General features: G+C 43.4%; 1 protein-coding gene and 1 long non-coding RNA gene across 23 annotated transcripts; one reads left to right on the top strand and one right to left on the bottom strand.

Annotated features, from left to right (window-relative positions):
- Nucleotides 1–32,181: 32,181 nt before the first annotated feature.
- On the bottom strand, nt 32,182–35,840 carry LOC117884430. 2 transcript variants are annotated; one of them, XR_004647559.1, is made up of 5 exons: nt 35,569–35,840; nt 34,565–34,770; nt 34,019–34,097; nt 33,609–33,651; nt 32,182–32,208 (listed from the first exon to the last, which is right to left on the bottom strand). It is a non-coding gene; the product is annotated as an uncharacterized LOC117884430 (long non-coding RNA). The 2 variants fall into 2 exon arrangements; XR_004647558.1 differs by having other exon boundaries at nt 34,565–35,840.
- A 126-nt stretch (nt 35,841–35,966) lies between these two features.
- TPM1 (tropomyosin 1) lies at nt 35,967–59,777 on the top strand. 21 transcript variants are annotated; one of them, XM_034784821.1, is made up of 10 exons: nt 35,967–36,220; nt 36,833–36,958; nt 37,149–37,274; nt 45,777–45,910; nt 47,301–47,418; nt 48,157–48,227; nt 49,076–49,151; nt 49,670–49,732; nt 50,023–50,092; nt 58,878–59,777. In XM_034784821.1, exons 1-10 carry the CDS (start codon nt 36,107–36,109, stop codon nt 58,958–58,960), a joined length of 981 nt encoding a protein of 326 aa, XP_034640712.1. In that variant the 5' UTR covers nt 35,967–36,106; the 3' UTR covers nt 58,961–59,777. The 21 variants fall into 21 exon arrangements, with proteins under 21 accessions (XP_034640712.1, XP_034640698.1, XP_034640700.1 ...); XM_034784807.1 differs by lacking the exons at nt 36,833–36,958; nt 58,878–59,777 and adding exons at nt 51,732–51,810; nt 53,458–53,588; XM_034784809.1 differs by lacking the exons at nt 36,833–36,958; nt 49,076–49,151; nt 58,878–59,777 and adding exons at nt 48,505–48,580; nt 51,732–51,810; nt 53,458–53,588.
- The last annotated feature ends 11,911 nt before the right edge of the window (nt 59,778–71,688 follow it).

Below are 71,688 nucleotides of genomic sequence, written 5' to 3'. Positions count from 1 at the left end.
GCGCTGCGGGGCAAGAAACAGATTACAGATACAGACCAAGGAGTTAGCTTGGGTCTGTCTGCTGGGGAAACAAGGCCAGCAGCTAGGACCGGGGGAGTTTGCAAGAGGGAGTTCTTACCAATCCCCAGGACAGCAGCAAGCACAGAGACAGGAACGGCAGTCTCCATCGAAGGATGGAGAGAGGACTCAATTCGCTTACAATAATCAGGAGATCTCCAGGCACAAATTTTGTTGTTCGTGGGAGGGGAGTTCAAAAACGGGGGTACGCTCAAAAACAAACGAGAGCGAGGAGAGGGCCCCCCAAAGACCCCTAGCTGATCAGACCAGGTGGCAAAGCAAGGACCTTCTCTGAGGTCTGATCAGAAAATGTCCGGCTTTAAAGGCAAACTCAGGCAGTTTCCCACCAGTACTTTTTGATTGGCTCCTCTTGATACAGGGGAGAAGAGAAGGCAGGGAAAGGCTGCAGGGAAGCATAGGCATGCCTGGGCATGTTCTGAGCCACAGGTATGACTCATATGCTTAATTAGTTGGCCACTTCAGGTCTTGCATTTCTGGGCAGCGCCCCCCATACCGAGCCCGGGTCTGAACAAAGGAACCAAACAAAGAAGCAAGAAGCCCCCTCCCTAGGCAGAGCAATGGCTCCAGTTAATCTGTACAAGCCATTCCTATGAATAGGGCTGTGACTTTAGTTAGCACAATGGCTGGGAGGGGTGGCCACACAGGACAAACAGAAAGGAGAGGGGAAAAGGAATGCAGCAGGGGACAGCTGTAACAGACACACTGTATTAAAACTATTAACATGGTAAGGTAAACCTACTATTCTGATTTTTTTCACATTTTTCTATATTATGGGCCTGTTCCTGCAGCTGTCACATGATTAAGGGAGTAGTGAAAGCAAAAAGAGGAATGACAGAACTGTGATGAAGAGGAAGGATAGTTCGGTGATTGAGGCATGTGCAGAGGACTTGAGAGACCTAGGTTTAAGTCCACCTTAGTCTTACTGCGGCCTGGTCCCCACTAAGTCCCCACTTCGGACTAAGGTACGCAAATTCAGCTACGTTAATAACGTAGCTGAATTCGAAGTACCTTAGTCCGAACTTACCGCAGGTCCAGATGCGGCACGGAGGCTCCCCCGTCGATGCCGCGTACTCCTCTCGCCGAGTTGGAGTACCGGCGTCGACGGCGAGCACTTCCGGGATCGATCCGGGATCAATTTATCACGTCTTAACCAGACGCAATAAATCGATCCCAGAACATCGATTGTCTGCCGCCGGACCCTCCGGTAAGTGAAGATGTACCCTTTGTGACCTTGAGCAAGTCACTTAGCCTGCCTCTGCCTCAGTTTCTTATCTGTAAAATGGGGCTGCTAGCACTGTCCTGCTGCACCCGGATGTTGTGAGACTAAATACATCAAGTCTGTGAGATGCTCTTAAACTATGGTAATGGGGGCCGTATTAGTACCTAAGATAAAAGTTCACTAGCAATGCCAAGCTTTTAAAGCCAGGCACCTGCCCATTTTCACTCCTCTTTTATTTTCAATTAAATTGGCTTGCAACATTGCTCCTTCACTCCCCTTTCAATCTTGCAGTGGGGGAGTGTGTTGGGATGGTGGCCACTTCCCTAGAACACTGGGCTCATACAGTGCTTGATCTAAACACAGAGGTAGCAACAGTTTAACCAAAGGTGTGATGTTAAACCGATTTAGCTATCTTGTGTGTGGACATTCATTCATTGGTTTAAACCTGATTTAAGTTTGCCCTGCTAGGTCACAGAAACCACAGATTATATCTGTCTGTAAAAGTCCCCAAAAAGTCAACCATTAAAGTTCCACAAGCCTGGATTTATTTACAACAGATTTTAAACTCACCCAGATCAGTGCTCCAAACCAGTGCTTTTCTTCTAGAAAAGCGTGTCACTGGCTTCTCTTTCTCACATTTCTTCTGTTTCCATGGAAGGAAGGAAGCCCCTGGGGACTGTAAGTTTTACCATTTTTATTGCTAAACACAAGGGGTATTTTTTTTAAGCCAATTCCATTGGTTTGTGACCACACTTCCGAAAAGATCCTAGGGTCCTTCATTACCACACTGCACTAAATAATGGCCAGCGTAAGGGACACTCCTGCCTCTGGGTCAAGTCCTGCTTACCTCACCCATGCAAGTGGTCCCAGCTCCCTGGCTCAGATTCTCAGAACAGGAGAGTGGGGTTGAGGTGTTCTGGGAGCGAGTTATGACTCTCTGATTCTCCTGGGACATTTGCACTGGACCAGCCCAGTGACATCAGTTAAAGCAGCCTAGAAGCTACTTTAAGTTATGCCAACAGGCTATGGTCTGCATGGGACCACTTGCTAGTTGAGAATTGATGTACTACAGGTGCATTCCCCTGATTCCTGTCCCCCATGACTGTGTGTACAGAGATATTTGGTGTAGGACCAGGCTATGCCACTTTACTCCTTCTCTAAGAAGTCTCCTACGCTAGGAAGGTGAATTCTCAGTTGGTCAGTTAGGGCAAGAACAGGAGGAGAGAATCTGGGACAGTAGGGTTACCTGGGATAATAAGGCAAGGTGATTCATCCCTAGTCCCTGTTGATCCAGGGGGGTGGTTCCCTTTCATAGGACTGCAGAAGGAGTTAGTTGAATTATTTTGGTGATGTTTTTTTAATGTGCTTCCCTCACAAAAAATGTTGAGCATTTTCATGTGTTCATGCAGCAGGGGAGGGATGCCAGCCTGAGATTCAAGCAGGAAGGGAACAGTTCACAAAGTTCAAGGGCTGACAGAACCAAGTATCTTGCTACTGGAAGCAGTTTCTTTCCTTTCTCCTTCTCTTAAAAAAAGAATTGCTATAAACCCCCCAAACATTTAAGTCAATACACTTTGGGGTGGAGTGGAGAAGGAAGAGGGGAACTCCAGTTCCTAAAGCCTGCTTTTAAGTATCAGATGAATTTTGAGACAATATATGAACATTCAGCACTTGTGGTCAGTTTCCCCCGCCCAGAAAGCCAGTGGTTTCTGCAGACATTCCATAAACACAGGAAGCTTTGACTGTGTCTGTAACAGATAGGAAACTTGCAAAGCAAAATACCCACATGTTAAGGCAAATGCTAAACACAGGAAATGCCATACCAGCTGAGAGCACTGATTTGTCTAGTCCAGGATTCTGGCTCTGATGGTGAGTTCCAGAAGTTTCGGTATATGAAAATCTGTAAAGTGCAATTCTGGAATAACTTGCCCATAGGTTAGGTTTCTTCCTGGTGCCTGACTTATACCTTGAGGCATGAGAGTTTATATCCTGCTTTTTAAAAAAAAGTATCCTAGCTAATGTTGCAATGGATGTTCTCATTATTTGCATAAATATTCAATCCTAATTAGAATCCTACTAATGCCTTGACCTGAATGATACCTGGTGGCAATCAGTTCTGCAGGTTAATTGTGTTGTGTAAAAGCATTTCTTTTGATCAGTTTTAAATTTGCTATCTTGTACTTTCATTGTGATGTCTCATTTTCCGTGTCATATGAGAGAGTAATTAGAAATGCCTGATTTACCTTCTCTATGCTGTTCATTATATACCTTAACTATATTCCCTCTTACTAGTCTCCTTTCTAATATGAACAGTTCCAATCTTCTCTCTTGCTCTCCACTCATATGGCTGTCTTTCCAGTCCTCTAATCGTTTCCATCCCCCATCTCTGAACCTCCTCTAATTCTGCACTTTGATATTGGCTGTCCAGAGCTAAACGCACTGGTCCAGGTGAGGACATACCTTTGGTTTTATAATGGCACTATAATATTTTCAGTATTTTCTCTCCCATCCAAAGATTTTCTCTTTTGCCTACTTCTTCACATTGAGCAGATGTTTTAATTGAGCTGCCCCCAGTGAACCCAGGTCGTTTTGCTGAATGGCTACAGTTAATTTTTTAGAACTTTTTAAACGTTTCATTAAACGTTGCATCATTTTGTTTTGTTTCAATAATGACAAAACATTTCATTTCAATGGCTATATTATACTAAACATACATAAGTGTATAAAAATTAATATTTCAATATAACAGCCAAAATGAAATGACACATAGCATTTTATTTTATCAAAATAAAAAATTTCAACTTGTTGAAATAAAATTTGACACGTTCTCACAAAACATTTAGATTTTGTATAAAGTGCATTTTCCTACAGAAAATTCTACAGTCAAAAAATGTTGGACCAGCTCTAAACGTTACCTGAATGTTACTTAGACAAGTCAGAAGTACGCTATATTATTGTGTGCTTTAAAATTAACTGCAATAAGATATTTAAGGTGTCAAGAAATTGAGTCTCTAAACCAGGGGTTCTCAAATTTCATTGCACTGCGACCCCATTCTAACAACAAAAATTACTTCACGACCCCACAACGGGGGACCAAAGCCTGAGCCCGCCCAGGTTGGGGGGAGAGAGGGCAAAGCCAAAGCCCCAGGGCTTCAGCCCCAGATGGGGGGCCTGTAACCTGAGCCCTGCCACCCAAGGCCGAAGCCTTCGGGCTTTGGTCCTGGGTGATGGGGCTCAAACTTTAGCCCTGGGCGGTGGGGCTCAGGCTTCAGCTTCGGCCCTGGTCCCCAGCAAGTCTAACGCCAGCCCTGGCGACCCCATAAAATAGAGTCATGACCCACGTTGGGGTCCTGACCCACAGTTTGAGAACGGCTACTCTAAACCTTGCTTCATTGTGACATTTGACTAGAATATGCAGATAGAATAAATCACCCATTATTATTGTTTTTATTAGACTAACTTGCATCTTTAATCTCATCTACATCATGCACTCAATGGTAGTGTAAAACAAATAAAGGAATATATTGTTTTACCATACAGTAGATTTACACTGGAACACAGTGATTAAATTACTTATCAGTGCTGCAGATTATGGATTTCCAAAATAGCCCCTAGCAATGTGTACGAAATCCTAATGGAAAACCACTTGGAAATGGCAACTCTTTTAAAAAACAAAAACAAAAAACAGTAAATCTGTAAAACTTTCCACAACTGCCCTAATGTCATCTGTTCCTACCAGCTAACATTTGGTTTTAACACTGTAAAATTTCAACATCCCCAAATCTTTTAATGTGTAACTGTTGTTGCTAGCAATATATTTCACCCATGTGCAATGTTTGCCTTGATGAGAATTGTAGCCAACATTTCCAAATACGAAAGCCTAAAGTTAAGTCCTAAATGGGAGATTTTCAAATGCATAAATAGCAGTAAGGTACCTACTACCTCTCACAGGTTATGTCATTTCCAGCTCAGGTAGCTATACCCGCACTAATTTGAGCTAGAGTGCTAAAAATAGAAATATAGCCGCAGCAGGCAGCACAAGTGGCTATGCTGCCCCGAGTATGATCCTGTTGAAACCCTAGATACATTGTCAATGGAAGTGAGGTGCTCAGCTGACTTTTGTGCCCTTGAACTCTCCCCCTAGATCAGTGATACTCAGACTGAGGCTTGCAAGCTGCAAGTGACTCTTTAATGTATCTCCTGCAGCTCTGTGCAGCACGTGGTATTAAAACACTGTGTGAGTTAATTATTAACCAGTCTAAGATATTAACCAATCAGGATGCTTTTACTATAGAGGGGGAGGGATAGCTCAGTGGTTTGGGCATTAGCCTGCTAAATCCAGGGTTGTGAGTTCAATCCTTAAGGGGACCACTTAGGGATCTGGGGCAAAATCAGTACTTGGTCCTGCTAGTGAAGGCAGGGCTGGACCCCATGACCTTTTGGGGTCCTTTCCAGTTCTAGGAGATAGGATATATTATTAACCAATTGTAGCTGATAAAATAATAATATTTGGTCAGTCATTTTGCTATAAATAGTCAAGGAAACAATTAATTCACACTACTGTGGCTCTTCTGGGTAGTGTTGATCGCTAATTTGGCTCTGAACCACTGAGGTCTGAGTATCACTGCCTTAGATCCATACTTAGGCACTAAAGTGGCCTAATTTTAGAGGTTCTGAGCATCTGCAAGTTAGTAAGAGCTATAGATGCTCAGTACCTCCAAGTAGCTCACTTATTTAGATACTTAAGTATGGATAGCGCCTAGGCACCCACAAGAGAAAGTTTTGGCCTGTGTTGTCCTATATTACAGTGACTGCCTTTGGTGCTACAGACCAGAAGTGACATTTGAAGCCTCATGCAAGACTAAATGAATGTGTTGGGTGGGTTGTTTGTTTTTTAATTTCAGCATGGTAGTTAGGTTAATGTGATTAAGTCACGGACTTCAGAAAACTTGTGTGTTAGTGTATGTGTGTGTAAGGATTACAGCTGTCCACATTACTATTCTGCTTTTAGGGGGGCAGTTAATAACTCAGCCACAAAAAAATTTGCTTCCGGCTGAAACTTGGCATAAAAAAGACACAGCTCAGTAATGAATTTTGTTTGCAAATTTGAATTTAATCTATTTGGCCATTTTAAGTGGGAGAAAACAATGTGTCTCTAAAGGGTCTGATGTGTGGGGAGCTATTCAGGATCAAAAGTACCCAACTGACTGAAAAGCACACGTCCCTTTGACTTTCAGTTGCATTTGCCTACGTCACTTGGGGTGCTTTTGAAAATCCCTCCTTTACTGAATATTCCGTTTCAGCAATGAGTCTTCTCTCTGCCTGGGTCCAATCCAAATGAAATCGTCCTGATAGGGGCCTGAAAGTTCCCTACCTCCCTTGGTCATCCTTGATCTCCTGTAGCTGGCATATTGTAGTGCTCTTTCCCTCACTTTCTGGGTGGGTGAGTGGCCTTCTATAAAGCCAGTGCCATCTTGAATCAACCAGGAGTAGATGATTCTTGTCACCCTCCTCTTGTTGTCTGGACCCTAACCCTAGCTATGTCAATGTGCCAATACCCTCCTAGCCTGGGGAGGAAAAACTTAGCTCCCAAGCATCTGATTCAAGACAGTCAGAGAACTTTAACAGAGAGAATGAGTTTTGCTCCTGTTTCTCAATAAAGAAAATACTGAATTGCAGGAAAAGGATACTCAGGAAATGCATCACCCTAAGTCTGAATTGAAGATTCATAGATTCCAAGGCCAGAAGGGATCATTGTGATCTTCTAGTCTAACAGACCTTAGAACTTCCCCAAAGTAATTCCTAGAGATGAACTTTTAGAAAAGTATCCAACCTTGATTTAAAAATTATCAGCGATGGAGAATCCATCATGAGCATTGGTAAATTGTTCCAGTGATTAACTACCCTCACTGTCAAAAATGTACACATTATTTCCAGTCTGAATTAGTCTAGCTTCAGCTTGTGTAATGCAGAGAGACGCTGGTTGTTGGCGGGTAGGATCAAACCTGGGACCGCTGGAGCTTAGTGCATGAGCCTCTACCACATGAGCTAAAAGCCAATGAGCTATTAGCAAAGGCTGTAGAGCAGACTCATTTTCTCTCTCTCCCTAAGTGGTCTCGGTGCCACTAGATGGGACAGAACACCACACCCAGGATGTGTGTGGGTTACACTTGCAGCCACTGAACCGTGTTATACAGTGCACTGGGGAGTTTACTGGCTGGGCCAGTCCTGTAGTGGGAAGAGGGTGGATTTGATGACCTGATAAGTTCTTTTTCCGTCTTTGGCTCCAGTGTTTAGCTTATGTTCAGAAATAGGCAGTAAAGGTTCCACATGGCATTTTAGGATTGAATAACTCCGTAAACACAGAGATTTGTGTTAGGTCAAATGAAAAATGTGCCTCAAGGTAACAAAGAAAGCAGCATTCTGAATCTTGTGCTTTGTTTTAAAAATTGCCTATGAACTTTGCCTTAAAGGGCTTTACAATCTATTGGACAAGAGAGACAAAGGGTGGGAGAGCAGAAGTATCATCCCTATTTCACATATGGGAACTGAGGCCGAGAGAGAGGTTATTTTGTCTTAAATCCCACAGGAAGTCCACGGCAGAGCTGAGAATTGAAACTAGACCTCCTGCATCCCAGTCTAGTGTCTTAACCATAGGACCATCTTTCCAGTCTAGTACCTTCATTAACTTTGTCCATGCAGCACTGCCTATGGCCAGAATCCACATGTGGGACTGGTCAAGAGCCTTGAGGTCATTCACAGACCTGGATCCCCTTGTTGGTGGCACAGAATACTGCTACTGAGGCCAGCCTCAAGCTGGTTTATATTCCTTTTCTAAAGCAAGGCTCTGCTGGTTATCAGTCCATGACCAGGCTGATTTGCTTTGTCCTCTGCCAGCTGCTGGATTTCGCCCTTTCTGAATATCAGAAGGATAAGTATGATGCTAACAACCAGTCACTCTGAAGCCATTTCATAATTTTTACCCTGTTGGTATTTTACCTTTGCCATCACAGATTCAGATATGTCTACATTGCAATCCCAGGGTGCGATTGCAGCTCCTGTAGCTTTAATTTGGCTAGTTCAGGTAACAGTAGCAGTGAAGCCACTTCAGCACAGGACCTAGAGTGACCAGATGTCCCGATTTTATAGGAACAGTCCTGATATTTGGGGCTTTTTCTTATATAGTTGCCAGCTACCCCCCACCCCCGTTCTGATTTTTCACACTTGCTATCTGGTCACCCTAATGGGAACACTTTTTATAGTGTGAGTGCTGCGCCCCTCCTTACACCTGTGTGTATCCCCCCTGCCCCCAAGAGCTGGGCCAGGAGCAGGGATGTGGCTCCAGGAGGGGGGATGCGGACAGGGGTAAGAGGGCTGAGGCTGGGGCCACAGCTGGGAGCGGGCACGAAGCCCCAGGCACAGGCCAGCAGCCAGGAGTGGAGCTCAGGCACATAGCTGGCAGCTGGGACTCCAGGCGCAGGGCCAGAAGCAGAGCCCTGGGTAAAATCTGGGGGCTGCAGTACCCCTATACCCCTTGTTCCCATACCCATGGTTATACAAGCGCACTTGGGACCCTGGGTAATTATGTGGGTGGCTAGCCTATGCTGCCGTGGCTTTACTGGTACCTGAGCTGGCTCCATTAAAGTTTGCACAGGTATTTCTATAAGAGCTGCAATCACAGCTTCTGATTGCAGTATAGACACACCCTCTACCTCTGCAGGTCAGATAGCTGGCCATTTTCTCCTCCTGAAGCTCTTCACGACATGGTTGGGGAAATGCCAATAGTAACAATGTGATGCAATCTTCAAATCAATATGATGGATCCTTGTTCTATAGAATATCAGAACCCAATAAAAGTATATTTTATTTCTATTTTTAAAAGCCCCAAAGAGCTTGATCAGGAAACAGAACTGTTTCTTTGATTGATTGATTGATTGATTGATTGATTGATTGATGGCACGATGCCCTTGTGTCCCAGGACACATGCAGTGTCAGCAAATTATATTTACAGATGGGTTACAAAGCCCCATGTGTTATAAATACAGATAGAAACACTAATAGAAAAAAACCTAGGTTAAAATGGCATTTGTTCAGCCTTGCCTGTGAGTAGACAAATAGGGCTAGGGTGACCAGATGTCCCGTTTTTAAAGGGATAGTCCCATTTTCTGGGACTTTTTCTTATATAGGTGCCTATTACCCCCCACCCCTGTCCCGTTTTTTCACAGTTGCTATCTGGTCACCCTAAATAGGGCTAACTTTTTAAAATGGGTAAATCCTAATGTGTAGTCATGGTTGTGTAACCTCAGACCAGTGATTCTGTATTGCTCAGGACTTGTAGAAGCATGGTGAGTGCCAGAGCTGCTTAGGGCACTGATGTCACAGCAGTGAAATTGACACACTGGATAGGTCAAAGGAGGAATGAGAAATGGGTCCTATCCAGGCAGGTTTCAAAGAAGATAATTCTTGATTGAGATACTAGAGTTTAATGTTGCTCTAAGAGTGATAGAACTTGAGCACTGCTCTTGTCTAAATTCCTTTCAAGGAGGGGAAGGGATATAATTTAAGAGGATATATTTGCTCTCAATTTTTTTGCCAAAAGGTATAGAGAACTGAGGGGGAAATGTAAGGCTTTTTCATTTCCTCTTGTGGGCAGGTATGTGCACAGTACAAAGCATGTGCGGAGCCCAATGATTTAAACACTTTTAAGTGCTCCTTGTATAGAATATGAGCTGTCCAAGTTGGATCTACGAGAATAACCACCGACTGATTTAAGTATATTTTTACTAACTGAATTATTAGCTTAATAAGAAATGAGCTGTCATTAAGGATTTTTTTGCATCCTTAAGGCGGTGCAACATTCTTTTTGTCTGTTTAAAAACAGCTTTAGGGAAGTGGGCATATTTAACTCACCCTCTGACCATGAGCAGTGCAATATTGGCTATACAGTTCCCCATGGGATTATAGAGACAATTACTTAGGTTACTTAATAACACTTTAGTTTCTAAAGACTTTTTAAAAACCTGACTTTCTTTCATCATGTCAATAGTTTGCTAACCTTTAATATTTTTCTCCTCTGGGATAATAATGCTACTGGCCTTTGGCCAGCTTTGCTCTGTGGGTGCATATGGATTTCTCCTTCTGGTTTTCATGGACCAGCACATTGTTGTTCTTGTTTGTTTTTAATAGTGTACACTACATGCTAGGAACTTTCCACACACTCAGGAAGGATAGTGCCTGCTCTGAGTTGTTTGCAACTGAGGGTCAGAGCAGTAAACAGAGGTCAGGGAAGGGAAACACCATCAGGCAAGTTATACATGCATCCAGATGGTTCACTGAAAGCAGCATGGCGGTCTTTAGAGGGACTTAAAAATTTTATTAAGATGATGTTTAAAAAAAAAAAAGTGAACAGAGTTTGAGCATAGAAGTTTCTGGTTATCAGGGAATAACGTACAGATTATTGAGGGTGCAAAGTTTGGTTTAAGATCAGGTGGCATAAGGAATACATAATCTGCAATATCCCCGATTGGGGGTAAAAGGTTGATGGGTCAAGTACAGGCATTGAGATATGAGGGTATAAAGTCCATAGAGTGGCTATGTTCGGGTGTGGAGTATAATGAGTGGATATGATGATGAGAATGGATTGACCCTCATTTGTTGAGATTTAATGTTCAGGGAGTTTATGGTTCCAGTTCATATGATCCAATGGAGAAGGTCACTTGGTCCCTTTCTCGTAGTGGGAGAACGACGTCACTCTGGCTCACGCCTCTTGGTACTGTTGGTGGCCGGTGATATGCTCGATGTAGATGTCCCTGGACCATCGGATGGCGTCTGAGACCATGAGGCGCCGCATGAGCCGAGCGTAGTGTCGACCGATCCCGCAGGTCCGCAGCACTCGCTCGTTGCAGGGGTCCCAGGCGCCCAGGGCTCTGAAAATCAGGGCGTCCATCTGCACCTCATAGCCCTTCGCTCTCAGGGTGTCAGCCACGGGGGTGTACTTTTCCAGCTTACGAGCTCGGGCTTCGTGAAATGCTGGGGTCCTGTTCTCAGAGGAGACCGTGACGTCGACGAGGATGATCTTTTTCTGGGCCTCGTTGGTGACGACCACGTCAGGTTGTAGCTGGCTGTCGGTACCGGGGATGGTGCAGTTCACGGAGATCTCCCCCAGGCGTGGTGCGATGGCTTTCACCAGGCGGTTCTGGATGGCGTTGTAGTGCAGCTGCCAGGCTCTGGACTGGGTTTGCAGCTGCACAGGACGTGAGGCAGGGTCTCGTTGGAGTAGCCACACTTCCTGCAACGCTTGTCTCGGTTCCCGTGGCGGACAGCTCCGTTGAGCGGGACGCAGTTGAGCCGGGCATGGTGGATGAACCGCCAGTCGGCGAAACGGGTGAAGCCGCCCCCGGCGAGGAAGTGGTTGCTGGCGTCCCTCTTGCTGGTCAACTCAAAAGCTTTACCCTGGTCTGGTTTACGCTTCAGGGTTTCCACGTACAGCGAGTGGATGGCGGCCTTCAGAGTCCTCTCCAGCAAGCCCCTGGCGCTCGGGGTGACGATGGTATTGTCGTCGGACCTGATCTGCGGCACCCAGACTCCCAGCTCCTGGCGCTCCTCACTCCACTCCCAGCGGCAGCCGATGCGCTTCCCCAGGCGACGCGTGGCATTGCGAGTGCGGGACCACAGTGAAGCAATGTCGCGCCCATCCCGTCCGAATTCCCATCCAGGGTGCCACTCAGGAAGGTGGCGATGTCTTGCTTGGAGGGGGCTCTGCTGATCCGCTTCTCCGTCACATCATGCAGGGCGTTCGCCGCGATGTTCCTTACCGTGGCGTCGGGACATGTCAGCAGGCGGGGGACGTTGGCGCCGCCGTGTCTGTGGGCAATGTAGACTAGCTCGTTGCTGGCTCTCTGGGGAAGGAACAGCCACTTCTTCACCAGCTTCCGGATGATCTTGTCTGCCTTGTTGAGGGGCACCTTTGCCACAGCGAATCCCCTTAGGGTGAACGAGATGAGTGGGATCAGGAAGGTGTTCAGGGCGTTTATCTTCTGCCACGGTGCCAGCAGGGAGGCATCAATCTTGGCGGCATTCTGCAAGATCTCCTGGATGGTGTCCTCGGGTGTCTGCCGGACATGGAAACCTGTTGGCGTACCCAGGTGCTGGTATGCCTGCCCCTCTGCCAGGGGGATGACGGGCTCACCCTGGATCTTGAACCCCATTGCCTGCACCGAGTCCCTTTTGCTGCCATCAATGTGCAGAGTTGCGCACTTCTTCGCATTGAAGCGGAGCCCCATCCAGTCAGTAGTTCGGCTGGTGGCATCTAGCATACCTTGGAGCCTCTCTGGGTTGTCCGCGGTCAGAACCAGATAGTCCGCATAGGCCAGAATGCTGATTTTTTTGCCATGCAGGTCGAAGCCGTTCGGGCCACTGGAGATGGCTCGGATGAGCGGTTCCATGGCCAGGTTGAAGATGATGGGGCTAAGGGGGCATCCTTGTTTCACGCCACGGCAGATGGGGATGGTGTCCTTGTAGAGGTCCCAGAGGATCTGGATGAAGGTTTCTGGCATCCTGAACTCTCCCAGGGTGGCAAAGATGTGATGGTGGGGTATGGACCCAAAGGCGTTGGTCAGGTCAAGCCATGCTACTGTGCACTGCCTCTTGGACCTCCTGGCTTCCTGGATGGCCGTTTGAAGGAGGAAGTTGTGCTCGTAGAATCCCTCGCAGGACATGAAACCCTTTTGCACTGAGCTGACAATGCCCCCGCACACTGACCAGTCTGTGATCCTTGCCGTGAGGCAGCTGGCATACAGCTTGTAGATGGTGGAGCTGGGGGAGATGGGCCTCCAGTTGCCAGGTCATCTCGTTCACCTTTTTTGTGGATGAGCACGGTCATGGATTTTTTCCAGGAGCGGGAAACACGATGGAACTGCTTGCATTTGTTGAAGATGGCAGCGAGCACCAAGCAGCCGGGGTCTCACTTCTTCAGCAGGGGGTAGCGGATGCCATCTTTTCCAGGGGCGGTGTTTTTGGTCCTCGTCAGCCTCACCTGCATCTCCTGCGGGGAAAATATCTTGCTCCAGGTCCTCCGTGAGGTCAATCCGGGGTATCAGGGGAAGGCACTCTGGGCATTGCAAGTTGGTCTGGGCCTCGTGATCAAACACGTCCTTGAAGTAGGAGTAGAGCCTCTCGGGCTGGATGGCACAGTAGGAGGAGGTCCCGTCGAGGATCTCCCTCATGGCTTTCGTCTGGTTCATCCTGTATAGTTTCTGAATAAGGGATGCAGCCGCCGGATCGTAGTGGTGGCCGATGTCCCCTCTCCTACCTTCTCTGGCGGTGTTGTTACGGCTCGGTGCAGGGAATCTGCGAGTGGCCCATGCGGCCTCCTGGGGTTCCCTCCTTCTGGATGTAATTTCTGCAGACAGTTCTGCGGTCAGTCTGTCCATCAGGGTGTCGAAGTTCTTGAAGTCCTCAGCCTTTGCCAGCTCCTCCATCCAGGCGGATTGCCATGGCGTGGCGACCCTCGCTCGCGGCCGTCGCTCCTCCTGCTGCATTGTCTCTGCAGGTTCAGGTGCTGCGGGGATGGTTTGCAGCCTTGTTGTCCCTCGGACTGGGGAGCAGTGTTCAGGTAGGTCTTGAGGCGGGGGTCCTGGTGCGGTGGGGAGGGCAGCTCTCGGTGTCTCCGAGGCAGCGCTGGATCTTCTGGGAGGGAGTGGGGTTCTGGAAACACTGGTGCTGGGCTTTGTGGGGGCGTGGTCGTGTTTGGAGGTGCTGGGGATGGTTCTGGTTCTTCTGCGGGCGGCATTTGGCTGGGGGGGTCCTCGGTGGGGCATGGGATTTTTGGCAGTCAGAGGCTCATTGGGTAGCCTTGGAGGTGGTGTTGGGTCTCCCGGGGGTGGGGTCTGGCCGTGGGATCTGGGGGCTGTGAGAGGCTCCTCCGTTGGCTGGATCTCGCCATGCAGCCTGGGGGGCGGTGCTAGTTGCTCCTACGGCAGGGCGGCATGAGGTTACCTGGCTGCACCATCTCGTATCCGTGTTGTGCTGTGACTCTGGGGATGCTGAAGCCAGACCATCGGTGGGGGTCAGGGTTGGAACCCGCAGGATATCAGTGGGATTCACCTTCGCGGTCGTGAGGGGTCCCTTGCATGTGGATTGACGAAACCTACATTTCTTTTGGGTCTCGAAGGGGAGATCGCAGCGGCTACACCGGAAAGCAATCCGTTTGTTGTAGGTTTTACAAACGTGTTTGCTGAGGGCCCCGAGGGTCTGGACTCCATGGACGGGGAGGCAGAAGGGGCAGAGGAGGAGACCTGTAGGGAGCGGGTACTGGAGGTAGATGCGGTCTTCTTCCCCTGCCTCACCCTCCGTGGGGTGGACCTCTGTTGTGCCTACAGACTCGCCAAGTGATTCCTCTGAGTCTGGTAGAGAAGCTTGAGGAGGTGAAGTCACTCTTGGGGGGGGCGCTGGACTCACTGGCCACGATGTCTCTTTGCCCGTAAGGACAGCGTGCAGCATCGGGATCTTGGGCTCTGAAGTGCATTCCCCTTCGAGTGGCCCTCCTCCAGACAGCCGGGTGGTAAGTAGTTTCGGGGTCTGGGGTTGAGGAGGTGGTTCCTTCCAGAGCATCCCTCTCTGGAGCAGAGGGGCAGTGATCAGCATCCTGGCCCTGGGTCGTCGGGGGGGTCCTCCGGTGGCAGCCTTCTCTGGAGCAGCAGGGCAGCGCTCAGCATCCTGGTCCTGGGAAGCAGGCGGGGTTCTCCGGGGGTGGTCCTCCTGAAGAGCTGTTGAGATATTCTTGCTCCTGGATGTGAGGTCCCAAAGAGCTGTTCTTCTGGTGCCAGGTCTCCCTGCAGAGGTGTCCACGGGGGTTTTCTTCAACCAGCTCCTAATGTTTTTATGCTTGCAGGTGGTCCGGGTCTTCCGTGAGGCACCAAGGGTGGTCTTCAGGATAGGTTTCCGCTGAACTTTCTAGGAAGTAGGGAACGCAGGAACAGCAGCAGCCAACGACAGTGTAGCTGAGAATGAAGAAGAGTTTTCTTCCGAAGTAGCAGTAGTGGAGTATATCTTCAAAGCAGCATCAATTTTTTCAAAAATGGCTGCAGGAGATTCCATCTTCAGGACGGGTGTTTTCAGATGTCCATCAGAAAAAATTAAACTGATAAGAACAGGTAGTACACTTGATCTTAGCTCATAGAGAGCCGAATCTTTAGAGGGACTTAATGTTACACAGGTTCAAGATTCTGAAGAGGGCTGCTTAAATTCCTTGAAAATGTTTTCTCACTAGATTATTTTCATTTACACACAAACTCGTTGTCTTAAAAACAAAGAGGCTACTAAATTGTGGGTCTAAACTAAATTGACAGTGTCCTTTAAATCAACAATACCACTCTCCACATAATGATCAACAGTAATATTTATGAAAAATCTCATTTTTAGTAGATTCAGTATAGGACATTTTTTTTAAACAAGTTATGGGTTTTTAATGCACCAGCTATACTGTAGCTATAACTGGGGGATGAGCTTAGAATGTTCTTAAGATTTCTTTTCACTTTGTTCAGTTTATTTTGTGTGTGTGTGTGTTTTTACCCAAATAGACTTGTAGCATCAATTTGCATCAGCATTTTCTGTTGCTGTTCTTGACACTTCACCCAATGGGATGCTCTTAATGTCAAGAGGGGGAGAAACTGCTGTCTTCCTGGAAACAAGGAATGAAACAGCTGAAAAACAACCTTCCATATCTTGCCAACAGCTGGACTATCTAACAACAAACTTTGACAATGTAAGCAAAGGAGAGCATAACACATGAAGAACTGTGCTTAGATGTTATTGACAGATAATAGAATGGACTTCACTTAACATAAACTTGAGTTAATTCCCCATAAACATGCCCTCCTCTCCCCCTGCCGCCCCCACCCCCCTGCGGCAATTAGACTAGCCTCAAAATAATGTGCCTTCCTATAAACCAACTCTTGTTGGTTTGGTTATTGATTGAATCTCTTATGAAAAGTCACATTTTCCAGATCAAGTTCCATTCCGCTGCTTAGCTCTCTAATGATTTTCAGTACTTTTCTTCCTCACAACTTTCCAGACTAATAGATTTCACTTGGCAAAATATTATATTAACTTAACATGGGCATAGGGTAAACAAGATTTGTTAGGCATTGTCCTGGTGAGTCCATCTGAAGCAGTTTTGCACTTAAACTCTGCTTTCTCTTGTCTCTTCCTCTAGCCCTTATGCCTAGAATTAGTTTTAACATATGATTCTGGGAACATTTTGTTGCAATTAAAAGGACAATATTTAGAATTCCTATAAAGCCTTAAGTTAAATCATGTGCTTACAGTTAGCTGAAGTGCTGTGCTGAATCACAGGCCTAGAATTTTAGGTACCATCATATTCTAATACCTTGAGTAAATATAACCCCAATAAAGTAACTGATCAAGTTATTTCATGTTGACTCCTATTTCCAATGCTTTTTTAGTAATGTTTTATGTTGACATTTGTAAATTAAATTTCCTCCAGTAATCAATCTTAAAAGACATTGCACAGACTGCTAGAAATTATTTTCATGTATTCAAGTTGACCCTTGTTGTAATAGATTACTTTAATAATATTTAGTACATGTCACATGTATAGTTCATTGCATCTGCAAATGTCAAATTTTACTATACCTCTGTAATTGCCCCAATATAAAGATATAGAAACTGATGCAGAGAGGTGAATTGACTTGTCAAACATACCACAGTCAGTGGCCAAGCCTGGGTTAGAACATAGGTGTTCCTTGTTCCCAGTCCTAGGTCAGAGCCATAGACTGCGCTGCCTCTCTAATGGTTATAACATTATCCATCAAATATTTAAAATTCATTTCTACTTGTCTCTGCAACATGTTTGATGACATTTTACTTTTAATACAGGAAGTGGTCTTAATTATTTAATCCCAAGTCAGCAAAACACTTAAACTTGTTCTTAACTTAAAGCCAACATTTAACGTTAAGCACAGGATTAAGTGCTTTGATGGATCGAGACTTCATCATATATGAATAAATTACCTTACATTTTTTAAATTGCTGTTTTTTCCAACCATTTTCTCAGACTCCTGAGAATCTAAAATGGTTTTAGTTCTTGCATTCACTTTTTTCAACATCACAGATGTTAGGCAAAGAAATTGTACAAGGAAATCAAATTTAAAATAAGTCACACAGAGTTCAGAAGGAAAGTGAAACTGCTATTCTCTGAAAAGCTGATTCTCACCTTTGGAGACCAACATTAACATATAATATGAATTATGCAGGCTCAGACAAAGGGTGAACAGAATTTCTTTGAATTCTAAATATAGTCCTTTTAATTACAACAAAAATGTGCCCAACATCATGTCTGAGAACAGATTTTCCTCTTATGATTTGTTAAAATATGTTTTGAGGCAGGAATTGTCATCTTGAAAGTCTAGTTAGTGTCTAGCACGCTGAGTGCTGTCAGAAACGTACAATGATTAAACAGAAATGGTTTACCTATTACAGGTCAGATTTGGGAATGCCAGACTGATTTCTGCTAACAGTGTGAGTTAGATTTTTTTGCCAATACATGAATGCTGAGGCCAAATTTTATTGAATAGTAGTATAGAACCTGAAGGCATCAGTGTCGTGGGGTATTAGTGAAAAGTTTGATTTGCCTGCACTTTTCCTCTGTACTTTAAATGGAAAAATAAAGAGTCCATTGAGTAAATTCAGTAGTGAGTGAAATGAACAGAGCTAAAATTTACAAATGCAACTGAGGCATTTAGGAACTTAAATCCCATTGACTTTCAATGGAATAATTCTGATCGATTAGGGTTTTTTGAAAAATTTGGCCCAGAGCTCCAGCTTCAAGATGAAGCCAGCTGTGGACAGCACTGTAGAACTTGGAGATTCACTGGGCAGTTGAATAGAGTGACCATACGTCCCGTTTTGACTGAGACAGTCCCTTTTTTAAGCCCTGTCCCAGCTGTCCTGACTTTTTTTTTTTTTTGTAAAAATGGGCATTTGTCAAAAAAGTGGGGTGCAGAAGAACGTGTGGGGTAAATGGTGATGCCAGCCCCAGGTGTGCGGGGGGTGGGGAGAGGAGGCAGGGCTCCGGTGAGCAGCGACGCCAGTCCCAGCCTTTGGGAAATATGGTCACCCTATGTAGTATGCACATCACTGCTCACCCGAGCCCAGCCTGCTCCCGTGCAAGAAGGAGGGCGGGCGAGTGGCTCAGGCCAGCCCCACGTAGTGGGGCTCAGGTGAGCCCTGCCTGGTTTTCTGTTTTCCCTTTGGGGAATATGGTCATCTTACAGTTGAGCCACACATTGTTGTGTCATCATAAGTGGAATTAGAAGCCGTGCAACCTAGATTAGAAATGATCCTTCTTTTTCAGAAATGGCTTAAGAGTAATTGTGTTCAACAGAAAAAAACTTCCCCAAAGAGGCCATTGGGGCATTTAGTCTCTTGTTAACCTCACTGCTGGTTCCACTGGAGAAATGTACAGTTGTTTCCTTGTAAAATGTTAATTTCAGTGATGAACTTTCAAGAGTCACTCTGTCAGAGGGCTATAGTAAAAGTCCAATTGTTTACTAAGCTTACTGTCCCTATGGACCAATGAATGTTAAAATAGCCTCTAACGAAACCTTAGCTTCTGGCTGGCTCCTGGCCTGTTATCCAGCTGTAAAAGCTATGCCACTTCAGCGCCAGTTTTCAATTCTACTTGATTAACAATTCACGCAGACCATGGGATGGTTGGGATGGATATTCAACATGCTGACACACGGAGGATTAGCTCTTCAACTGCTTTCATTGTTGGCACCTGGAAGCTGCTATTTTGATACCCATTGTTACTACATCAGTGATCAGATGAGAGACGCGTGACATGCGACACTAGAAGTGTTTAAAACAACGATCCACTACTCAGAGTATGTCTGCTGCAGTGGCAGTGTGAGACTGAAGCTCATAAACATAGCCAAGCTGGCTTCAATCTAGCTAGCTCAGATCCCAGAACAGTGAAGCTGTGGCAGCCTGTGCTTCAGCACAGTTTATATAAGCCCACCCGGAACCCTGGGAAGTTACGGGACTAGGCAGTGCCAGAGCTTATGCTGCTGCAGCTTCACAGCTCTAGGACTCTCTAGCTAGTTAGATTAAAGATACCTCAGGTGTGTCTACACCAGCTGCACCCCCAGCCTGGGATTTCAGTGTAGCCATACCCTCAGAAATATTGATATGGAAACTTGAAGTATACAGACCACTTCCCGTTTAGAATGAAAAACAGAAATATCTTAAGAACTCTGTTTTGCTGTAAACTATAAATACCATGGAGCTGTTTTAAAAAGGACTGTTTTAAACTGCAAAATGCACATTAAAATGCATCAAACTTAATATAAAGATGTCTTCATGAAAAGCCTGCAAGATCACAGCTTCTGGTCTAACCCAGGAGCTGGAGTAGCAAGTGCAGAATGGCTGTCCTGCCCTGTACCCACAGGTTGGGGTAGATTCCATCTCTGTAACCCGCCTATCTAGTTTCTCCAAACAAAGCCTTTCATTCTGGCATCAGGCACAGATGGCTGGGACGAATTTAACCCAGAGAAAAGTATTTTTTTTTAATCCAAAGAACAATTTCACACTAAAGGGAATTTTCCAATAATTGGTGTTAAAATCCACATGTTGGATGTGATGATTTAGATCTGTCTTATGCTGGTGTAAATCAGAAGTAACTTCATTGAAGTCTATGAAGCTAGACCTTGTGTAAAACAAGTTTAAGTTAGAGGAGAATCAGGCCAGGGAGACAACTTGGGTCTTTCTATTAATTCATTCTAAGCAGGTCCCACTCTAGTGCAGGACAAAATTAGGAGTTGTAGATTTCAACTTTCACAAAGCTATTCAGAGCCTGTGTATCCTTATGGCTCTTCTATGGCAAAAAGTGGCTTTAGTCCAATGAGAACAAGAAGTAAGCTCTGTAACTAGAAAACGATTAACAGCTAAGAAATTAGTAAAAGGATTCAGAGATACTTTTTTCTTTGTATCAAAGAAGAAATGCATGGACAATTTAAAATGGTTGTTTTTCCAGTGGACTGAAGTTATTACACTGGCTAATGCTGAATCTCATTTGTCATTCTTAAATAATAAGTCAAGTAACCAACTCAAAGCTCTCGATAATGTAGGTTGTATGTCTGAAATCAAGGAGAGAAGGAAAAAGCAAGTTAAGCTTATTGAATATGTAGAGAGAGATGCTGGAACGGTAGAGTTACGATTATTGCGCTGTACCGAGTCTACGTGCTATTTCCTGACCCGAGACTAAACACTTTCACAGTTTCTTTGCTTCAGTAGCAGTTTTCAGGCTGTAAAAATATAAGGCTTCTATTGCAGTGAATCAAATAGTATCAGTTCAGCTGCATGGACAGAGGCCGAACTGACATTTGTAAAAGAGGATTGTTTATATTAAAGCTGAATGTCTTTCTTTACTTTATTTCCTTACTGACCAAAAATTCAGAACAGAGCACGACACATCCTGCTGTTGGTTATAACACAGACCTGTCCATTGTTTTCATTGGAAAACTCTCTATACAGAGGCTCCTGTAAGACATGGCCTATAGAGTAAGAACACAAATATATACGGGAACTGGATATGGAGCTTTTTCCCCACTAGGTTGCTGCATCAAATTTTGTCCCAAGCTTGTATTGACAGAAATTTGTTCTTGAAATAAGGTGACAGTTGCAGCCAAGTTCTAAACGGACAGGTGTCTGCATCACACCTTTGGCATTCATCAGCACTGCGTAGTCTCAACAGAAAGACCAAACTGAGTAAGCACTGAAACTGAACAGCTCCACCTTGAAGTCTATCCCTTTGGCTCAGAACTGAGGTGAGCTGGAGAAGCTGCCAGTGCTATTTATACAGTTCCCAAAGCACATTAGGAAATTTACAGAACAAAGAGATGTGATCCATGCCCAGCGTATCTTTACAATCTAATTTAGATATGATGAAATGAGTAAGAGCAACAAACAACAGAATGGGGGTGGTGCAAGGGGGCATGAATAGCAGTTAGGCTGTGCTCACACACATCTTGGTTTGTGCATAAATAAGAGTTGGGTCTGAAGTCTTGACAATCCAGCACATTTTGGTCATCTCTGTCCCCAACCACAAAAATATTGTACTATTTAAAATGTCTCTTTGGAGTAAGTTGAATGCTCAATAAAGGTGCTGGACTGACAGCCCGGCAAATCAAAGTCCTCGGCTTATTAATAAACTAGGTACAAAAACATAGAAGACTGGCAACTTCCCCTCATGGCCCTGCCAATGTACTTCAATAGACAGCAATGACCTCAAGGAACCTTCTCCATAGTTGAGACGGTAGCTCATATATTCAAAACCCATTTGATTGATGACCCCGCTGCCCAGGCTGCCAATAGAGGGGTCAAATGCAATGCCTGTGTTTGGTCATTCATGTGAAATTCATGTTACATAGACAACAGAACAGCTGTTAGATGGCATCCACATTAAGGCCTCAATCCTGCAACTTTACAATTGTGACAGACTGCTGCCCCTGCATAGAGCCTACTGAAGTCAATGGGGCTCCATGCCTGGGTAGCAGAATATCTGTATGTAAGAAGTTTCAGGATCAAGGTCTAAGTCACTAATAGTGTTAACTAGATTCAATTGCTTACAACTGTCTATCTGTGTACCTGTAACCAATACCATAGGTCATCCAGCTACCCATTAAAAATGTCTCACCAATGTTTGGGTGGGAATAAGCATCTGAGTGAGTTTGGTGGTGCTGGGTACTGTTTGCTTTTATATTGCCAATTGGAACTCTTAATTTCCATATGCATCTTTGGGATCTTTATATTAAGCATGTGCATAAGTGCTTTACTGAATCAGAGCCTAAATACGTAACTCTGTTTCGAGAAATGAAGTAATGAGTCACACCCTCAAAATAAGACACAATTTCTACCGACATTCAGAACCAGATCAACAATTCCATCTGTGAAGTTGTGCAGTCTATATGGTTTTATAAAAACATGATAATAAGTGAATATAATGTAACTGAAATATGCTTCATGCAAAAGGTCTCTTGTAAAGTATCATTACAAAGCTTATAATCTACTGAGTGTGATCATCCTATTTGTATAAATGTACCACTCTTGTATCTAAAACTAGAAATATAAAAAATAACTCTGAGGGCCTATTGTAATTATGCAAAGTGTGGGCCATTAATGGTGGTTTGGAATCTTGATGACTCCCATTAACCAGGACCATTGTCTGCAGATGGCTGTGTTTTACCTGTGAGTCTTCCTGTATACGTGTGTGCTGGCAAGTGAGTAATGAAGTCTTGCAGTGACATGTGATCATGTCACCTGAAGTGGAATCCATCTTTAACCTGGTGCTTTTCCAGTGAGGGGGGTGGAAACCCAGAGGGAGAAAGGGTTCCTGCCTTATGCAAAAGATATATAAAGGGGTGGAACAGAAAAAAGGGGAGAGAGGAGCCATCATGAAGAATCCCTTAGCTACCACCTAAGCTGAAACAAGAGTTGTACCAGGGGAAAGAATTGTGTCCAGGCCTGGAAGGTGTCCAGTCTGAGGAAAAAACTTACTGAAGCATCTCTGAGGATGAGATTATCTGTATTTAGTTTGATTAGACATAGATTTGCATGTTTTATTTTATTTTGCTTGGTGACTTACTTTGTTCTGTCTGTTACTACTTGGAACCACTTAAATCCTACTTTCTGTATTTAATAAAATCACTTTTTACGTATTAATTAACTCAGAATATGTATTAATACCTGGGGGAGCAAACAATTGTGCATATCTCTCTATCAGTGTTATAGAGGGCGAACAATTTATGAGTTTACCCTGTATAAGCTTTATACGGTGTAAAACGGATTTATTTGGGTTTAGACCCCATTGGGAGTTGGGCATCTGAGTGCTAAAGAAAAGCACACTTCTGTGAGCTGCTTTCAGGTAAACCTGCAGCTTTGGGGCAAGTAATTCAGACCCTGGGTCTTTGTTGGAGCAGACGGGAGTGTCTGGCTCAGCAAGACAGGGTGCTGGAGTCCTGAGCTGGCAGGGAAAATAGGAACAGGGGTTGTCTTGGCACATCAGTTGGCAGCTCCCAGGGGGGTTTCTGTGATCCAACCCATCACACCATCCTGCTGTGTTTCTCAGCAATAAACATTCTGAGAGGGAAAGCCACTGGTCAGTCTCAGAAAAAGAATGTTACATCATTGTGTATGCTCTGGAGAAGCTATGCCCATACATTTGGGGACAGCGGTTCCACCTGCAGACTGACCATGCTGCACTGTAGTGGCTTCACACAGTCAAAGAGACTAACAAAAAACTTATTTGGTGGAGTTTAGCTCTGCAAGACTTTTTCCCAGAATCAGCCGGGTAAAAATGTCCCGGCATTCTAAGTCATATAGTCCCTGAAATGTAAAAAATACTGTTTAGTTCTTCATGTAATTATTAGTAAAATTAGAGGTGCATGTATCTTATTAACTGTTTCCTAAACCTCCAGGAAGAAATTCCAGCTGATGTGGACCTGACCTGAACCAGGCTAGCCAGCACCATCTGTGATTTGGGGGACATGTGATAAATAAAGTGGGGGGATAGCTCCCTTTGATGGACACCCAGCCAGCCAGTTAGCTGTAAAATCCCTCTTGGTAGCTGCTGTTTACTTGCTTTACCTGTAAAGGGTTAAAAAGTCCGCCAGGTTGGAAAAAAAAAAAAGTGGGCACCTGACTAAAGAGCCAATGGGAAGGTTAGAACTTTTTAAAAAGGGAAAAGAAACTTTCCCTTTGTTGTTCTCTGGACTGGAGGGACACGGAGCAGCAATGCTATAAGCAGAAATGCTGTGTAAGGTTTGAACCAGCTTCATGGCAACGAAATAGTTAAGCTAGAGTAGGGCAGCCTGTGCATGAAGTTGAGGTCAGGAACCGAAACCCTAGAAAAACTAGTCTTCCCAAAGCGACACACCACGGAGAAGACAGACCCAGATCAAGCCTAGACATCCAGCTCCATGACACAAATGCAGGGAAAGGATGGGGGACCGGGAACTTCCTAGGAGGGAAGGGTCAGCCCTCCCCAACCCGAGATCCAGGTGCCAGGATGGAGGGATGCCTTTAACTCAGGCCAAGTTCTAACTGAGGCAGAAAGGAATTTCTTCCTAGAGATAAGCGTTTGGAAGCAGAGGACAAGCGTTTGGAGGCAGAAATGGAGGCAAAGTGCTTGGAAGTGGAGGAGAGGAGAGGGGAGAAGTGCTTGGAAATAAAGTGCTTGGAGATGGAAATGGAGCTGAAGCGCTTAGAGCTAGAAAAGGCTAAGCTGGATCAACCAGGTAACCCTAACAGTCCTTCTCCAGGTACCGCTCCTCATTCCAAGAAATTCCCCACATACAAGGTAGGCGATGATCCAGAGGCCTTCTTAGAAAATTTTGAAAGGGCCTGCCTTGGATACGACACCCCTATAGACCAGTATATGGTGGAACTGAGGCCACAGCTCAGTGGACCCTTAGCAGAGGTGGCAGCTGAAATGCCTAAAGAACACATGAACAAGTACAAACTTTTAAAACAAAAGGTCAAAATTAGAATGGGGCTAACACCTGAGCATGCCCGCCAGCGGTTCAGAGCCCTAAGGTGGAAACCAGAGATGGCATTTTCCTGACACACCTATCACATTGTAAAAAAATTGGGATGCCTGGATATCAGGAGCAAATGTTAAACCTCTGGAAGATCTGTTTCTCCTAATGCAAATGGAGCAGTTCTTAGAGGGCATTCCTGAGGAAATGGAAAGGTACATCTGTCAGGGTTCCCTCTCCACTCTGAACTCTGGGGTACAGATGTGGGGACCCGCATGAAAGACCCCCTAAGCTTATATTCCACCAGCTTAGGTTAAAAACTTCCCCAAGGCACAAATTCCTCTCCTTATCCTTGGACGGTATTGCTGCCACCATCAAGTGATTTAAACAAACATTCAGGGAGGAGCCACTTGGAGCCCTATCTCCCCCAAAATATCCCCCCAAGCCTCTTCATCCCCTTTCCTGGGGGGCTTGAGAATAATATACCAACCGATAGGTTAACAAAGTGAGCACAGACCAAATCCCTGGTTTTTAGGACACTGAAAATCAATCAGGTTCTTAAAAGAAGAATTTTATTAAAAAAAAAAAAAGTAAAAGAATCACACCTGCAAAATCAGGATGGAAGATAACTTTACAAGGTAAATAAAAAGATTTAAAACACAGAGGATTCCCCTCTAGGCTCAACTTCAAAGTTACAAAAACAAGAATAAACCTCCCTCTTAGCATAGGGAAAATTCACAAGCTAAAACAAAAGATAATCTAACGCATTTCATTGCTATTACTTACAATTTCTGTAATTTTTAGATGTATCAATTCAGGATCTTTTTAGGAGCTAGGTTACCTGCTTGGTCTCTCTCTTTGTCCCAAGAGGGAACCAACAAAGAGAGCACAAACAAAACCTTTCCCCGCCTCAGATTTGAAAGTATCTTCTTTCCTCACTGGTCCTTCTGGTCAGGTGCCAACTAGGTTAATTGAACTGATTAACCCCTTACAGGTAAGTGATTCTGTACCTCTGGCCAGGAGGAATTTATGTTACTGCATACATAAAGGTTGTTACCCTTCCCTTTATATTCATGACAACATCCTAGATGGGAAGACCAAAACTGTAACCAAGGCGGGGAAGATCGGAACCAAACGGGTGGGGGTGGCAGAGAAGAAGAAAGCTAGTAGCAGTTGGAGCAGGAATACCAGAAGGGGCAACCTGAGATGACACCCCACCATCTAGGGTCAGCCCAAAACCCCACCTCGCAAGGAGGAACCCTCCACGCAGCCAGAGAGACCCCAGATGCCCTCCATCTGAAGAAGTGTTTTTTTACCCACGAAAGGTTAAGCTTAACTCCCTGACTCTTCCAAGAGAAAAAAAATCAATTCATATTCAAAGGGTGGGCTCCAGAGCAAAGTTGGCTGGCTTCCAGAAGCATTTGCTTAACCCCGTGTAACACAATATGACAATATAATTTTAAAATAACAGTGTAATTACTGGCCCATTTTCGAGATGTCTACCATCAGTGGTTTTTGAAGCTTAAATATATCCGAAGATCAAACGTTCTGGTAGCCTGCCTCAGATATGAATGGCAAAGCAGAACATTTACTTCTTGTATTCAAAATTTCTTCCTATGTCTTTGTACGGTGCCTGTCACAATGAGGCCCAATCCGGACTGCGACATTTGAGCACTACCTCAATACAAAAAGTAATTCCTGCAAGGAAATTACCATTCCCATGTAGTTATTGATGCTGTTCTTTTATTCCACTTTCTGCACTTCCTCTGCTGCTCTAGAAATTGCTATTATTATATAGTCACAGTCACAGGTTCTGCCACAGGATCTCAGGACATTCCTAATCAGGTTTCCCGTCAGCCACCACCAAGAAGAGGTAAACAGCTTTCTGCCACAATCCATTTCTACATCCTCCTCCACTGAACTGAAGTGCTAAAGGGCGAGTGTCAGAAATGCCATCAGATTTCTTGGCTGCTGTTTTTATCATCGTTGTATCTCAATTATTTGTTATTATATGTCATCGTATCAATAAGGACAGCAATATAAAACAGTTCAGTGGTTTCATAAATGGGTATGTTTGTTGTTCTGCCAAAAAATTGCAAACCTATACTTTAGCTGGGCTTGTAATTATCCAGATGTGCTGGTGGACATTATAATCATAGTGTGTGTGTGTGTATATATATATATATATCTCAGTGCATTGGCAAAAGAACTGCTTAATAGAAATGGATTACTGTCTTCGGAATGTAGGGTCTTTGTTATTGTCCAGTTTGTCCCACTCCAATCTGCTAACCAGGCCTAGCTGGTGGGCATTTTTACCTCTCTTTTCCTGTCCTCACACACAAAAGGGCTGAGTCTGATTAGCAGTTGCACTGATGTAGATCAGGAGCAACTTCAGTTAAGTTAATAAATGCCAGTTTCATACCAATGTGAGATGACAGTCAGCCCCCAGTCCAAAAGTTCTTCTTTTTTGATCTCTGATGTAGTTAATGCACAATCCATTTCAGCATGGTGTTTGTGTGGACAGGCTTTACATCATACCTCCATAACACACTATGAAAACTTTACCTTGAGTTTTACTTATCATCTTTGGCATTCTTCCCTTCTATGTCACAGAACCATGCTCAGTGCTTTCAAGAGCAAACAGACTGTAATCAAAATGAATGGAAGAGACCGAACATTTTCACTGACTGTTCCTCCAGGCCTTTCAATAGACTTCCTGCAAAAACAATTCAATGAAATTTTGCAATGCAATTTTTTTTCAATGAAAGCAGGCAGACGCGCGCTTCATGGTTGCATACTGTTTATTGTAGGGGGTATCCACACACAAACCTGACAATGTGGTTCCACCCTAAAAGTTACTTTTTAAAGATGGCATTTGGGGGTCCCATATCCACTGGCCTCACTAACTTCCATATTAAATAGACTCAGCTAGCAAGTAACAAGTGTTTTTTTTCCTACCTGACATTTCCATATTTATTGGGTTTAGGTGCAAGGAGCAGAGAAGGGGAACAAACTTGTGTCTGGGGCGGACGTAGCCTCCCAGTTCAATGGTTGCACTATACTAAACTGCTGAGGGGGCACTGACCACTCACAGCAACACCCTTCACCCCATCACCACAACTCTAATCCCAGCCTGCAAAGGGGAGACTCTGGGGGAGGGGGCCAGCCCTGCACCCCCCCGCAGCAGTGCCTCCTGTCCTGCGGGGCTATGCCCAGCTATCTGCTCCTTATGTTGCAACCTGGCACACGGGATCACAGTGCCACTCTGGATTGGCTCAGCCACCCTTCCATCTTGACGGAGGGGTAGCCAGGCCTAGCCTGGACAGCGCAGTGACCCGTGCACCAGGGCGCAACACCTGGAGCAGAGAGCCAGCCCAGTCCTTTGGGACAAGAGCCACCAGGGTGGGCTGGCTCTTCAACTCCCACTACCCAGGGGCCTCCCCTTCACAAGGGACTGGGAGAAGCGTATGTTCACCTGTTTTTGCACCCTTGCTTTCATGATTTCTCTGGTTGCAACTGAATCCATGAACCCCCGTAAAAGACTCCTATCCCTGCCTCTCCCCCCCTCCCACCTTGTGTAATATTACAGGCTGTGATGCTGAAGAGTAAGAGGCGATGACCAGAACACACAGAATCAGGCTTTTCCATATTTATCCCTTTCAAGAAAATAAGACGGAGGCAGCTACTATGTCCCCTGGAAAGCATTAACTCTGACAAGGATTTAGCGGTCATAATGGACCAACAGCTCACCGAGAGCTCCCAGCGCAATGCTGTTGTAAAATGGGCTAATGCCCATAATGGAGATGTAAATGGGAGTAACGAGGTGGTTTTACTTTTGTATACAGCATTGGTGAGACTAATTCTAATGCTACGTCCAGTTTGGATGTCTACATTTTAAAAAACATATTGAAAAAATTGGAGAGGGTACTGGGATAAATACCTTACAGCAAGAGACGTAAAGAGCTCAATCTGTTTTAGTATCAAAAAGAAAATTACAGGGTGATTTGATTACAATGTATAACTGCCTTCACAGGGAGAAAATACCAGGTACCTAAGGACTTAATCTTGTGGCGAAAGCATAACAAGAACCAATGGCTGGAAACTGAAGCCAGACAAATTTATATGAGAAATAAGGCACACATTTTTAACGGCAAGGATGATTAACCATTGAAACAAACTGCTAAGGCAAATGGTGGATTTTCCATCTCTTGATTATTATTATTTGTGTTACTGTAGAGCCTTGGAGTCCAAGTAATGGGCAAGGATCCCCTTGTGCTGTACCTGCCCCAAGCGTTGTCAATCAAGACTAGTGGATGCTTTAGCCAAATATAAGTAACTGAGCTCAATACAGGAGGTAACTGGGTGAAATTTAATGGTCTGTGATATGCAGGAGGTCAGACACGATGATCTAATAGTCCCTTCTGGCATTAAACTCTCTGAATCTATGAAAGGCAGGATGTGGGAAAATGTTCCAATGTTGATCTTTTTCTGCCTCTTCACTGCTCAGCTCTTGTTGTTTTTTCAGAGAATGAAAATAACATTTCATAATTACCTGCTCCCTGAACCCAAGGGCCTCTTGATTTAAAAAAGGAAAAAATGGGGACATGTAATATCGCATAGTTTAGTAGTATTAATAATAGTAGAGTGACTAGGATTAAGTGAGTCTTACAAGAAAAGACCTCCTTGGAGATATTTTAAGACATTAGCTCATGGTTTCTAACCAACAGCATTTGGTGTGGCATCTGAGCAGACCCTCGCATTATATATCAGGGCAGGTGCAGAAGACTGTACTATAAATACTTCCACCTTTAAGGAAATTAGCAGACTGTAGGGAACTGCCTTCTTGGATGACAGAAGTTCAGATGGGAACAGATCATTTTCTAAAGCAAAAATTGTAAAATCATTTTAGAAAATGCCAGTGGTTTATTACCCATTTTACTATTTCTCAATCTTAAATTAACACCTGCACTGCACATCTTAGAAACATGACTGAAAACATTCACAGTGGTAACACTGAGAGCTTTTAGTACATGCAGCTGTAATATTCACAGACATTTTTGCATGTGCGTGTTATCCAGTGGATTGAGCAGGGAACTGGGAGTCAAGATTCCCGTCTTACATTTCAAGTTAGTTCTACCCCTAACTTAAGCCTTGCTCCACTGAAGTCAATGGGAGGTTTTTCCATTGATTTCAATGAGCCCAAGATCAAGACTGAATTGTGGAACTGTGGGTAGGTAATTTATCCTCTCAGTTGCTTCAGTTTTATTTTCTCACTTTATACTCTGCATAATATACCTATCTCACCACAATATTATGTGGCTTAGCAAAGGGGGGGAGGGATAGCTTAGTGATTTGAGCATTGGCCTGCTTAAACCCCTGGTTGTGAGTTCAATCCTTGAGGGGACCACTTAGGGATCTGCAGCAAGAATCAGTATTTGGTCCTGCTAGTGAAGGCAGGGGATTGGACTTGATGACCTTTTGGGGTTCCTTCCAGTTCTCTGAGATAGGTATATATATACTATCTCAGAGAACTGGAAGGATATATATATATATATATACCTATCTCAGAGAACTGGAAGGAACCCCAAAAGGTCATCAAGTCCAATCCCCTGCCTTCACTAGCAGGACCAAATACTGATTCTTGCTGCAGATCCCTAAGTGGTCCCCTCAAGGATTGAACTCACAACCAGGGGTTTAAGCAGGCCAATGCTCAAATCACTAAGCTATCCCTCCCCCCCTTTATATATATATATATATATTTTATATTTATTGTAAAACTCTGAGATCCTTAGCTGAAAAGATCAAAACAAACTGTTGGCAAAGCCTGCCTAATTGATCAGTAATTGTGATTTTTTTTCTGACCCCCAAAATTCATGTTGTTCTCTCCATCCCAAATTTATTTTTATGGAGCCTAATTATAAAAATGTTTCAGATCTCTGGGAGACCTTTGTTCAAATCAGGTTTTGCCTGTACTGAAATAAATTAGTGTTGCTAACTCTCTCCCTGCATAAAACAGACCTATGAGCTCATACAACTGACCTATTTGAGTGCTTAATCACCTTTATCTGTTTGCCAAGAACTGGCAAAACCAGTCCTCATCAGTAGCTAGGTGTCATGTTTTAACAGCTCAGACACAGCCATTCAGGGAAAGAAGAACAGAACAACAATTAAAAAAAAAAAAGTTTCAGAGTAGCAACCATGTTATTCTGTATCCGCAAAAAGAAGTGGGCTGTAGTCCACGAAAGCTTATGCTCTAATAAATTTGTTAGTCTATAAGGTGCCACAAGTACTCCTGTTCTTTTTTTAAAAAAAAAAGAGTGTGTGTGTGTGAGAGAGAGAGAGAGAGAGAGAGAGAGAAACCTGACAAATTCAAAAACCCTGTTTGAAATGCATCTGTGGTGAAAAGTTTTATTCCTAAAAAACAGCCTTATCAGTAAGGGATTTGTTTCAAGGCAATATGCATATGAATACTACATCTCTTTACTCTTTTGCATCTGATGCCATGCATCTGAAGAAGTGGGTTTTTTACCCACAAAAGCTTAAGCCCAAATAAATCTGTTAGTCTTTAAGGTGCCACCAGACTCCTCACTGTTTTTGTGGATACAGACTAACATGGCTACCCCTCTGACATTTGCTCCTTTGTGTGTTTTCAGAATCTTCAATGAGACCTAACCTGAGCTCTGAACAAAGAGAGACATCCCTCCCAAGTTACATTCCATGGCTGCATGTGGTTTAAGAAAAGGCAGCTTCCAGTCATGTTCTGAGAGGTAGAACCATCTAGCAATTAAGCTTTCTAGATAACAGACCCCTTTGTTGTAGGGAAAACTAAAAGTATTGTTTAAACATACTCTTTCTGTATCTTTCTTCTCTGTGTTGTCCAACTTTAAAAAGCCTAATTTATTTAACAAAACACAACATAACTGCAATAGGTATTTTCCTCTAGCAACATCAATTATCTTTGTCATCTTGCCAGAGACAGGTAAAACAGTTGTTAAGGAGCCAGTGTGCTTGTTGTGAATTACAACCTCAACTCAGCCAAAGTGCTATGGCAGAGATCTCTGGCTAAAAGTGGTGAAAGAGTAACTGGAGCTAACAGTAACGTATGAGTATTATCGTTACCTTGGAAAATTAGTGTTTGTGCTGCATCATTTTTCAGTATTCATAATTAACTTCAGAACATACTTTCCTCAAGTATCACTTTTTAAAGCAGAGAGAGAGAGAAAGCAGTCGTATATATCTCTTAAATGCAAGGCCTACCTTTTCTAGACAGATGGAGCAGAAATACCCAAGCAACTTGAAATGCTCAGTAAAAGGTAAGATGAACATGTTTGTACATGTTTGTACTTCTCTTCTCCTCTATCAAAAAAACAATTTAAATCACCTCTAAAATTCAGATCCATGGGAGACCGTGGAGTCTTGATATAAACAAACTTCACTAACCAGAGATTATAGTGTGAGAAGAACCTCAAGATTTCCTTTTTCCTGGGGAGGTGGCAACTTCCTCTAGGTATCTTCCTGAGATCCAAGGATTGCCCCCTCCGTCTCCCTCCCCGCAATATACACATTACTTTCCAACTTCCCCATCCCACCCTTGAGGCTCCCAGGTCAGGGCCAACATCCTTTCAGCTAAAGGGAACTGAATGCGAGTCTTGTCAGAGCCTATGAGCCCCACTCCTTAATTGGCTCTTCAGGATGTTTTTTTAATTTTGCAAGACATTCATTCTACCCAGAGGGCAACAGAACTACCTCATACTATTCCCAGCCCCACAGCATTTTACACTTTTCAAGTCATTTTTAGTTTGGAACCCTAGCATCTGCGTGAAACATATTGCTCCATTTCAAAATAAAATCGGTTTGCCATGCAAAATGTATTTAGGTTTTGTTTTTTTTAAATCCATACTAACCCAGGTAAGAGCCCAATCCTGCTCCCACTGAAGCTAATGGAAGTTAAAGAGGCAGTCACAAATAAATGACTAAGCAGACAAATTAATTTACAAAGGATTTTTAAAAACAGACTCTTTGTTCCTATCTAGCAACAGAGGGTCCTGTGGCACCTTTGAGACTAACAGAAGTACTGGGAGCTGCTTTTTACAGATTCAGACTAACACGGCTACCCCTCTGATACTTGTTCCTATCTAGTTATACTTAAAATATATTCCACACAACTTTGTCTTATGACACCTCAGCCAGATGGAATTAACCATTGACACCTAGTCTCAGTTGAAATCCATTTTAAAGGAAGACAGAGGGAAGAATTTCATCTTCTAGAGATATCCCTATTACTATCTTTTACTCTTGTAGGACAATCAGATACCATCGCAATGAGCACTACAATTATCCTTTACTGTAGGGATAACAATAAAGAAAGCATATCCTTAGCTGGTAGGGTGACCAGATGTCCTGATTTTATAGGGACAGTCCCGATTTTTGGGTCTTTTTCTTCCATAGGCTCCTATTACCCCCCACCCCCATCCCGATTTTTCACATTTGCTGTCTGGTCACCCTATTAGCTGGTGAAATTATACATTCTGTAGTAGAGATTGGTCCAAACACCTTTGACTTTACACCATTTGATATGTGAACTCAGATCCTGCAAATGGCCACTGCCTTTATAATGTGCTGAAACCAACCCACAGACCCAAACTCTGGTGAGTTGAAATTACGGGTTGTTTGTTTTTTGGTTTGTTCCACCTCCTCCCCGCCCCTCCCCCGTTGATTCTCTGAACACTGAAATTCAAAGGGAGATGGGTACTTACCTCCCTTGGCTCCTTTGATTCACAGCTCTAATTGCCCCAGCAGCTAGAGTGACCAGAAAACAAGTGTGAAAATTTGGGACACTTTTTTTTTTTCCTGGGGAGACAGGTATAGTTGCCTATATAAGGCAAAGCCTCTACTATCGGTACAGTCCCAATAATATCGGGATGTCTGATCACCCTAGCAGCAGGTAAGCATGCTAGAAGCTGTTGGAGCTTGGCCTATGCTATGGCTAACATTGATTCAGTTGAACCAATCATAGTCTCATTGAGGAATTTTCTGCTAAAATTCCTTAATCCAGACAAAAGCCACATGAGGTTGGTTCATTGCCACCTTTGTGCAATCAAATCCTGCAGATCATGCACTTCCTCATACAGCACAATTTACTTTCTTAAATTGTGAGAAGGCACACCTGTGTTGTGTTTGTCAGGGTCTGAGAGATCCTGTTGTATCTTGCTCCTTGTGCTAATGAGACATTACACCTTCTTTCACTATGGAAAAACCACAATAGGGAAAATAAGTCTCCATTTAATTATACATCATTTTCTTAATTGTTTTCAGGGTTGCTTGAGTCTCATTTTTAACTTAAACTATCTAAACATTTCCTTCAGACATTTCAGGTTTTGTGTAAATCTTTTAATTTCATATGAGCAGAGCCCAGGAGTAGCAACCATCTATCATTTCACTCGCATCTACTTGCCTTCGTTCTTTACAGCACAAACTATGCAAAGCTTTATATAGTTGTGTTAAACAAGATCTACCTAACTCACATACCAGACCAGTTGCCTCAACATTTTCTGTAGTTTAACTGCCCAATAAGCCCAAAATAAATTGCTAGAAAGTTAACACTTGCACCTCTTTTATGTGTAAGGGCAGTTTCCTACCCGCCCCCTCCCTCCCAGTTAAGAATGTGATGAAATATTAGAGAGGAAATATGATAGACCCCAGAAGTGCTTACAAGTTGTTTGGTCAACCTTATCAACTCAGCTATTTTCAGTGGGGGCAAGTCCATCTCTTTTACAACAGGTTGTGAACTACTCTGGGGGCACAGTGAACAAACTCCTCCTCCTTGTCACAGACACTCAGAGAAATCCTTCTGGCTGCAACATTCTTTTGTCTGGGGTTTGGTTGCAGTGATGCTTGCTCAAAAAACAACTAGGAAAACTGTAATAAAAAAATGGTCTATTAGAAGGAGATGTGGGAAGTAGACATGCCTGTTTATAAATCAATCCCTATTTACAATACTGCGTTTTACTTAAATTATTAATATTACAATAGTGTGTAGAGGTCCTAGTCAGGATTGTGCTAGGCACTGTACAAACACAGAACAAGAGACAGCCCCTATCTCTAAGAGCTCACAATCTGCCTACATTCCATTAGGAATATAATTTTTCTGTCCATTCAGGTAAATTGATGATTTTTTACAAATGTATCCCCGTGTGTGCCAGGAGAAATGAATCCATTTTTAAAATGCAGAAAGTTAACCCCTAGCAGGCCCCCTTGCCTTCTTTCCCCATACTGTATTCCCAAATCTGGCAGTCCCAGTAGAAATGTAGTAACAAGCCAGAAGATGATCGGCTCCAGTTGTGGTTACAAAAATATGACTTCCTGCCTGCGCAAAGGGCAAAAGCGAAGAAAGTTTCACCAGCCCTGTACATCCTTGAGCCTCAAGGCTCTTGGGGTTTCCTTAAAGCTGTGTGTGAAAATTGTGAATGGATTTGTGAGACAGACTCACACACACACACACCCCTCCAGACTTTACCACACCCCACGGAATGACCGGCCCCCAGTTAATGCCTATACATTGTGGGCTGTTAGAAACCTGTTGTTACAGGAAGGGAGGAAAGCTCGGTGGGCTCCCAGTGCTGTTTGAGCTGGGATTTATTGGAGGCTGTGGGATGGGACGAGCCAGCTCCGCTACGGAGCAGAACAATCACCCAAGCGCTCGACTCAAGCCAGTACTTTGCAGAATGGGCATTTCAGGCATAACTTCGCTCCCTGCAGACAATCAGCTCCGGCTCACAGCATCACCCGTGCAACCCGCTCTGGCCTGCCCCCGGCAGCGGCAAACGTCCCGTCCCGCGTATTCAGAGTAGACACAGGCACAAATCTCTCTGCCCCTGCCTGCCTTCCCTCCCTAGCCCGTCGGATCCCATATATAGTCATATCCACGGTCAAATGGCAGGCGACAGCGAATGGGAGAGCAGAAGCTGGAGGTGGAAAAAAGCAGGGAGTGAGCGAGAGCAAGGGGGTAGGGACGAGGCCAGGGGGCGGGGGGGAGAAAAGCCCTCTCCAAAAAAGTATTGGATGGCTGGCTTGAGGAATGCAGGCAGCCCCCGTGGAACGTACATATCTGCGCGGTGCTGCCCGCCCGGCTCTCGCACTGCAGCCCGGCGCTCAGCCCCAGCACAGACCCGCCTCCCGCAGCCCGCTCGCCCGCCCCGTCCCTTCCTCCGTCTGGGTCCTGTCTGTGTGTGGGGAGTCCTAGCCCGCCGCCACCATGGATGCCATCAAGAAGAAGATGCAGATGCTGAAGCTCGACAAGGAGAACGCCCTGGACCGAGCCGAGCAAGCCGAAGCGGACAAGAAGGCGGCGGAGGACAGGAGCAAGCAGGTCTGCATTTCGCCGCATGCCAGTGCGCGAGTCAATAGCCACCAGCAGCACCCTTCGGGGTCCTCGTGCAGCTCGCAGGCTGGAGCAGCAGTTTGTCCCAGCTATTCTCCGTGTGGGCTCTTAACGTGCTCCTACCGACTGGCTGGACCTTGCTAATGGGATTCCCCTCCCCGCCCAAAGAGACTGAGTAACTCGAAAGAGCGGAATTTTCACACCCGTGGAGTAGATTTGAATAACTACCCGAGCCCTCCGAGGGATTTGGGGAGGGGGAAAGGGGAAAAGGGGTCAGACAGACTTAAAATGCCCTTTAGACCCGGAATAAAGTGTAGAAATTAGCAGCTGGCTGGTGATGGACAGCTCTGCTTTGATTTACCTAAGTGCAAGTAAGTCCATGTGTTCCCCAGCCTCCTCTCCCCCATTTTATGCTAAATATCTGAAAGCAGAAGTGTTCCCTTGCAAATGCAGTGCCGCTTTCCAGACGTGTGCCACTCCTTTCATGGGATGGAGTTGGATTTTTTTTAATTGCATTTACTGGGAGGTTGGGGAAGGGAAGAGGGGGAAATACCCAGAAAAAATGTATCTGTACATTGTATTTCCTCTGTGTGCGCCTAGTTTGAGGATGACATTGTGCAATTGGAAAAGCAATTGCATGTGACGGAGGATACGAGGGACCAAGTGCTGGAGGAGCTGCACAAGGCTGAGGAAAGCCTCTTCTCAGCAGAAGAGAAGGCCACCAAGGTAGCGTGCCTCTGCCAAGAGCAAAAGGGAATCTAACTCTTTCTCTCCTTTTCTCTCTCTCTGTCCGTCTGTCCTTTTCTGTCCCTCTGCACCCACACTTCTCCTTTGCGCGATCACATTGCCTGCTGCACCCTTTCTTCCCCTGCCTCCCTTCCCTTTCCTACCCCACCACTTTCCACCCGCCTCGCAGCTGGAGGACGAGTTGGTGGCTCTGCAAAAGAAGCTGAAGGGCACTGAGGATGAGCTGGACAAATACTCCGAGTCCCTGAAAGATGCCCAGGAAAAGCTGGAAGTGGCGGAGAAAAAGGCCGCAGACGTAAGTTAGCGCCCCTCCCCCACCCCCTCAATAGACACACACAACACCCTCTCTACCCTCCCAAACCCTACTGCCCTCTGCACAGGAGACATGCCTGTGCTTCAGTCCAGCTGCATCCCAGGGACATGCTTGCTGTAGGGGCCAGGTGTTTCCTGGTCAGAGGTGAAACCACGCTGCCTTCTTGCATGAGGTGCACACACCATGAAAGGCACTGACATGGATTTCTGCTCACTCATCACGTGTGCATTTCATGTGTACCCACCTCTCTAGACAGAGCTTGTAAGTAAAGGGTGGGATGTTTATTTAGATTGATTGAAAAGGGGCAGGGGAGAGAGGAAAAATTACCATTTTGAGAATGGTCTGAGAAAAGTATTTGCAGTCATTTAAAGATGTTATTATTAGTGAGTTAGTTGCATCTATTGTTCCATAGGCCAAGAACTGTAAGGATTTCTGTTTTACTCTTAGTACAGGGTCTTTTAACATATACACAGCTACCTACTGGGGTACAAAAGAGGCTTAACATCATTTAGGCCTTCACTGAAGCACTACAGCTTAGGTTACCATAACTCAGTGGTTCTTAAGTTGAAGGCCATCTCCTAGATTTTAATGTATGGAGATACTTGGGGTTAATAATTCACCTGTTAAAGGATAAGACAGCCCTCTGCGTGAAAATCATTCCGGAAGATGATACTTGCTTAGGTCTGCAGTCAGTGGGATAGAGATCCAGAGAGCAAGCTGGGGGTTATATATAGCTCAGTGCTTTATATGGTATAGTGTGAGAGCTTGCACCCCACCCAAACCCTCATCCCACCCACCTGTTTGCCCCTTGACAAGCATAAAATAGTTTCATGCAGGTCTGCTCTCTGTGAGCTGAGGGGTGAAAACATCAAAATTTAGCATTTCTACAGCTTTACATCCAGATCCCTCTGGCCACCACTGTAGGATTCAATTCCTTATGAGTGACTTTCACTTCTGAATTATAGGATTAGGTGATGCACAACTCTTCCAAATTGATGATGTATTTCCCTCCTTAACTCAGCTTTTAAAATGAATCCCTAAAAATAATAAAATTAGGAAAGAGTTTTAGAGATGATGATGAAGCAAAGTATTTTAGGTGCAGGGAAAATACTTTAGAGAGGGTGAAATGTAAACAAGAAAGATCTAATTGTGTGTGAAAGAAGACAATATATTTCTGCTTACTTTTTAAAAAAAAATGTTTCAGCCACAGTGTAGACTGTACAAATGGTTTCTAATTTTCAGATAGAGCTCAGGGTCTTAAAGTGTGTGTGTGTATATGAGAGAAAGAGAGAGAGAGACTCTGTATAATATGGATCAGATGTCTTTCTTTCTCTGTATAAGGCTAAATGGATGAGAGGCAGCTCTCCGGCAGGACGTTTATTTAACTTGTTCAAAGGAGCCGCATATAGATCCAGGGAGATATTCCTTATAAGGAAAAGTATGCAAACTATTTGGGAATAGCTTGCCTAAAGAAGAAGGCAGGAGAGGGGAGAGAAATGTTACTAGATTGCTTTCATGAAAAGAGAGACGTCTACAGTGCAGTCATGCCATTTCCCTTTACTTGGAAGGAAAACACCATTTTGGAATTGGTGTGGAGAAAGCAGTTTTATTTGCAATAACCGCTCAAGCAGAGGGTAGCTAGGGTGACTGGCTTGTTTTCTCTTCTAGACAAAGGCAGAGATTTAAAAGCTGCTCTGCAATACTGTGTTTCCTGGTGTATGCAGAACCTCCTGTTGTGATAAGGGGTTGCAGATATGTAGAGTATCTTTGGGGCACAACTCGTTTATTCAGAGTATTCCTCCTCCTACTGCACATCGGTCCAAGCTTTGAGAGATCTGTCACAGGAAGGAGAGGGGGAGAGCTCCTTGGGGTGGGCTCACATGAGGGGGTTAGGAAAATCAAATGACTCCCCCATGCAAAATTCAGTCACTCTTTAAACCACTTCCTGAGAGCCACCAATCCACCCTCCCTTGGCGATAACACCCCCCTGAGCCGTGCTCTGAAATGTTACAACCCCTTCCACTGCCTCCCTGGCAGGCTCCAGCCTCTGTGCCTTAAACCCCACCACGTGGCACATGCTGCACAGCTTCCCGAGCGACTCAGTCAGCTAATCGGGCCTTGTTCCTATTCAGTATTCCTCTGCGATGGGTGGGGAACTCCTGGCCTTCCACCCACTTTGGTTGGTGATTTTTCACCCACCGCCATCGTCCGTCTCTTCTCCCTCCTCACGCCCTGGGGAACAGCCCGCGGACAGAGGGTACGATGGGTCTCAATGTGGGCGGCAGATGGCGCTGCCGCCCCTCGCTGCCAGGCTAGTTGCTCACTTCCCTCCGCAGCGCCCGTGCGTGAATGGAGGCAGCAGGACCGTGCACACCGGCCCTGCAGAAATCCCTCTGCTCTGCACCCTGGCCCTGCCGCACATCGGCCGGTCTAGCGTCTCCCCGTCCTCCCCTCATTGCATAGGTCATATTGCACCTGGCCGGTTCCCCTCATCTGCACTGCACGGGTCAGTCTGGGATCTTCTTCATCTCCACCCCTCATTGCACAGGCCAGTCTGGATCCACCGGGGCCGAGCCCAGACTGGGTCCGTGTGTCCTCCATCCGCCTCCCCACCACGCCCCATTGCAGAGCCTAGCCTGGGTCCTCCCCACCACGCCCCATTGCAGAGCCCAGCCTGGGTCCATGTTCTTCCCCTCCCCCACTGCAGAGTCCAAGAGTCCCTTTATCCTCCCTCCACCCCACCCCCCCAGTACAGGGTCCAGCCTGGGTCCTACCCCCGCTCATTGCAGAGCCCAGCCTAGGTCCCTGAGTCCTTCCTCCTCCCCTAACCCCCATTGTAGAGCCCAGCCTGTATCCTCCTCTCCCCCCATTTGCAGAGGCCAGCCTGGGGTGCCCTCTGCCTGCCCCCGCACACTCCCTGTGGCACCGGCCGGTCTGGGGCTCCGGGTGCCGCCCCGTTGCTCGGCCCCTAGCCCAGCCCGCGCCGCTAGCCCCGAGCGCTGTGCGGAGGCCCCGGGCAGCGCAGGGGGAGGCGGGGGAACTTCCGGGGCCGAGGCGGGGCGAGGTGTAGCCGAGCCGCAGCGCAGGGAGCGGCGGCGGGCGGTGCGGGGCCGGGGCCATGGCGGGGCTGAGCTCGCTGGAGGCGGTGCGGAGGAAGATCCGGAGCCTGCAGCAGCAGGCGGACAGCGCCGAGGAGCAGGCGGGCAGCCTGCAGCGGGCCCTGGACCAGGAGCGGGCTCTGCGAGAGCAGGTACCGGACCCCGGCCAGCGCCTCCCAGGGCTGCTCCTGCCTTCTCCGTGGGGCCGGTCGCCCGGCCTTTTCCGCTCCTCCCCAGGGCTGTCTGCGCGCCCCAGCCCCTCTGCCTTGCGCCCTGCTGGCGTACACACCCAGGGAGATCCCATCCTGCCCCTCCTGGGGCTGGGGGCAAGGAAGAGCTGATTGCAGGGCAGGTTTCTTCTCTCTCCCTGCATGTGGTCTCTGTAGGGGCTGGGGTGGGAGCGTGTCTGTCGGGGAAGGGAAGGGCTGTGCTTAGATCCGCACCAGAACAACAGTATCCTGGAGACAAATCTCAGAGATGGGGGGAGAGACTACAGTAATTTGTACCTGGAGGCTGTCCCCGTTCCCCCTTCCCCCACCCTCTCGTTCAGGGCTGTGCAGCTTTTAGAGGCTAGGCAAGGACACATACACCCTTTAAAATAGTTTTTACACTGGCAAGGGTGTAGCTGGCCCTTTGCTGTGGGCTGTGTTCTGCTCAGTGGCCTAACGAGGCTTCATCATCTCAATTCCATTGTGAAACTCAGTGCCAGTGTTTGCGGTCCTCCTAATTCCAGGGAGGATAGCCTGTTCTTCAGAAATGTGATCACTGATGTATAGCAGTCTCTACCTGATTGGAATGGTTGCAAATTTCAGAAGTATTTATTTTTGCATTCCTTTTCCTGGACAACCCAGACTTAGAGATTTCATTGACAGGTTTTTCTAACAAAATGGTTACTTTAAATGCCATTTCAATGGGTTCCATTTTTATCTGAAGAATGTAACATCAGGCTTAAGACAGACACCTCAAGACAAATATCATTTTTAGCAAGTATAATTTGGATTTCAGATAAGTACTAGATAATTGTGGTTATCAGTCTAAAACGTTGAGTTTAAAAATAAAAGATTCTGAAGATATTTTAGGTAAACTAAGTTGTCTAGCATAAATGTTCATGCTAAGGAACACTGAGCAAAATGTTCAAAGTTGGGTGCTTACAGTGGGGTTCTTGGTTTATATTCAGGCATCTAAATAAGTGGCCTGATTTTCTCAAGTGCTGGGTACCTACAGCTCCCATTGAGGTAAGTGCTCAGCTCTTCTGAAAATCAGGTTACTTTTACTTAGGTGACTATGAACTGAGGGCATAACTTCAGGCAGCCAATTCTGAGCATTTGGCAACAATGTCTCTAAATGCTATACAAATCTGTGTGTCTAAGGTGTCTATATGGCCCACATTATCCTAGTATCTAAGTGTCTCACAGTCTTTAACATATTTATCCTCACAGCACCCCTGTGACGTAGAGAAGTGCTATTATCCCCATTCTACAGATGGGTAACCGAGGCACAGAGAAACTAAGTGGCTTCCCCAAGGTCACACAGGAAGTCTATAAGAACAGTAGGGAAGTGAACCTGGATCTACTGAGGCCCAGGGTAGTGCCTTAACCATCCTTCCTCTCTCTAAAGTGAACAAACTCTTTTTGCAGGCCAGCAAATGGTTTAAAGGTCAGTGAATGGCTTAGGTATAAAAAGTAGGAACCAAGATACTCTTTACAGAAATATTTGTTTTGCTCAGGTTTTTATACAAAATACATTACAGAAAAGGAAAGAGCATCACCCAGTATGTGTCTAGGGATGTAGTTTTGTCTAATGATTACTGCAAGGGACTGGAAGTGCTATTCTTTGCTTTGCTTTTAGTATCTCTGTACCTAAAGTTTCCCATATGTAAAAAGTGTATAGTAAAAATTTACCTCACAGAGGTGTTTTGTGTCTTCAGTGTTTATAGAAAACTTTGTTCTTTGATATCACTTATCAGCATTCATTTATTTCATTATAATCGAAAAACTGGTTGGAGGGTCCTTTCCCTATAATCTGGAATTTTGTGTGTGTTCTAATCTAGGCAGTAAATGCACGAGCGTGTTATCTGATATCCATCAGCAAGTGGAATGCTTCCTGATTGGTTGCAGGTGGCCTTCTCAGAGACAACAGTGATGGCTCATTCAAATCTGTAACAGTACTTTACATTCTCACAGGTCACTTCACATACCATTTTCACAGTTAGAGTCAGCTCATGTCATAGTTTTGCTAATTTAATAGTTCCCATATTAAACATCCTTAAACATGGATTCCTCTTCTAAGAACTTGAGAACAATGATAAGATCTCTGGAGTAAAGGACCCTAATTTCCCCAGTTGAGGTAATAGCTTGATTACTGTGGAATCTTTTAAGTATATAACTAGTTTTGCTACTAAATTATTAGGGCCTGATCTTACACTATTGAAAACAGTGGCAGTTTTGCCACAGACTTCACTAGAGGCTGGATCAAATCCATAGGAGTGGTCTTAACTATTTTATCAAGTGTTGTCATTAGAGGAAGTTAGAGGTTTTCTTCCTTTCCTGGAATATTTTATTGAGATTGTGGAAGTTCTCCAGAATTTATTTGCATTATATTTTAAGTACTGATGTGAATAAATGGAGAAAACAGAAGTGATGGGCACGTCTAAATATGTGGCTCTGCTATATGAAATAAGCATCCATCCTGAAGCTGCACTCTGATTCCATTTTTTTCCCAAAGTGAACTGCTGCAGCAAGCAGTCTACATGATCCTTTCCATAGTGTATTGCTTGACTTGTATGGCATGTGACCAGCTGGATATTTTTTCTTTTGTGCAAGGTACAGATATGCAAACAATAAAAAAGCTAAAGCTCTAGCCAAACGATACCATAGCTTACCACTTTTGAACACCAAACCAGACTCTTATTTTATTGCACAATTGGCTGCCATTTTCTTAAAATATAACAAGTGAATGATTTTTAATCCAATCTGCCCCCCCCCCCCAATTTTACACATTGCTAGTGACCACATTTGATAATACATTTTGCGCTCCACCCCAGTCTGTTATATGATTAAGTGGAAAACAAAATCTTCTTTAGAGTGAACAATAATTAACAGACAATAGTATATTATTCATGTCATCTCTCACTGTAAAATAATGCAGTATATAGTGAATGCTCTAGCACCAGTGCAAAAGGTTGTGTTTATCTATTAGCCATGGGAGTGCCCCTCCATGTCATCAGTAATTTTTTCCTTTCCTTACCATATAAGGACAGAAGTCCTGCTCTGCAGCAGACTAACATAGGCCTTATAAGGCTAGTTGGTAAACCCTTGGTGAGTTACTGCTTGTAGAACAGGAAGTAAGAACTTGAACTTTAATCATCCTGTGTTTCCTAAGTATGTTGTATGCTCTTATCACATTAAGAATAGTTTTAACATAATTTTTAACTTGTAATATTGCCACTTTCCCAAGGTGTTTTTAGACTAACATTTGCAAACCCCTTCCCCCCATAAAAAGTTGTACTTTTCAAATTAAAATATCCAAGTGCTTTTCATAAAACCTCTGCTCTTAAATAAGAGTTCTGAGTTCTGTAGTTTGTGGCTAGGGAAAGAATAAAATTGGAGGGGTAATACTGACACTTAGGTGTTTTGTTTTGTTTTTTTCCCTAGTCCTACTGTCAATGCTCCCATTGACTTCAAATAGATTACTGATTTGTGCCCTTGTTGTGTGTGCATAATTTCATTCATTCTAGTGGCAGTTGTGTATCAAAGGATAGATGCTATCCAGTATGTAAGCTATCCTCATTCACACCTTGCACAATGTGGCCCTGGTCCATGACAAGCATTCCTAGACACTACTGTAATACAAATGTTGTTGTTGTTGCTGTTATGGCTGTAAATGATGGCTCCTAAAAAAACTTTAATTGCAAAAAGGCACTGACTTGTAACTTTGCCATGAAAGAAATGTATAGTTTCAATTAGATGCAGGGCCGGCTCCAGGGTTTTTGCTGCCCCAAGCGGCGCAAAAAAAAAAAAAAAAAAAAAACCACAATCGCGATCTGCGGCGGCAATTCGGCGGGAGGTCCTTCGCTCCGAGCGGGAGTGAGGGACCGTCCGCCGAATTGCCGCTGAATACTTGGACGTGCCGCCCCGCTCCAGAGCGGCCGCCCCAAGCACCTGCTTGGCAAGCTGGTGCCTGGAGCCGGCCCTGATTAGATGTGATGGCAGGCACCATAATCACACTTTCTTGTTAGAGCAAAGTTAATAAATGTTGAAATAGTTTTCAGTACATTAAAAGTCATTTGTATTCCTGGAAGTAATTTTCCTTTTAAAATAGTGACCCTTTATTCTAAACACTACTGCCCTTCATATCCTTTGGAAAGAAACAGAGAGGCTTAATAAGGGAGTTGTTTACAAAATGCTGTCACAGTACTTACTCTGTGAGTAGAACAAATGTAGCTTGGAAAATGTCAGAAGTGAAAGCTTGTAAAGATAAGAGCCGCATAGTCTTGCTGTAAATGTTACACAGAAGATTAAGCACATATCTAATGCAAGTAAAGCAAAGCTGAGGGTAATATGCAGATAGCATTATTAAAATATGTAACCAAATGGGTTGTGAGAGTTGGTGAGGCCAGGACTCCTGTGTTAAAGTAACATAGGCTAGACTCTTGTTTTTCAGCCTTGGATTCCCTCACATGAACATTAGTATCCAACACGCTGTGTTTTCTTCTTCTGGGTTTTTTTAATGTTCTGTTCACTCTTTGTGAGCTGGATATTTGCAAATACCCTCCCCCATGTATTGTAATTTTGGGTGTTTCCTCTGTGCCTTGTCATAGAGTTGCTGCTTCCTACCTTTCTCAAGATCAAGGAAATATTCATACAACTTCTGTTGTTAAAATAAGGGCAAGTTCCCACATACAGATTCAAGATATAGGACCCTTTATATTCCTATGATATGTTGTTCTGAGTAAAATGGGAAAAATGTAATTTTGACATTGTTGAATGTTTAAGTAAAGATTCTCATCTCTGTAATCTGAGGATATGTGCAAACTGAATGCCTAGTAACCAAAAAATAAACATTACTCACAGAACACTTGAGTTTCTTAGTGCACGTTGTACAGTATTTAGGTATTTCATATAAGGTGAAAGATCGATCAGTTGTCCTCCATTATGAGATAACTACACAATTTAATGAAGGAGTAGGAGAGAGAGTGCAAGTGAGTGTGTGCGTGCGCATCTGTAGAGAGAGAAAAAAATATTTGTTGGCCACTTAACCAGTTAGACTTGTGTTATCTTTTACTACATTCTTCCAACTGTTGTTCTAAAACCATCTAAATGGTCCTTTACAAAAGAAGACTCTTAGGTTGTATTATGGATTCATTTTCTTTACTGCTTCTACTTAGGCTGAGAGCGATGTAGCTTCTCTGAACAGACGTATCCAGCTGGTTGAGGAAGAATTGGATCGTGCTCAGGAGCGTTTGGCAACTGCTCTGCAGAAGCTGGAAGAGGCTGAGAAGGCAGCAGATGAGAGTGAAAGGTGGGTATGGCCTAATTCATGTTCTCATTTGAGCAGCAAGCTATCTTTATGACAAGCCAAGTATTGTCCAGATGTGGGGTGGATAAAAATAAATTAACCACCTTTCTATCTCTTGTGATTGGATGTAATCTGCTGTGCCTTTGCATGCGTTGACTTCAGTCAGTTAAAATTTGTCTGGAGAGACGTGTTAAACGTGCAGGCTTTACTCCTTGTTTATGTCAGGTTTTGAGATAACTCTTTACAGATACCCTGTGACCATTCGGCTTGGTGCTTTGGCTTTTGATGTGTTGTGATACCTCTTGGGAGACCCAGGTTAATCCAACCCCAAGACTTTTGTATCTTGGGTCAGGAGTTCTGTGGTGGTGTTGCACACTCAGTCTCCTGATGGGAGACTGTAGACTGCATCTCTCCTGAGCATCCAACTGAAAAGCCCACCCAGAGATAAGCAAACCTTTGAAGAGACTGCTACTCTGCCTGTTCATATGGTTTGTGCATTAATGCAGTTTTGCTTTCGTGGCCAAGGAAGGGGAGAGAAACAGTCGGTCCAGATAGGGATTTGAGTTAAGGTTTTCAAAAACACTTAAGTGAATTAGGAGCCCAAGGACTAAGTGCTTTTGAAAATCCCACCTGTAGGCTTGTAAAATTATATTTAATACCCATAATAGTGCCTTTCATCTGGAAAGGTCGCTAAATGTTTTCGAGACTCTCTCTACACCATTATTCATCATGCCGCCACCTTTTGAGGTGGGAAGCATTTGATAGACACACAGCACATTGCACAACAGTTGGGGAAGGGAATTTTGGTCTAGCAAACTGGGGCAAATCCTGGCTCTTGAAAAAACGCTAAATGTTTCGTTTGTGCGGATCAGAAAGGATATTAGGTCCTAAGGTCCAGATACAGCAGATCACAAAGAACTCTATTTATCTACCTCAGAAAAATATCCAGCAGGGATTTGAACATGCAGTGCCAGAGAGTTGAGGCTTAAGCTACATATTGTCCTTAGTCACTCTCTTAGGACATCAAAAGCAAGTTCCTTTTGTCATTCACCTTTGGGTGAGGGAGCACTTTCACTGAATTGAAGAAAAATGTGGTCAGGCTGCTGATTGCAAACTTTCATGCAATGCTGAGTTGTGCAAGTAGCATAACAAACCACTCTTGTTAATTCAGATACCACCAGTTTCTTCTCAGCTTCCTACGTGGAAGCATGCAGGGAGTCAGGACTAGACCTGAGAAGTTTTGCCTCTCAGTCTGTAAAATAAAACAACCTCTCTGACATGCTGCATCCATCTAAGTCTGTTGTCATAGAAAGATGCACTCCAAATGGTGTAGGGATTGGAGATAAACTAGGAAGCACTAAGCCTGGTATTTCCTGTTTTTCCTGACTTTCAGAGGAATGAAGGTTATTGAGAACAGAGCCCAGAAGGATGAGGAGAAGATGGAAATCCAGGAGATCCAGCTTAAAGAGGCCAAGCACATTGCTGAGGAGGCTGACCGCAAGTATGAAGAGGTCAGTTCCTGAGTGCAAATCGAAGAGCTGAGGCCTTACAAGCTTTGACTACAGCTTTTCTCTTTTGTTTGCCTTAGAAGTACAAAAGGTCACAAGCTTCCCTGTCAATAAGAGAGCAGCGCTGTTCCCACGAAGGATTGATATGAGAAATAGGCTCCTGAGTGCCTCGAGAGACAAAACTGTGATTTGTCTGCTGGAGATCTGATCCATACTCAGATTCCACTGCACAGTATGAGTGGAGATCTGTGCTCATTCCCTAGCAGAGAGTAGCCCACTGCACAGAACCATATTTGATAAAATGGCAGACAAAAATGGACAATAATAGCACAGACAGGATGAAATACATGTTGGCCTGTCCATCATCCTGGTATGTGATATCATGACCTCACATACCAAGATGCTGGTGCATTGCTATGATTGCTCCAAAATGGCTGAGAAGGATCACTGCTGTCTTCAGAGAGGCTATAAAAAGAAAAACTTATTTTTAAACTGTCACGTTGGTGAATGGGAGTTAGGGGACATGAAAATCCTGGTCAGGTGATGCAGTCAGGCCCATATGAGTAACAAGGGTCTAGTGCAGCCAGGAGATTTCCTTGAATCAGTAATTCCAGGAGAAGTGTATTATCCCTGTACGTAGACAATTATAGTGAGAGATATTATCCAAGGCTTTGGCTGCACTAGGATATAGTGTGCAATAATGTGTGATTTTGTTTGTTTGTTTTATTTGCCTTACTCTAGGTGGCTCGTAAGCTGGTGATCATTGAGAGCGATCTGGAGCGTGCTGAGGAACGTGCTGAACTCTCAGAAGGGTAAGTGCTGTGACTTCCCAGAGAGGTGTGTGAGATGCTGCGAGACAGTGACTATACTTGCATGAGATGTTGGCAGTACACTTCTTTGTGTTCAGCTCAAAGCTATGTTTTGCTCATTTACTGTAACGATTGAGATAAATGTTAAACACCAAAGTAAACGGGTGTGTAGGTGTATGTGTGTGTGTGTGTGTGTGTGTGTGTGTTTTTATCACTGCATGCCCTACCTGCACACTGATTTTGTGAATGGCTTTTGTGCATTTCATGTGTTCACTAACAGCCAAGTCCGACAGCTGGAAGAACAATTAAGAATAATGGATCAAACCTTGAAAGCATTAATGGCTGCAGAGGATAAGGTACTGATACTAATATACAGTTTTCAGGTTTAACTGCAACCCAAGTCTTTGATGAGCTTTCATAGCTGTTAGTTCACTCAGTAATGATGAATGAACCTTCACTGCACTCTTTACTCTCTTTGCATCTTGCTTCGGTGGCTTTCTTTGGTCTTTTTTATTTTATTTTATTTATTTAACCTTTACAACTGATCTTTTGGCAGCCAAAAAGAAGCTGAACTATCTCATATTTAAAGGGTCTGTCAGTACTTCCAAGTAAGCTCGGTGCTGTAGGTAACTTATTTGTAATGGGGTTTGTTTTTGTTTTTTAAAGAGAATTCTGGCATTGTAATGAATTGCTTTCAATTTGTGATGGATTCAGCTGCTTTTTAGGCCGTTCTTTTACTCTGTAATTCAGTTTTCATTTTTCTCAATCTTTTTCCCCCCTTTTTTTCCTATTTCTTTTGCTTGACTGATCTCCCACCTGCCCCCTTTCCTGCCTCTGTTCCAAAATAATAGCAAATGTGCTGAGCTTGAAGAGGAGTTGAAAACTGTGACCAACAACCTGAAGTCGCTGGAGGCTCAGGCTGAGAAGGTAGGCTAGAGCCTTATAACCCCAGTGGCCTGGATTTTTATGCATTGTCCTTAAATGTTTACACCGTATTTCAATAAGGCTTTTGGTAAATGGAAATATTTAGATTTGTTACTGAGATACTTTCTGGCCATTGCCAGAAATCTGACATTAATTCAAGTACATAATCAATTATATTTAAATATGCATAACCTTAATTATCCATCAGTGTTACTTTAAACTTTATATTTATAGCTATAAAATGCAATTTGTGTGCTAAGATATTTAATTTTTTCCAACTTGTCCTCCTACCTTAAAATTATAGTACCAAATGCTGCCCTGAGTTACCACTCTGCAACTTGGGCAAAATGTGGCCCTTTTAATAAATGAGAGCAAGACCATTATGTCTTGAAAGATAAACTAAAGTACTTCCATAACTAGAACTAGTATATGGTTATTATTACAATGTAATATTGTCATACATGTTGTATTTTCATATAGAGAATATTTGGTCTGACATCTGATGCTCTTTCTAATTACAGTACTCACAGAAGGAAGACAAATATGAAGAGGAGATTAAGATCCTGACTGACAAACTGAAGGAGGTAAAATTAGAACAATCCTGTATTAATGGATTTTATGATACTGCTCTGATTAATGTGAAATTAACTTGTCAGTGTGGAAAATAGCATAATGTTAGGTGCCAGCATCAAAGCTATAGCGCATTAGACAGTATTGGAGGATGATTGTGATTTTACACCTATTTCCTATTATTCTGTCGTTGAACAGAATTTTTTTTCTCATACTCATTGTTGCCTTTGTATTTGTAAATATCATGACAGTTTCCTAATGTCGTTTGTATAGTTTTTGACCTTGTGTGTCTTTTTAACTCCAGGCTGAGACCCGTGCTGAATTTGCTGAGAGGTCAGTAACCAAGCTGGAGAAGAGCATCGACGACTTAGAAGGTACGATTGTGCTTTATTTTTCACACTTTCTGCAGAATAGAAAGCTGATATTTACCCATGGGCTTCATCTAGTGCCCAATCCTACAAATCTTTATTCCGTGGGACTACTCACATAACTAAAATGGGCAGGATAAGACCCTAAATTAATGAAGTGTTTTCCAATCCCAATTTATTAGTCACTTAATTAAACTTTTTAGCTGGACGGTGTTTTGCTCTTGCCTGTTTCTTGTTCTTTGATATTCTAAGACTATTTTTTTTTTTTTTTTGCTTTAAACTCTTCTACTTGGATATTCAAATAAGGAAAATGTTCAGATGGTAAATGTTGTTAATATGCTAGTTTAATTACTTTAAAATATCAGCAACAAGTAGTATGTTGTTTGTTATAATTAGGAATATTGAGTTAATTTCATTTATGACTGAGATAAGTGCAGGTCAGGGCAACTATTTCATGACCTAGAACAGCTGCTATTTTCAGTGAAGTTAATGGATTGTATACACATTCAGGAGCACAGCCTATTTAACCTCACAAAGTTTGCTTTTAAATCCATCAGAATTACAGTAAAGATAATAGAATTCTCTTTTATCTTGAGAATAGAATTCAATAGTGCTTTATAATTAAAGGTTAAGGTATATGAGATTTACTCCTAAAATTTTGTTAACTTATTCAGTATCGTAAGAAGCTTAATTGCTTGATATAGGAAGCTGACTTGTGCAAGAAGTCTTTAAAGGTTATAAAAGAGCCAGCCAGCTGCAGAGAATTTATGGTCACTTTCTCAGTTAAAAAAAGAAAAGAAAAATAAGATGTTTGGGAAGAACTAACCCTCGGGAAAAGCTTGAGACTATGACGGGTTGGCAACGTTCGGCACGCAGCTCGCCAGAGTAAGCACCCTAGCGGGCCGGGCCAGTTTATTTACCTGCTGACGCGGCAGGTTCGGCCGATCGCAGCCCCCCACTGGCTGCGGTTTGCTGTCCCGGGCCAATGGGGGTGGCGGGAAGCCGCGGCCAGCACATCCCTCGGCCCGCGCCGCTTCCCGCCGTCCCCATTGGCCCAGGACGGCGAATCGCGGCGAGTAGGCGATCAGTCGAACCTGCCGCGTCAGCAGGTAAATAAACTGGCCCAGCCCGCTAGGGTGCTTACCCTGGCGAGCCGCGTGCCGAACGTTGCCGACCCCTGGGCTATGACATCATAAAAAACCCAAAACCTCTTTTAAAGGCAAAAGTGAGATACCTGGTTCTCCCTAAGCACCATTTTCAAGCCTCTTCCCTCTGCTGCTGGCTTGTAGCTCATTGCGTGTACCTTGATAACTTGTATAATGCAAGTTAAATACAGTTTAGGGAAATGGGAATTATTTTTTCATTGCACACTTTATTTTCTTCGGCTTTATCTATATCTCAGCTTGGCTTACTGATGATGCAGTAATTTTAATTGACTTTTCACATAAAGCTGTTCACCATTTGTATTCCATCCTAATTTATATATTGTTTGTTTTGTTCTCTGCCTGCCACACCACTTCCTTCTGTGCACTGTTCCCCTTTTTTGATGCTGTTTCCGGATGGTGTCCCATACCACCACCTTCACCTTCCATCACCTGATCATTCTCCATTTCCTTTCACCTCTGCCTTTCCTGGTGAATATTAGATGAGTTATATTCTCAGAAACTGAAGTACAAAGCGATCAGCGAGGAGCTGGACCACGCTCTCAATGATATGACTTCCATGTAAATGTCCTCTCAATCTGTGCCTGCACCTGCTTCTCTACCCTCGTGATTGTTTAGTTGCAGCCTTGCAAAATTATACTTGCTCACTCTTTAGGGGGAGGAATACGTTGAATGGGTCTGATCGGGTGTTAAAGCATCATTAGTATTTTCTTCATCATGCTAAAGGGTGGACAAGTATTGTGCCTGGCCTGGTAAATTTTCTGACAATTTTGCAAGGCCGGCTTAATCAACTCACTTTTACCCATTTGTTTTGTATCCATGAACCCGCTTTCCCTTGCAATTATCTAGCTCATTTCCCTTTGGTTGTTCTTTTACTTTCCACTTCTGAGTTCACTTCTGTTCAAGAATTTCTACAATGCTCGTCATTTTGAAGTTGCCAAAAGATAAGAGTCTCCTTATATGCCATACAGAGAGTAATTTCTACAGAGAATGTTTTTCATTTTATCATAGTGATTACCTCTTTAAGACCATTTTTAAAAATAGAAGTGACAGCTGTTGGGATGTGGGTTGTTTCTGTGAAGAGCATTTGAAAAATAAACCTTCAAATATTTGTTAGCGGTGAAAGAAAGTAGTTTGAGAGAAAAAGCGGTGGAAAGTATAGAGTATTGGCTTGAGTAAAAAGGCAGACTTTTTTATTTTGAGAGAAAAAATAAAAAGTGGTAAAATTGCAAGATACATAGGGTCTGAGCGACCAATGTCTTGTTTGGTTGGTATAGTGTTGTTTCAAGCAGACTGAATTTTCTTGCGTGCTTTGAAGACATTGAACAGAAGTCAGCTATGCTGAAACCTTTACAGTCTCTCTCCCCTCCCCATACTGATTACTCTCATGTGCACTAATTTTTTTAAAATTGAGATCAGAAAACCCTGAACACTTGTGGCTCTGTCTAAAGCACACCTATCTGCAGGTGTTACTTTCAATTTCTACACTTCAGTTTCAGAGTTCAACACATTTTAGCCTTTGGTTAGAGCCACAAGTGTTTTTTGCATGTTTTGAAGGTTTTACATTTTTTCCCCCTGCTTAATTTTGTTTTTAAAGCATCCCTAAATATACAAATTATGATATTTTTTTCCCCTAACTTTTCAGTGTTGGAACTCCTTGGTTGTGGTCTAATATTATCTGTTTTGTACGTTTTGATTCTAAGCCCAGAAATACAATTCCACACAGTGATTTATCACACTAATATCCTTTTGGACAGTTTGTAGGACTGTAACAGCTTTATCTCCATTTACAGAGAACAACGTGCAGTGCCTTACATGCAAAATCTTCTCGCTAACAATTGTAGCATAATTTAAATTTGGGAGATTTCCAATTTGAAAGTAGGCTTAAAATCTGAGACAACACCATAGACTTTGAAGATTTCCTAACTATAACTGCATTTCTGTAGTTAGCTTTGAATTACAGGTAACTTTTTTTTGTAAGTGGAGTTTAACAAATGGAATGATAATCAGGCATTGACTCTCAGCTATAAATACATTTCTCTCTAGATATTTAAACGGCGGCATTGCTATAGTGTTCCGAAAGGAGGTGTGGTGTGATATTTCACTAGTATTCATCTTAGCATGTTTGCTTCCACTGTGCTATTGCTGCTGCTTTCTGAATTCTTTCCATTATGCCACTTTTATTTCCCACCTTTTATCTTCATGCAGATAAATGTCTTTGCTTCACCTCTCCAAAGATATCTTCCTCAAGCTGGATAAACCACCTTTCCAAGCTCTTGGATGTTTCACGGGTTCATTGTCCTGTCCTCCAGCTCATTCTTTCCTTTTAGCATCCTGACTCAGGACATTGCTCTCTTCGTGCCTTCTATTGTACAGAAACTCTACTTCTTTCAATGTAAAATAAACATCCCACTGTGTAAGATGTATCCCTTTTGCTATTCCTTTGCCTTTTATTTATTTAAATTAATAATTTCAACTATTAATCAAATTAAAAATCTGCTTTTTTTTGCCATTAAGGATTTATTTTTGATTTTCTTTTCTTTCTTTTTCTGCTGCCCCTTCCTCCCCCTCCTCACTGACCCCAGCAAACATCTTGCCAGAATATCAACAATGCAGAATTTCAAAATGAAAAATACCAGTCTGTGGCATAATAATGATACTCTTGGCTATCTTAAATTGGTCGCTTTTGTAATGCAATCCTCATTTTCTCTCAAATTAAAATTCAGATGATATGACTTTTTCTTAGAGTTTAGTGGTTTTTTTAGTCTTATTGTTAGGCCAAAATCTGCAAGGACACAGCTCCCACTGGGGTCATTCGGTCGTGGGAACATAGCTGAGAGTACAGTTTGGTCTTTACGTGCTTGACAGTTGTGTTTTTCTAGAGAGTCCAAAATTTCCTACAAGCTTGAAGTCTTGACGTGGAAGACTTCCCGCATTATATAAGTTTGTTGTTTAACTTCTAGTAAAATAACTTTTAAAGGGATAGTGTCAGGTGAAAAATCCTATGTTTTTTTCTTTTCTTTCCAAAATAAGATAACCAAATGACTTTATCTGTGTTCATTAACAATATGGGTTATAGAATTTTAAAAATTGATTTATCTATCGCCATAGGTACTGTAAGTTTACCTTTTACATTTCACTGGGGAGATGAAAATACAATAGTTTCACTTTCATTCTTAGTCAGTTTCACAGACTGTGCTAGCACAAAGCTGCAAGTTCCAATTGCAGAGACTTCAGGGGAATGTTTTTAAATCTGAAAAAAAAATTGTGTCATTGTCCTGTATAATTAAAATCTTTCCATTGATCTCAGGTTTTGTAAAATTTTGTCTGACAAAACCTAAATGATGGGTTCAGATTGACCTGACAGTGTTCCTTTTAAATACAAAACACTAAATATTGAGGTTTCTTGCTCTCCTACTGTAATGTATAACTAAGCCTTAATGCTGCTTCAGGAGGACTTATGTTCATTGTAACTATTTTACCTTCATTTTCTTCACAATGGAAAAAGTCCTTTTTTTAAATAGCTTTACATTAAAGTGAATATCAATTTAAACTGAACTGACTACTAATTATTCCTTTCAATGGGTTTTTGTTGCTAAAGTTCTAATGCTCAAAATGTTAATAAGCTCTGGCCAATGTACTTGAGCTTGAATTTGAGGGTGCTCCATTTTAAAGTTGTAGAACAGTAACTTTTTAATTTGGAAAAACAATGAGGAGTCCTTGTGGCACCGTAGAGACTAACAAATTTATTTGGGAATGAGCTTTTGTGGGCTAGAACCCACTTAATCACTTCATGCATCTGATGAAGTAGGTTCTAGCCCACAAAAGCTTATGCACAAATAAATTTGTTAGCCTCTAAGGGGCCACAAGGACTCCTCGTTGTTTTTGCTGATACAGACTGACACGGCTACCAAACTGAAAGCTTTTTAATTTGGCTATGTCTCATTCCAGTTTAAAAGATACCATCAAGTAACCTCGTGTAGAGCTTTTCCATTTATATATTTTAAAACCTGCCATTAGTTGTAATTCTCCATGAGGCTTGAAAATACTTCCTTCATCCCTCCCTGCTGTTTCTTCACATTTGGTAATTACTCCTCACTCCCCTCGGTTTTTTAATAGAATTGGATATTCCCCTTTTCTTTGATAACTTCGGCTCATGCCATCGTGTCAGCTCAGTATATCTGTTTGTTCACCCACATTACTGCTTATTAGGAAAAGCTCTGGAACCAGCTGTGGAGGGAACACAATGGGTTTGTTTGTTTATTTATTGTAACTTTAGTAGAGTCTAACCAGATAGTTGCTATGATTGTGAAGATTGTCCGGATTATAAACCTATTTATTTTTAAATTTGACTATGGGCTTGCCAGTGGTGGGTTGTTTTTTTTTATTTTGTTTTGTTTTTTCTTTTTCTAATTTAAATCCACTAGTTATCAAGGTTAAAAGCCCCTATTTGGCTTTTTCCCTTTTTAATGTATACATTTAAAAGTTAGTGAATTAAGCACAAGATCAACATTTCCAAGTGTGGCTAGTTATTTTAGGACTAGTCTCAATTTGGACACACAGAAAGATTGGGAATCCTTACTTCAATGATTTATATGACTTTAGTTTTGACTGACACAGGTAAACATTCAGATTTTCATTCAAATTGTAACTCAGTATTGTCTGTATAACTGCTAAATACATTTTGGCATTCAAAATGGAAACTTAGCTACATGTAGGTTTGGATACAGTTTCCAAGTGTATGTTAATATAAAACATTGAATGGGAAAAGAAAAAGTAAAAGAAGGAAATTGAGGCAGTCTGGTAGTAGTGTTCTGGTATATCCTCTGATCTTACTCTCCTGGTCAGTGGAGCCTGGGTTCTCAGGAGGAGCAATTGGTGATTGCCTCTGATTACACAAGTGCGTCCTACAAACTAATTCATTGCAAGGTCTTGCCATCTTTGTGAGGTGCTAGACCCCTATCTTCTAGGGGGAAAGCACTGCTGTTGCAGCTATCAAGAAGGGTAAAAGAAGCAAAATGGATGGTTCCCCACAATTGAATAAGTTGTGGAGTAAGGATGTTCAGAAACCTGTGTAGACCTGTCTCAGAATTCACAGCCAGGCTATTAAGAAAAATACACAAAAAAAATGAAAGGGAAACTGAATGGAACTTCATGGAATAGTCCTTTCTATATTTAGTCTCTAAATACTGTAGCTGTGGATGTTTTGTCCAGTCTTGAAAATGAACTCTGTTGACAGTCCTTTACTACAAAAAGAACAGGAGTACTTGTGGCACCTTAGAGACTAACAAATTTATTAGAACATAAGTTTTTGTGGGCTACAGCCCATTTCTTCAGATGCATAGAATGGAACATATATCCATTCTATGCATCCGAAGAAGTGGGCTGTAGCCCACGAAAGCTTATGCTCTAATAAATTTGTTAGTCTCTAAAGTGCCACAAGTACTCCTGTTCTTTTTGCGGATACAGACTAACACGGCTGCTACGCTGAAACTAGTCCTTTACTAGTTTGCTGTACTCAAGCAACACATTCATCTGTGAATTTGCATGCTATCATTTTATCTATAATACGAAAGGTGTCTTTTGTGAAAGCTGTCAAAGGGGGACACTTGTGAGTTTTTTTTATTCCAGTTTAAAGGCCTCAAAATCTCCCTATTTCAATAGCTGATAAATACACGTTCTTTTCCTAAAGTACCATTTTGGCTACCAAATTGCGTAATAAAGGGAACATGCAGTGAAGTATGTGGGACTTGAGCAAATTCCTGTTGAACTTAATGGTAAAACTCCAATGGGAGACTCAGTGGAAAAGCTCCAGTGATTTCAGCTTGAATTGAGCCAAGAAATAGTATGCTGTTGACTAATGTGTTTTTGCTGCAGTAAGGGCTCATTATACTATTGCTTTTAGTCAGCTAGTATTGAATACGATTCTGCCATCTCTTCTACATTTGTAAGGAGTCATGGCATTCATAAAACAAGTAAACCCTATGTACATTGCTCATGTATGTGAATTTAAGCTAGGAAATTTGTTCCATGTGGCTTCACTGAGGATACTGTAGCAATTGTCCCATTTTTCTTCCTGTTTTCCTGACTCACAAGCCTACTCCACAAAAGGGGTCTTAGAGAAATCCTTTATAGATTGTAAACTGTTTCTTGAGCTTTGGAGTAGGTAGTCATCAGAGAACTAGAATATAAAGGGATTCCTAAGGTAAAAAATTTCTCTCCGTGTGTAACTAGTTACTGAACTGTCTGTGGTGTGACTAGTTTCTTTATTAACTCTTGCTCTCCTGTTTCTCTGTCTAATCTTTGTTCATTCTGCCTCTCTTTTTCTTCTAACCTGCTTGCTGACTGTACAGACCAACTCTACCAGCAACTTGAGCAAAACAGTCGCCTAACTAATGAACTAAAGTTGGCATTGAATGAGGATTAAGCTTTAGTGTGAATAAACTTAGTTGTGTCTAAACAAACTTACTCTGAAGTTCCTCAAGAATGAATGAGTCAAGGTAGAAATATGCAAGAAACCTATAAATTGATTTCCAGGATATTGTAACTGCTGTAAATTAATGGATGAAATTCTCAATTCACTCTTGGGGAAAGAAGTGCAAGTGGAAGAAGTAACACTTCTGATAAGGCTCCCGTAGTATCTTGGAGCAGCCACAAATTCTTTCTTTGCCTGTGCAGTAGTTTCTTTCCACTTCAATACCAGTTACAGTAGGTGGCTGATGATGATATTTTAAAAAGGAACCCCCCTCTTTGTAGAGAGATCATAATCCTTTTCAGCTGATGTCTAAAACTGGAATTTTACTGGTAACTAGGGGAAGAAAAATATTAGCCAAGATTCAGGTTTCAAAACCAAAATAAAATATATTCCCAGCTATTTTGTATATGGAAATGTAATGCACTGTTTTGAATTACAATAAAACTGGCTTGCATTTGAATAAAAACAGTCCTGAAATAGGAACCCCTTTTGGAAATACCTGGTCAGTTTAAAGGTATGCTTGCATCAGAATAAAGTCGGTTTTACTGGCTTCTGGTAGCATGTAGCTCCAGAACATTGTGCTCACATACTGTATCACGTAAGAGTGTTAAATGACTGTTTTAGAAAAAAAAGTGTGCATGCAACATAAAACTACTAACTGCCAATAAAACTGCTGTTATTTTATTTAACAGTGGATATAACTTGTTAATTTCAGTTTTTGGTTCTTTTGTTCTCATTCTCTGCAAGTTCTGAATTATAATGTGACTTTAAAAGTGTGGAACTGCCTAGAATACAGATTAACAAATTCTGTCATTTATTGTTACCCTGTTCATTAAAAAAAGTTTAAAACTCCCCATTTCCACAGCACATGGCATCTGGTACTTACAAAAATCTAGTCTATTTTTGGCAATGTGTTGTTTTTAACATATACAGCTGCAGAACAGTTCAAAACTTGCATCACTTGCAGTTCATTTTGTTAGTTTGGACCGTTCCCTAGTTGTCTTGGCTGGGAACATTGGTATTTATGAGCATGTACACTACTTATCATAATAAACCCCTCCATTATAAGTGATGATTGCATGCCTTCATGTAAAGAAAATTGATGTGTCCAAAGAGCTGCTATTCACATTTTGATTTTCTAATCCCATAACAGAGAAAGTGGCCCATGCCAAAGAAGAAAACCTTAGTATGCATCAGATGCTGGATCAAACTTTACTGGAGTTAAACAACATGTGAAAACCTCCTTAGCTGCAACCACATATATATTTCTTTGTTTTTACACCTGCTTGCCATGAAACCCCTTAAACATGTTTTTATTTTAGTTTCACCACAGTCACAGGAACATCTGCTAAATACTAGGCAGGGGTCAGGGAAACACCAAAATGGGCAAGCCATATGCAGGTTGAACTATTCTATTATGGTTTCAATGTGCCATTTCCCAATATAATGTTGCCTACACTTTGTAGAGAGTTCAGCAACACCAGTATGCTTAGTCTGTCCAGGCATCTTTGATGTGTCAGAAAGAATACCACCTCAAGTGCCAGCTATATATTTAACAGGACAGTTAATGTTGGAGAGACAAATCAGGTGTGGACTGGTGCTACTTTCAACAAAAGGTACAGCTGTGGTCTTTTGTTTGATATTGTACAATTCAGAAGTTAGTCCAGCATGGTAATTTATTGTATCTGAGTTTTATTGAGCTGTGCTAATTCAATAAAACCAAGGATTTGTAAGCCACAAACAATATTTAAGACTTTTTGGTTTTTAGCTTGTATACTTGCAGCTCATTACAAATGTGTAGGTCAGCATTTCAACTTGAGTATCCATTCCATTGTATTTTTCATGTTGAAATGAAAGATTAAGTAAATTCTGGAGAAAACATAAATTTGGGAGATTGTTTTAAAATGTATTTTATTTGTGTGGAATTGGGGGGAATTTATAAATTGGTATTTGCCTCACTTTATTTTACACACATATTGAGCAGTTTTAAAAGTATACCTGTATGTAAACGTTGTATAATGATATGAAATAAAACGCACATTTTAGGACATTTTTTAAAATTTTGCTGTCCTGTGATTTATATCTTTAATTTTCAGCCTTTTGTCTATTTAAAGCATGAATATATATGGATGTGGCTCATTGGGATAAAATATATTGACAAGCTGACTTTCCGTCTTCTTTAAAAGTAAAATGAAAACAATGCCAAAATGAATAGCATATTACATTTTGTTTGCCCTATTGCTAGAGGGTCACAATAGTTAAAAACTTCTAAAAAAAAAAAAAAAAAAAAAAAACTATTTGTGCTATAATGTGCTCTTAATTTTTAATTATTGTTGTGTGTGTATATTCTTAGAGATTGGTCAGAACCAAACCTCCCAATCCAAACACACTCAGGACTTGTCTTCACTGCAGAGTTAAATCAAATTATAACTCAAGTATTGTCCCTAACTTGAGTCTGTCCAAATCCTTATTTCGAGAATGGTGGTGCTTTTAACTCGAGTTGTCTGGCTCCTTGGGATATAGGCTACAACTTGAGTTAGCATGTCTTGCCAGCTGCTAATATACCATTCTGTATAGTTTGAATATTATTTCGCAGTCAAGTAGTTAACTGGGCAGTAAAGACGTGTATCCTCACACTCTGATCCAGTTTTACAACTCAGGCCTATCTCTCTATACTGGTCGATATGATTGGCCTAATTCTTTTCTCAGTGAAGTCAGTGACAAAACTTCCAACAATGAGCACATCTTAAAATCCCACCATAGCATATTTGTGTATCTTAGATGTTAATGTACTTGGGGTAGTAACTCTTTGAAAGTTCTGTGATCAAGCCCATTCTGAATGAGCTATTCTTTTCCTTCCCCCTCACAGTTCCAGCAGCTAGATTTTAAATGTGTATTTGTCTTTAATTGCTTGCTCTGTCACTGGAAAACTTGAAAAAATGGAGATGGGTCTAGATTGGTGACTATTATGTCTCATCCCCACCCCCCACCCCTTTTTTTTTTCTACGCACACACCTTGGTTGCTGGGAGAGAGAGGGTACGCTCCCTATCCTTTCTCCCAGCAGCCAGGGTAGTGGAATGGAGCAAGTTAAAAAGATGCTTTCAGATCATCCAAAGCTTTGTACTACTGGATCCTGGGCAATTGATGGAAACTAAGAAACTTCACAATGTCATGTGCTCTATAAGAAATAATGGAAGGATAAGGAAGCATGGAATGTTTGCAGGTACTAATTGGAAATGTTTTCAGGTACTAATTGTGGAGGAGGGGAGATATACTGGAGCTGCTTCTCCATTGCCCCGGCCTCTGTTCATCACTGTAGAAAGGGGATGGAAATAACATGGCAGGGAATATTGCCAGTGTCACAGGCCTCTCTCAATGGTGCAGAGCTGCTGTAATGGCACTATATCTGCTTCCCACCAAGAATGTAAGCGCTGGCTAGAACATTGCCAGAGCATTTCCCTGCTTCAGCTATTCTCTGCTTCCCATGACCCATGCGTGGCTATGGGAAACAAGCAGAATATGTTAGAGGAGCTCTAGGTCTGATCTAACTTGGATGGGGATGTCCCTCAGAAGACCTGAAAATACCAGAGGTGCAAAAATAGATTAATAATAATCCCCCTTCCTTAGTGCAAGGCTGGAATATCAGATAATGGGGCTGTAAGAGTCCAATCCTGCGCTTGCTTACTGTTGTGAAGTCAATGGGACTGCTCACAGTAGTAAATCCTAGACTAGATAGTAGTGGTTTGTAGGATTGGGCCCTAGGCCATGCAATGAGTCATTGGCTGGGTTGGGATGTGAATGGAGGCATTCTTGGCTCTCAGCCCTGAGTTAAATGCTGCCTCGCCCAATGGCTGTTTTTATGGTCCTATAGACTGTCCTTGTGTGTTTAGTTCTAAACGACTATACGCTTGAATAAGGACAAACCTTTTATGTGCACATTAAAATCTCTCGCCTTCAAGGAAGCAACGAATAGTGCTCCCCCCTTCTTGTGTGGTTGTTAAGTTTTCAATATCTCTTCATGAGACGATCTTAAATATTAAAATGGCAAATGTCTCCAAACAGAGATGTGAATTCAGCTGAAAGTCACATTTTTTCTCTCAGCTCCTGTAGTAACCTTCCTCAAGTGAAGTGCTATGGTTGTTGTTATAAGCCTTCACAATAGGCAAATAAATGCCTGCCTTCTTCTTGGAGAACTGAAGGTAAATGTGAGCTCTAGAGAATCAGTCAGCCTCATGTGGCTTTTATTTGCTGACTCTAGCCACAGGCAGTGCACACACACGTACACTTCTATTGGCACAGTAAAATCTGTTTGGATCAGGCTAATCATGTATTTCATACCCCTGAGCCACTAGCCATTGTGGGCCCACTCCTATAGTTCTTTAGCAGGCAAGATACATTGATGTTAGAGAGTGATTGTTTGCATGCAGGATCAGTTGTTCCACGTTTTAGACCCAAATCTAACTCCTAACAAACATAGGTTTCTCTCCCTACTGCTGTTGCCCATTCCTTACAGCAGAAATGCTAACTCAGGAAATTGAGTTAATAAAAAATTGTATTTGTTAAATCACTGAATCCCACGTCATTTTGAGTTTCCTGCAGCGTACGTTCTCATGTGACAGTCCAATTCATTTCTTCCTTGAATGCCAGAACACATTTGGCAGATTGAAATATACCATTATATATTACTTGTCTAGCACTTTAAACATGCTGTAGCACTTTGCAAACTTAATGTCTGTTAAGTACTTTTCCCAGTCGCCTGTGATCTGTCCTTTGTCAGTAAAATATTGTCGGTCCCCATCAATGGGACATGACCCTTTAGAGAATTAGCTCTGTGACAGACCCAGACCAGTGGGGTACAGGAGTCTGGTAGAGGGCAAATATACTGGTCACTGGATGAGTAGTTTTCTGTTCCCTGAGTGACCAGAGCAGGGGCTGCACTAGAGTAATCAGGAATCTGCTAGAACCAGTTAAGGCAGGCAGGCTAATTAGAACACCTGGAGCCAATTAAGAAGAAGCTGCTAGAATCAATTAAGGCAGGCTAATCAGGGCACCTGGGTTTTAAAAGGAGCTCACTTCAGTTTGTGGTGGGAGTGTGAGGAGCTGAGAGGGTGTGCTGCTGGAGGACTGAGGAGCACAAACTTTAATAAGGAAGGTATTTGGAGGAGGCCATGGGGAAGTAGCCCAGGGAGTTGTAGCTGTCATGCAGCTGTTACAGGAGGCACTATAGACAGCTGCAGTCCACAGAGCCCTGGGCTGGAACCCGGAGTAGAGGGCAGGCCCAGGTTCCCCCCAAACCTCCCAATTGACCTGGACTGTGGGTTCTTCCAGAAGGGAAGGTCTCTGGGCTGTTCCCCAACCCACATGGTGAATCTCTGAGGCAAGAAAATCCGCCAATAAGCGCAGGACCCACCAAGATAGAGGAGGAACTTTGTCACAGCTCTAAGAGGAATTTAATGAGCCAGTTTCTGCTCTCATTTCCACTAGTGGAAAACTGTGTTAAGATCACTAACTTCAATGGAATTACTCTCAATTCCTACAGGTGGAAGTAAGAGCAGAAATTGGCCCAAAATAATTAGCAAGTGAAAAAATATAAAGAATCAAAAGAGGAGGAGATGAAAAAATATCCAGTCCATTGTGAAATGGAATATCTTCCCTCAGACATTTCTTTTGGACTAAGATTTGTATTTTGAGGGGGGGTTTTATTTAATAAAATATGAACATCAATGAAAGAATGAGTAGGAATTAAGACAAAAAGGTTAACAAAAGGTTAAATATTATAGAGAAAATAAGGAGATTTTCCATCCTAATATGGTCTCTTGGAAAACACACACAGGAATACTTTCTTTAATGAAGGAAAGCTGTGTAATTTTCCTTCTTCAGTGTGTTTTGTGTTCTTTCCAAGAGTTACGCTATGGAAAATCAGTATAAATGTGAATAGGATTCTTGGCTACAGCTGCAAACCTATCTCATTGTCTCTAAGCCAGAGCACTGCCAATTTGTAAACTATTCCTGAGTATTGCATAAACATAGGGTACCCCTAAAAATGAATGGAGCTTAGTAAGCGATGTGGATCAGTTGATTTATATAGGGGAGAGCAATGAAGAATTCACAAAAAAAACTTTTCTGTGCAGAGAATTCAAATGCTATTTCTGTTAATAGTTAGTAAAGATGTTGACCTTGTCTGCACCATTTCCCACAGCCTCATAATCTGATTTCTGTAACCCACTGAAATTCTATATCCTTGTAACCTAGGAAGCTGTTGCACTCAAAGGACCTAATTCTGCATGTCCTACAAAGGCCAAATTCCCATTGACTCAAGTGGAAGATTTACCTGTATAAAGACTCACTTATTGGGTCCCATTTTGTCACTTCACTCACAGGTCATCAAATGCCAGGAGGCCTTAGTGTAGCATTAATATATATTGGCCTCTTCTTCCTACTTTGCTATTTTTTTTTAAACAGCAGCTCCTGCCTGAGCATTGTTAGTCCACTGTTTAATAATATCACATCTGAAGTAGGAGATGAGATGCAAATTTCATACAGGTTAGCAGCTTGCAAAGTCATATGAAAATCAGTTTAATTTGTATACAGCATTGAACAGCAAATATGAGATACAAGTATCAGGGGAACAAAAAACTAACTGTGGTCCTAATCCTGCAAAGTGTGGGCCCTTATTCATATGCAGAGCCCCGCTTGGAAACTGTAGTTGCAGATCTCTTTGAGGATCAGCACCTTTAACAGTGTTCTCCAGTTTCCATACTAAAATGCTACCAGAAATAATTTAATGGCAAGCTCCTTTTGACAGCAAATACTTGGCCATTTTTCAATTGCAAAGTGTTGTGCACACTATGGGCTGATGAAAAGTCCACTGAAGTCAATTAGTCTTTCTTTCAACTTCAATGGTTCTTTGGATCAGGCCCTAAGTGCCAAGTGAGAGCTCTGATACAGTCCTGTAGTGTTTCTGAAAAGAAATTTGTGGGAGAGTGACCATAATGGGGCACTCTACCTTGAACAGCCCCTTACAATATGTGCTAACTACTTATGCTAAACTGTTCCAATTTGCATTTAGCCCTGAAGAAGAGCTCTGTGTGACTTGAAAGCTCTCACCAACAGAAGTTGATCCAGTAAAAGATATCACCTCATCCATCTTGTCTCTCTAATAGCCTGGGACCAACACAGCTTCAACTACACTGCATATAAGCTTAACTACAGTAACTCCTCGCTTAACGTTGTAGTTATGTACCTGAAAAATGCTACTTTAAGCGAAACAATGTTAAGCAAATCCAATTTCCCCTTAAGTATTAATGTAAATGGGAGGGCGGGGGTTAGGTTCCAGGGAAATTTTTCTCACCAGACAAAAGCCTATATTTTATATAGAGATATATAAACACACAATATAAGTTTTAAACAAACAGTTTAATACTGTACACAGCAATGATGATTGTGAAGCTTGGTTGAGGTGGAGGAGTCAGAGGGTGGGATATTTCCCAGGGAATGCCTTGCTGCTAAATGATGAACTAGCACTCAGCTGAGCTCTCAAGGATTAACATGTTAATGTAGCCTCACACTCTACAAGGCAGCACAAATGGAGAGAGGCGAGAGAGAGAGTGTGTGTGTGTGTGTGTGAGACACTGTGTGTGTGAGAGAGATACGCATTGCCCCTTTAAATACGCTGACCCCACTTAAGTACACTGCCTTTTTAATTAGATCAGCAAGTTGAGACAGTAGCTGGTGCCAGCAAGGTCCCTCAGTTCTGAGCCCTGTGCTGTCCTTCCCCCGCCCCCTCCCTGCTCTGTAGAGCTGGGGTACAGGATCAGAGGGAGGGGGACACTGATACTAGCAACCCTCTTTTCCCCCACCCCACCCCCAACTTTGCACAGGAAGCAGGAGGCTCCCGGGAGCAGCTCCAAGGCAGAGGGCAGGAGCAGCACACGCCAGTGGAGGGAGGGACAGCTGAACTGCCCCACTATTGATAGCCCGCTGGGCGGCTGCCGCACAGGGAACTTAGGAGAGCTAATGGGGGGGCTGGCGGCCCACCCTGGTTCCAAGACCCCACCAGCTAGCTCCAACGGGCTGCTCTTCCTGCAAGCAGTGGACAAAGCAGGCGGCTGCCAAACAACATTATAAGGGAGCATTGCACAACTTTAAACGAGCATGTTCCCTAATTGATCAGCAACGTAACGACAAAACAATGTTAACCAGGACGACGTTAAGTGAGGAGTTACTGTATAGCTATGTCTACACTACCACTTATGTCGGTATCACTTATGTCACTCGGGGGGGTGTGTGGCTTATTCACACCCGAGTGACATAAGTGCTGCTGACCTAAGTGCTGGGGTGGACAGTGCTATGTTAGCTACCACCTCTTATTGGATTAATGAAGTCAACGGGAGAGCTACCCTACACTGCTACCCTGACTACACTGTAAGCTCTCTAGTGTAGCCATAGCCTAAGGCCTAGTCTTCACTTACCGGCTGGTCCGGCGGCACGCCATCGATGTTCTGGGATCGATTTATCGCGTCTGGTCAAGACGCGATAAATCGATCCCGGATCGATCCCGGAAGTGCTCACAGTCGGCGCCGGTACTCCAGCTCGCCGAGAGGAGTACGCGGCATCGACGGGGGGAGACTTCCTGCCGCGTCTGGACCGCGGTAAGTTCGGACTAAGGTACTTCGAATTCAGCTACGTTATTAACGTAGCTGAATTTGCGTACCTTAGTCCGATTTGGGGACTTAGTGGGGACCAGGCCTAAGTCTGTCTCAACTGTTTATGAACTCCTGTTCTTAGCAGAATTTATGGAGACTCAGCAAATATATTTCCATTTTAAAACACAGTGTTCCCTTATTGCTGAGCAAATTAGCATTAAAATGTTCTAGCTTCTTTTGAGAGAAAAAAGTACTATTACAGTGTTACAGGAAACCTGCACAGATTTTCCCCTCCTCACTCTTAGTACTGCTCTACTTGTTTACATGCTAAAAATAAAATAAGAAGAGTATTATGCACATTCCAGAGTGTGAAGCGGACAGGAGAGCAGGATGATTTTATTTGTGCAGATAGTTCTGCTTTCCAGAAAAAATCAAAACCAGGAAGAGAAATGAAGTACAGAAAAAGCAGCTAAAAGGGGAAACCATAGGGCAGAGCTCTGCTCGGGAGGCTAAGAGCCAATCAGAAATGTTGTCAGAGATGCTATGAAGGGGAGCTGTATGGATCTCAGGGTGGGGGGAGGGGGAATCCTCCCCTCAGGCGTCCTGTCATGTGATTGCTACTGCTTTGGGTCAGCAGTACCACCCATCCTCCCAGCCAGTGCACTCCTCTTCCATGGGTGAAAATGGCTGGTAAAATACAGGTAGCAACGGATCCACTGACTGCCCCTCCCTTGACTTTAAAGCTCCTGCAGCAGGCTGGAGCTAAAAGTCCCTGCAGAACAAAGCCCTGTGATGCATCCAGTGTGTGGACTCCTGTGTGAGTTTTTTCAGATTCTCCCCACCGCAATCTTCATGCAGCAGAATAGTGTAGGCTCCTGGGACAAGGCCCCAGAGACTACGGCCTGATTTGGCCTTTGGTGATTTAGCTACTGCACCATTAAGAAATGATTTTGTTTGTCCAAGTCTCTGTAGCAACAGAGTTGCCCCATTTCCCCAAGGAGCAGGCACACGCTCCTTACTGCTATTTTTATACTCCCAAGAGTAAACTAACTTGGCTTCACTAATGGTGTTGGCAGGTACGTACAGTGGACAGTAAGATACTGCTGACTGCTGGAGCCAGTATTGTTTCTTTTTGAATGGCCTCAAGCTTCAGAAGGTTTTTTTTTTTGGGGGGGGGGGGGAGAGGGGGGGTGTTGAATTAAGTTAGTCCATGTGCTGTAAATAAGTCTTCAGAGTTCCCAAGCCACAAAGGACCTTGCGTTAGGCCCCAGTTACCCCTGTTGTCTTTGGCTGTGGCTGTGTAGATGAGATCAAACCATGTCCCAGCCTAAATTCCAGCACACATCAGCAACAACTGCCATAGCACAGTTGGGTACAGGCACTTGCTGTGTTACAACACAGTCCTTAGACTGAGCGCTCCTCAGAGCAGGGACCATCCTGAAGCGCTTGGAAAGCGACCCAACGTAGTTCAAGGCTACTGGAAATTAATAAGAATAATTCTCAGGGTTGTTTTGTCTGCCTCAGTGGAACCTCACTGGGCTAGGACTTCATAACCCAGGAAGTTTCTTGACTGTTTAAAAAAGGCCAAAGACCCCACCATTTTCCCCCATTGCTTTTTTTTTCAGCTGTCAGCAGCCTGGTACCAAATGAGTAAGTGAGCATATTTTGTATGTATATACGGCCCCAGCACAGGGCATTTCTTGGGGATTAACAACCGGCTGCAAGGGATTGTGGGTGCAAGGTGCAGTCCAAGGGGCCCCAACTGGTCATTAATCCCCAGGAAATGCTCTGTGCGGAAGTTGTTATTGCTGCAAGGTGAAAATGAACCCCACACAGGCATATGGAACTCTTGTTCCCCAAGGGTGATGCAGTTTCAGTGGGTATGAGAGCTCTGTCCATTAACCAATGAAATTCTTGAATCCTCTCCCCGTCCACGAGTTCTGGCCACAGAGAAGCGGCACATTCCAAGATGCACAAGCACAAGAAACCGCACAGACCATCGGATCCGTCAGTACCGCTGACTGAACCTCACAGTCCTTCCAGGTTGACACTGCAAAGGTCCAGGGAATCTTCAGTTCCATGACAGTCCTCCACTCCGACTCCCATTCCAGGTCCTGTTGCAGCTGAGGAGCGTGTACCACTGACGCTGGAGAGACTTGGGCCAGCCCCCAAGCCTCATGAACTGTTTGCCTTAGCTGAGGAGAGGTTGCCTCATCCACGTGTGCCATCGTCTCCTCACAGAGTGCACTCCCCACACTGAACTTGCCTCCTTCGGGCCGTGTGCCCACTTGCTCCCCGAGGCTCCTGCACTTCTGTCATTTCCTACAGTGCCACCATTTCAACCAGTCTCTGATTTCTTGGAATCGGAAGATTCTGACAGGGGGATCAGGGTTCTCCCCTCCCATACCACCGGTGTGAGTACCTCAAGGCCCTGCCAGCTCAATGGAAGTGTATTCTCTTTAACCAGCATCGGGGTCACTGGTACCCTCCTCTATGGGGCCCTCCTCCTATCATGGCCTCACTATCTGCCATTGGAACCTTCCGTTCTGCTTGTGAGGACTCTCCTATCTCCCCCACTTTAACCATCATCCAGCAGGCATTCCGAACCGCCATTAGATGATGCACCACTGAGTCTGACTCTGATGGTACAGCTGGAACCAGAACGCTTCCTCTCTTCATCCCCAACTGTTGCATTGTTTTCAACTCCTCCCTCGCTCCTGGATGACTACCTACAATTCCAAGAATTGCTTCATAGAGTGGGTGGGGCCCTCAACATCCCACTGGAGAAAGTGCAAGATAAACAACATCAACTGCTCGACATCTTGCACACCTTGGTACCAGTTAGAGTGTCTCTGCCAATCAACAAGGCCATCCTTCAACTGGCCTGAACTATCTGGCACACTCCAGCCACCTACACACCCACCTGAAACAGGACAGAGAAGAGATACTACATGCCTCTGAAGGGATCAGAGTTTCTCTTCTCTCATCCTCCACCCAACTCTTTCGTCATTCAGGCAGCAACAGAACAAGCCTGCCAACAGCATCTGCATTCCACCCTGGTGGATAAAGAGGGCAAACACCTGGACTTTCTGGGCCAGTCTACAGTTCCGTATGTCAAACTATTTGGCTTTGTTCACAAAATACGACTTCCTTACCTACAGTAAACTAATTGATTTCAGTGACAAGCTGCCCCAACACAATCAAGCCTGATTCTAAGCTATCCTAGAGGAAGGGAAACTGGTGGCCAGGATGACGCTGCAGGCTGCATTGGACACATCACACACCTCTTTGCATACCATGGCTATGGGGATCATCATGCACAGAGAGTTCTGGTTGCATTTGTCCGGGTTCCCGAAGGAGGTCCAGACCACCATAGCGGGCCTTCCTTTTGATGAGTCTCACCTCTTTAATCAGAGACGGATGACTCTCTTCACTCCCTCAAGGATTCTAGAGCCACTCTCTGGTCGTGGGGCATCTATACACAGGTACCCAAGTGCAAATTCTTCTATCCACCTCCACCCCAGCAATTCAGAGCTCCCCAGTTTTTCCAACAATAGTGCTGTGAGCCTCTTTGCAAATGGCAGAAGACCCAGCGACCCTGTCACTCCAGTCCCATCATCGGCACAATCTTCTGCTTCTCACACTCAATCGTCTCAGAAACATTATTTCTGAGCACACTCAGGGAGCCGCCAACCACCATGACACATGCTGTGCACCTAACCCATCCCTTTCGGCGGGTGCCTAGCACTCTTCTTACCAGCTTGGAGTGTGATAACCATGGACTCTTCTGACACCTGTGTCATAGGTAAAATTGCAATGCTCCACCTGCAGAATTGTTATTGGTGACGATGGAAAGACCCCCGCCAGCTTGACAGACAGATCCCAAGGTGAGCATGCAAGAATGACAGTTAAGAAAAATTGATTTTTTTTGTGAATTGAGTAATCATCCGTCACTTTTTGAAGCAATGCTTTAACTGTTCAGTCTTGACCCTGCGAACAGTGTAGAGTGGTGTGAGCTCAAGGTCAAAGAACTGAGTCATCTTGGATAATTATTTCTGACTCAAGCAGCTGATAGTTTAGTCCTGGTAACTGTAGGAATAAACTGTCACCTATTTAGGTGCTGACTGCAGATGACAGTCATCTCAAACAGTTGTTTTCTCCAGCATTTTCCTATAATATGGCATGTGTGGGCATAAATGAAATTCCTTATCTGATTGTTCCTTGAAAGGAGTCAATCTGTATTCCGGTCTCCTCGTGTGTCTCCTTTCAGGCTGCTTTTACACCACTGTACCTCCATTAACTTGACTTACTCCTGATTTACACCAGTGTGAGAGAGAGGAAAACTAGGCCCCTTACCAGTCAGTGCACTCAGACACACAAATAGAAAAGTTTCTTTTCCAAATGTATCTATTTTGGGAGCAATAACACACCAGGAGAGAAGTAATTCCTGTAGACTGCAACAAAGGCTACATCGTGGATGTAGCTCAAAGCTAAATGTCTCCTCCCAACCTCTGGAGACATTTCTGATTTTACAAGAGGTTTTTCCTGTTTTGTAGTGATGGTGTCTGATAGTGCTTGGTGAGTCACTTATGCCTGGTCATAAACAACACTGTTGGTGATTTAGGTTTCAAGGCTCAAGCACAGTACTTTAAAGGCAAGTAAAATGACAAGGGCCTGATCCAAAGATTATTGAAATCAGTGGAAAGAACAGGAGTACTTGTGGCACCTTAGAGACTAACAAATCAGTGGAAATCTTTCAGCTGACTTAATGGGGCCCCACCTTAGATGGAGAAGTAGAGCTGGATTTCAGGCACAAAATGTGGCTCTGGATTGGAACACCTCGAAGTGTGTGAGTATCTAGCTCTGGGGTTTTGGGTCAGGTCCAGCGCTAAGAATGCAACAGATAAGACAACAGATTATGGTGGGAAGAGGATGAGTGAGTTGAGCATGAGCACTGAGAGTGGAGCCAAAAGTACAGGAGCCCAAATATACTCAGATCATATTGCTGGGGGAAGAGTCGATTCATTGCTATATCTACATGTGTATTTTGTATGAACTAAAGAGAATACTACAAAGAGATGCTAGAGCTTCAAAAACAACCAGAGAATTTGGAAAATGTAATCACTTCCCAATGGAGACAACCTATTTTGTGTCCCAACTGTAGAAGAAGAATAAAGGTAAACATTAATATATGCTATATATTTCTCAGACAAGCTCCTGTGCAAGGATTTCCAAACACACCCAACAGAGAGCTTGGAAATATGTTTTTGACACCACTAGATATTATCTGCATTAGATCTGTTGTGCCTTATATTTTA

The sequence above is a fragment of the Trachemys scripta genome, chromosome 10 (genome assembly GCF_013100865.1).
Source record: "Trachemys scripta elegans isolate TJP31775 chromosome 10, CAS_Tse_1.0, whole genome shotgun sequence".
Taxonomy (NCBI): Eukaryota; Metazoa; Chordata; order Testudines; family Emydidae; genus Trachemys; species Trachemys scripta.
The sequence above is the reverse complement of the archived record's forward strand: the minus strand, read 5'-3'. Positions and strand labels throughout refer to the sequence as shown.

What these genes read in the sequence shown, in the direction of transcription:
- TPM1 (XM_034784821.1), top strand. Translation starts at nt 36,107, where the DNA reads ATGGATGCCATCAAGAAGAAGATGCAGATGCTGAAGCTCGACAAGGAG. An exon ending in CGGAGGACAGGAGCAAGCAG is followed by an intron (nt 36,221 to 36,832) that starts GTCTGCATTTCG and finishes GTGTGCGCCTAG; the next exon opens with TTTGAGGATGACATTGTGCA. An exon ending in TGGAGGCTCAGGCTGAGAAG is followed by an intron (nt 49,152 to 49,669) that starts GTAGGCTAGAGC and finishes TTCTAATTACAG; the next exon opens with TACTCACAGAAGGAAGACAA.